Source organism: Urtica dioica, chromosome 5, assembly GCF_054948205.1.
Source record: "Urtica dioica subsp. dioica isolate 48M chromosome 5, U.dioica_male_clone48M_v1_H2, whole genome shotgun sequence".
Classification (NCBI taxonomy): Eukaryota; Viridiplantae; Streptophyta; class Magnoliopsida; order Rosales; family Urticaceae; genus Urtica; species Urtica dioica.
Genome location: NC_142760.1, coordinates 41,447,434 through 41,516,835, shown reverse-complemented (window position 1 = coordinate 41,516,835; position 69,402 = coordinate 41,447,434). Strand labels below are relative to the sequence as shown.

The 69,402-nt window shown below is 36.0% G+C and overlaps 8 protein-coding genes across 13 annotated transcripts; 2 read left to right on the top strand and 6 right to left on the bottom strand.

Moving 5' to 3' along the window:
- Window positions 1–3,819: 3,819 nt before the first annotated feature.
- Window positions 3,820–5,108, bottom strand: LOC149398604 (uncharacterized). Its single transcript, XM_089614623.1, has 4 exons — window positions 5,067–5,108; window positions 4,398–4,845; window positions 4,161–4,289; window positions 3,820–4,032 (listed from the first exon to the last, which is right to left on the bottom strand). The coding sequence occupies exons 2-4, from the start codon at window positions 4,836–4,838 to the stop codon at window positions 3,820–3,822; spliced, it is 783 nt and encodes a 260-aa protein (XP_089470749.1). The 5' UTR covers window positions 4,839–4,845; window positions 5,067–5,108.
- Window positions 5,109–13,873: 8,765 nt separating this feature from the next.
- LOC149398603 (uncharacterized) lies at window positions 13,874–16,172 on the bottom strand. Its single transcript, XM_089615875.1, has 5 exons — window positions 15,866–16,172; window positions 15,348–15,404; window positions 14,691–15,126; window positions 14,454–14,582; window positions 13,874–14,351 (listed from the first exon to the last, which is right to left on the bottom strand). Exons 1-5 carry the CDS (start codon window positions 15,916–15,918, stop codon window positions 14,139–14,141), a joined length of 888 nt encoding a protein of 295 aa, XP_089472001.1. The 5' UTR covers window positions 15,919–16,172; the 3' UTR covers window positions 13,874–14,138.
- A 7,901-nt stretch (window positions 16,173–24,073) lies between these two features.
- On the bottom strand, window positions 24,074–28,007 carry MAP65-1 (microtubule-associated proteins 65-1). 4 transcript variants are annotated; one of them, XM_089614997.1, is made up of 11 exons: window positions 27,821–28,007; window positions 27,152–27,205; window positions 26,967–27,081; window positions 26,684–26,884; window positions 26,338–26,595; window positions 26,033–26,248; window positions 25,800–25,955; window positions 25,128–25,439; window positions 24,939–25,026; window positions 24,686–24,834; window positions 24,074–24,585 (listed from the first exon to the last, which is right to left on the bottom strand). In XM_089614997.1, the coding sequence occupies exons 3-11, from the start codon at window positions 27,036–27,038 to the stop codon at window positions 24,295–24,297; spliced, it is 1,743 nt and encodes a 580-aa protein (XP_089471123.1). In that variant the 5' UTR covers window positions 27,039–27,081; window positions 27,152–27,205; window positions 27,821–28,007; the 3' UTR covers window positions 24,074–24,294. The 4 variants fall into 4 exon arrangements, with proteins under 4 accessions (XP_089471123.1, XP_089471125.1, XP_089471126.1 ...); XM_089614999.1 differs by having other exon boundaries at window positions 26,967–27,048; XM_089615000.1 differs by having other exon boundaries at window positions 26,967–27,045.
- Window positions 28,008–31,980: 3,973 nt separating this feature from the next.
- LOC149398601 (trigger factor type chaperone family protein) lies at window positions 31,981–36,289 on the bottom strand. Its single transcript, XM_089616011.1, has 13 exons — window positions 35,909–36,289; window positions 35,741–35,824; window positions 35,516–35,644; window positions 34,681–34,769; window positions 34,410–34,593; window positions 34,095–34,185; window positions 33,861–34,015; window positions 33,679–33,771; window positions 33,459–33,551; window positions 33,251–33,331; window positions 32,546–32,695; window positions 32,356–32,451; window positions 31,981–32,254 (listed from the first exon to the last, which is right to left on the bottom strand). Exons 1-13 carry the CDS (start codon window positions 36,182–36,184, stop codon window positions 32,177–32,179), a joined length of 1,599 nt encoding a protein of 532 aa, XP_089472137.1. The 5' UTR covers window positions 36,185–36,289; the 3' UTR covers window positions 31,981–32,176.
- Window positions 36,290–37,074: 785 nt separating this feature from the next.
- Window positions 37,075–38,618, top strand: LOC149398600 (uncharacterized). The gene is made up of 3 exons (XM_089615362.1): window positions 37,075–37,482; window positions 38,077–38,187; window positions 38,272–38,618. Exons 1-3 carry the CDS (start codon window positions 37,222–37,224, stop codon window positions 38,380–38,382), a joined length of 483 nt encoding a protein of 160 aa, XP_089471488.1. The 5' UTR covers window positions 37,075–37,221; the 3' UTR covers window positions 38,383–38,618.
- A 23-nt stretch (window positions 38,619–38,641) lies between these two features.
- Window positions 38,642–41,755, bottom strand: MGE1 (Co-chaperone GrpE family protein). 3 transcript variants are annotated; one of them, XM_089615361.1, is made up of 6 exons: window positions 41,489–41,755; window positions 40,868–40,988; window positions 40,512–40,708; window positions 39,702–39,869; window positions 39,388–39,516; window positions 38,650–38,963 (listed from the first exon to the last, which is right to left on the bottom strand). In XM_089615361.1, exons 1-6 carry the CDS (start codon window positions 41,627–41,629, stop codon window positions 38,877–38,879), a joined length of 843 nt encoding a protein of 280 aa, XP_089471487.1. In that variant the 5' UTR covers window positions 41,630–41,755; the 3' UTR covers window positions 38,650–38,876. The 3 variants fall into 3 exon arrangements, with proteins under 3 accessions (XP_089471485.1, XP_089471487.1, XP_089471486.1); XM_089615360.1 differs by having other exon boundaries at window positions 38,663–38,963; window positions 40,793–40,988; XM_089615359.1 differs by having other exon boundaries at window positions 38,642–38,963; window positions 40,512–40,988.
- Window positions 41,756–57,976: 16,221 nt separating this feature from the next.
- On the top strand, window positions 57,977–60,588 carry LOC149398598 (GDSL esterase/lipase At4g26790-like). The gene is made up of 3 exons (XM_089615154.1): window positions 57,977–58,412; window positions 59,470–59,962; window positions 60,288–60,588. The coding sequence occupies exons 1-3, from the start codon at window positions 58,029–58,031 to the stop codon at window positions 60,485–60,487; spliced, it is 1,077 nt and encodes a 358-aa protein (XP_089471280.1). The 5' UTR covers window positions 57,977–58,028; the 3' UTR covers window positions 60,488–60,588.
- Window positions 60,589–62,784: 2,196 nt separating this feature from the next.
- On the bottom strand, window positions 62,785–67,116 carry EHD1 (EPS15 homology domain 1). Its single transcript, XM_089615685.1, has 16 exons — window positions 66,776–67,116; window positions 66,586–66,665; window positions 65,909–65,977; window positions 65,776–65,833; window positions 65,588–65,643; window positions 65,421–65,463; window positions 65,277–65,338; window positions 65,054–65,167; window positions 64,823–64,929; window positions 64,675–64,735; window positions 64,399–64,527; window positions 64,064–64,315; window positions 63,723–63,802; window positions 63,491–63,617; window positions 63,259–63,402; window positions 62,785–63,100 (listed from the first exon to the last, which is right to left on the bottom strand). The coding sequence occupies exons 1-16, from the start codon at window positions 66,858–66,860 to the stop codon at window positions 62,915–62,917; spliced, it is 1,653 nt and encodes a 550-aa protein (XP_089471811.1). The 5' UTR covers window positions 66,861–67,116; the 3' UTR covers window positions 62,785–62,914.
- Window positions 67,117–69,402: the final 2,286 nt, after the last annotated feature.

The window sequence follows — 69,402 nt, the reverse complement described above, 5'->3', positions numbered from 1 at the left end:
TATAAAATCGGTTATCGGTTTTACAAAACCGGTTAACCGAATTTTCGGTTAACCGATTTTCGGTTTTTGACCAATTCGGTTCGGTCATTGGTCCAAAATTTTCAAAACCGAAAATTCGGTTTCGGTTTTCAAATTGGTCCAAAACCGAACCGAACCGAACCGATTTCACCCCTATATACAAGAGTTATTTGAGGTATTAACTTTCATAAGTGAAATTGGAAGTAAAAAGAAAGCCCGAGACCGAGACATTCCCCAAAGCCCGAGCCCGGCCCGGCGGCGGCGCGCGTGTGTGCGAGGGGTTAAGAGATAACCCACCCACACTCTCCTCTCTTGCACTTGCTTGACCACTAAAGAAAGAGGATAGTATATAAACACTACCACAACACACATCCCCAACCAATGTGGGACTCTTGGTATTCACTTCCACAACACAACAATAAATGTGTTTCTTTAGCCTACTTTGAGCATCAATTTCTCATTCATCCTAGGTCCGATTTTGGCAAACAAATATTCAATTTTATACCTCTCGTTACGAGGAATCCGTATCACTTGGAATTATTCAATTCCGATGAGTGGAACCCACTCAAGTTATTGCCACAAATCAGCCATTCACATGTTAATAAATAATATTTATTGACCACGTTCCAACATATATATATATAGAGAGATATATATATACATACATATAGATAGTACTATGCACCATACAAATCGGACAAAAAAGATTATTGGTTTCCCAATGTAAAAGAATATGCTACTATTGAACGAAGATGATGAATTGAATTTGTCTCTCGATTAAAAAAAAATATACATATTGCAGTTGCAGAGAGCGAGTCATTTCAATATTAGTACATATATCTACTTGGTCTGAAAAAAGAGTTGGTTGAACATAATGATATTAAAATAAAAACATGGAAGAGAAATAATCTGTGGTGTGATTTTGACAAATATGTATGCGACTTTTTATAGAACGACATTGGACTAATAGTTACTTTTTTACAAAAATAAAAATAAAAATAAAAATAGTGCACTTTTTTGTGGTGCCACTGAATTCAAAAGGAATAGTAACCACATGGCCCAATTAGAGAATGTTTAGAAAGCACCTACTATAGTCCCCCACCACTATAAGATAATAAAATAAATATAATAATTCATGTCCTCTATGTAGCGTACAATATGTAACTTCTCATTCCAATGCACAAATTTTTATTGGTAATTTTTAATTTCTTAAAGAATAAGATAACTCCATCAATTCATCTATATAAACTCATCACTTAGAGCCTCCATATCCAAACCAGCCATTGTGCAAACAACTCTCTCTCTCTCTCTCTCTCTCTCTCTCTCTCTCTCTCTCTCTCTCTCTCTCTCTCTCTCTCTCTCTCGCTATACTTTTTTAAACTCTCCCTCTTACTATCTCAATCTCTTCCCTTTGCTCTTCTTTTCTTCTTTCTTCTTCAAATTCCACAAAGAAATTCTAGGGTTTGAAGAATTGTTTAGGTTGTTATTCTTGAGGTCTCGTTGTGAATCAATGGAAAGGAAGTGGGTTTAAACTTATCTGCTCGTATTCATCTTGAGGTAACCTCAAATTTTACAGGTTTGAATTTCGTTCTAAAGTCGCGTCTATTTTGGAAACAAACACGATTTTTAGATTTATAGATGCAATCTTGTCGCGTCTAAAAATTCATTTTTTTCTTAGTGCACGATACATCATTAATTAAATTTGATTTGAAGCACAAAATACAATTAACAACTTAAAAACTTTGACATTGAGACTCCGTTTGAAACCCGAAAAATAGGAGGGAATGGAAAATGGAAATCCCTCTTATTTTCCTTAGGTTGTTTGGATTGAGGAAAATAGGGTGAAAAAAAATCAAATGAAAAATGAGAATCTCTCCAAAAAAATTTATGAGGGGATCACATTTGTGTGTCTCGTTAAGTGACCGAACCAGAAAAGCTCAATAGGGGGCTTATTTGAAAAAAAAATTAAGGGGGCTAATTAAAAAAAAAAAAATCATGGTAAAAATGAATTTTTTTTTTAAAAAAAATGGGTCGAAAGTGTACATTTTTTAGCCTAAAAAATATAAAACCTTTTAAAAATGGGTAAAAAATGTAAATAAAAAAAATTCGATGGGGGCTAATTAAAAAAAATTCATGGTAAAATGAATTTTTTTTTTTAAAAAAGTGGGTCAAAAGTGTAAATTTTTAGGGTAAAAATGTAAAAATTTTTAAAAATGAGCAAAAAATATAAATAAAAAAATTTGAGGGGGGACTGGAGTCCACCCTGGACTTGAGCTAGCTCCGTCCCTGGTCTCATCGTTGCTTTCCCTTCAGTTTTCTTTCATATTTTCCATGACTTCCAAACACATTTAGAATTTTAACTTTTCCTATTGTTTTTTTTCTTCATATTTTCATTTTCTCTATTATTTTCATTTTTTTTCTCTTATTTTTCAGTTCCAAACGAAGCCCGGAGTATTTTTACCTTTTGAAGGACTGAACCATATCCCAGATTTTGATACCTATCAAAACTATTAGCAGTAGTTTTTGTTTTTTGTTTTTTGTAAGTATGTGAGAAGATCTAGATAAAGATGCAATTGTTACTAAATTAAACTTGCGTAGAAGCTTGGGAAAATATAATATATTTTGGAACGAGGACATTTGATAAAACTCAGCCACTAGCTAGCAAAATTAGCTTGCAAAATTTAATAGACATTCTATTTTTCTCTTCAAATTACTCCATTTTCTTCCCTCTCTTTTAGTTGTTACTATTTCTCTATGTCATGTTTTTATCATTATCATATGATCGAGTTGTATGTATCTTCGTTAGGTTTTTCGTCGTCGCTAAATTAACGATCTTCGTCACGTTTGTTATCTTCGCCCCTATGTTTGGCAGCGAATCACTTAATTCTTGTTCTGGAATATAGAATAAAATCAGGGAAGAGGACGAACAAGTACCTTGAATTCTCCAATCCCAACCCCAAGATAATTTTTTTTCTTTCTATAATAGCTAAAATTCAAACGTTGATGAGCTTCCTTTTTATACGTTTTTGTTGAAAAAATTGGGCCGGGCAGGCCACTTATTGTTCAAAAGGGCCACTTATTGTTAAAAAAAAAATTTGTAGGAAAAATCACGGAAGTAGTGTATATTGAGTGTAACATTTTTAAATAGTAAATATTCTACAATTTTTTAAAAATTGTTTTTTAAATTATGAAAGTTAATTTGAGATTATTTTTAAATGGTAAATAGAAACTAAAAACTTTAAATATATATATATATATATATATATATATATATATATATATATATATATAAACATCAAGAAAGATATTTGTCCACAATATAAAAAATATTTTTGAAATAAAAGCTGATTATTTCCACAATTAATTTCAAAAATACCTTTTCACATATAGTTTCCGAAACAAGTATATACGATATATATTAATTGCAAAGATAGTACATCTAAGTTTAATTTTTTATTCGCGAAAAAATGAATTCTTCAAATTATGAACAATCGCCACCCACACTAAACAAACGCTAAAGTAATAAATGTAATGAGCGTCTTCAAACTCCCTTAAAACCTTGTGAAGGAGATTAAGAAGCTCATGATAGAATTTTAGTGGGGAAGCACCAAAGAGAAGAATAAGATTCATTGAGGGTGTTGTTGGGCAAAGCTTTAAAAGCCCAAATCTCCGTGATGTAAGGGATTTCAGCCAACCGATCCTAAACTAACAAGGCTTGAAATTCATAGAGCAAAGTTAGAGCTAATCACATGGGAGGTTTCATAGGGGTTATGAAAAAGCATCATAGTGATATGATGAGGATCAGGTGAAATTAGGGAGGCTCGGATAATACAGCGCGCGCCTGAACATCCGTATGCTTTTATAACTTATGGCTTTATCACCAACCAAATCTAATATGGTTTCGTAGAACTCGCCGTTCGTGGTCTCCAATGTCAATAGAGCTTGGTAATTGTGTTGGCCTCCGCACCTTGTCGCTCTCACAACTCTCTTCAGCTTCAAATCATTTTCCATATCCTGACACATACGATCACATATAAATCGATAGTTAATGATATAGATCACTATGCTGAAATATAGGCTATAATTCACGGAGCACCAAATGTATATGATTGTATCATGGGAAAGCAAAGTCAGAGAATTACCTCGAAGTGCTCTTCGTTGTAAACTGATAGAACAAACCCGGCGGCCATTATCCAATCCATCTCAGACATCGGCTTGAATCCGGATAAACGATTTATTGCCTTCGCAGCCCACGGACTAACACGAAACCCCTGAATAGTGATTCACAAAACAAACCATCAAATCTCTACCACCAAGGAATGCACTCTGTATATTTATAATTCAACATACATACATACATACACACAGATATGCATTACCTCAGATTCCTTAACTTGCTGATTATACATGTCCAAAGCCAACAGTCTTTCAGATTCAGAGCAGTAGACAGGTTCGTCTAGTTTCAAATCAGCCAAGGCTTCCTCAACAGGGGCTTCATCATCGACATCGACATCGACGTCGACATCATCATCATCATCATCATCATCGACATCATCGACATTGCTACAACCACCGACATGGAAATCTTCATACCTAGGATCACCTTGATCGACACCACAAAAACTATCATCATCATCATCATCATCACCATCATCGACATCGCCATCATCATCATCGCCATGATCGACATCGCCGAATGAAGAACAAAAGCATTTCTCTTGTGCATCGAGAAGCGCCACCTCGTATCTCACTGCCTCCAGCATCCCCTCGCCCCGTACGGCTCTATTGGTAGACTTTAACTTCCAAAGGTCGAATTTCATGACATCGCTTTGGTGATTCCAAAAACACGAACAACTAGTTAGCCGAATCACACACAAAAAAGATCCCAAAAACAAACCCTAACTTGGATCTACAATCGGTACATAAAAATTTTCGTATTGCAGATCAAATTCGTATCTCAGAAGACCTAAACCCTAAATACGAGCCATGATTGCATGACGAACCACAGTTCATTATTTAGCCCTAAACTTTGACATAGATTCTCATACCTTGAATCCCCAATTCTGAGAATTGTTGGTTCGTTTCTTCTCTCTTCTTCTCCCATTCTGAAACAAATTGTTAGTTCAATTTTTCCGATCATTATATACCTCAAACCCTAAAATTCGATCTTGCAGATAAATGAATTTCAGGATCGAACTGAACGATGTAATCAGGAGAATTATAACATACAAATGAAAAAAAAAAAAAAAAAAAAAAAAAAAAAAAAAAAAAAAGCAAAAAATCTCTGGAAACAAAGTTCGATTTTCGATCAATATATTCCTCAAACCCTAAAATTCAATATAAATGAAATAAGGATCGAACTGAACAAAGAAATCAGGAGTAATAACATACAAAGAAGGAAAAAAAAAAGCAAAAAAGCTCTAGAAAACAAAGTTCGATTATGAATTAATATAATAACCCTAAAATTTGGTCTTGCAGAAAAATGAATTCTAGATTAAATATATACATCGAACTAAGCTAACAAAATTACACGCAAAACAGACGATCACGAATCAACTTAAATCCCTAAATTATTTCACCTGAGCTTTGGCTGGGAATCTCTTAATTCTTGTTCCCTTGAATTCGCCATTCCAACTCGGAGAGATCTTTTGTTTCTTTATAATATTAATAAACGAAATTGATTATGATAACAGACACGTTGCTGAGCTTCCTTTTTATAGGTTTTGGTTGAAAATGGGCCGGGCTCCAAATTTTGTAAATTAGAAAATAAAGTAGAATTACCTGATCAAACTTCTTTTAAAAACTTTTTCTGACAAAATAGCACTTCTTATTCATATTGATATTATTTTTTTATTTCGAGAATATATTCCTTCTTATAGTTTTTTTTTTGTCAAGCGGCTATATAGCCAAATAGAACTTAAGCTTTTGCAAAATAGCCATAGTTTGTCAACTATAAGCAAACTAGCCAACTTAATCTAGGTTGGATTAAATTTAATCTCAACGAACTATAAAGACAGAATGCAAGGTTTATGACCGCTGGATTAAAATTAATCGAGGCAGGATTAAAAATCGTAGTACTCTCAATTGGCTATTTTTTATACCTAATGAATACAAGATTAAAATTAATGAAGGCATGATTAAATTTAATGACAATCTGGCAATCCAACAGATCCAGTCGTGCATCAGATCCGACACCGGAGACGAGGATCTGAAGCAGAACCGATTCCGATGCCTCGGCGCATCCGATTCCGATGCCTCGGCTCACCCCTTGTTCTTCAAGCCCATCCGATTCCGATGCCTCGGCTCCTCAGGCGCGTCACCGTCGATCGCCCAGAGCCTTCGAGGCAGTTCCGCCGGAAAAGCGACAGAGAATTCGTCGTCTTCTGAGCTCTGGCTCCACAACACGATGAGCAGAAAGAAGGAAGTTTTCAGGCCGAAAGTGGAAAGAAATGTGGGAATGTATGTCTGTGGAGTCACTGCTTACGATCTCAGTCACATCGGCCATGCTCGTGTCTACGTCACATCAGCCATGCTCGTGCTCATTTTTGGTGGAGAGAGTGATGGCTATTTTGCCTAACCTAATGAAACTATGGCTATTTTGCAAAAGTCATAGTTTGAATTGGCTAGTTCATGCCATTTTTTCTTTTTTTTTTTGTTTATGGTTTTGTTTGAAAAAAAATTTAACGATTTTATTTAGTTTTTTTGTAGTTGTTTGCAGTTAGTTTCATTTATAACAACAAAAATCATCTGGAAATTAAAATATATATATACTGAAATTAAAAATATATATAATGAAATTTTATTAAAATTTGAGTTATTACCTAGTCGATAATTCCACATCACCTCCAAAATGGAAGTCGTGGATTCAATCTTCACTGATAGCAAAACTACCCCTAAAAAAAATCACCATCTTAAAAATTTTCAAAGAAAACATTATTTATTATTTTTAAGAACCACTATGAACATTCAAACACGAAAAACAATAGACGTGGTCGGCATGATATTTTTAGAATAGACGCGACGTATGTTTCAAAAAGAGTTTCCCAAAAACTATTCTCGGTAATGTTTGCTCCTTTATTTTTATTTTAACTTCAAATCGCGTCTGGTTCAAATTTTGTGTCAAATATCATTTTATTATTTGCGTTCTCTCATTATCGATTTCATACAATCATTCTCTCATACACTCAATATCTCTATGCTCTATTCACTAGTAGAAAAAGTGGCTTAAACGATGAAAAATAGATGATGGAATTCAATTTTCGTCGTCGAAAAGCCCGATAACCCACTTCAAACGACAAAAAACCATCCCATCGTTTGAAGTGTGTTGTTTGGCGAGATCACACGATGACAGGAATATTCCTCCAATGTGCGAAAATCCTCTTGATGTTAGCTCTCAGGCACGAAGGTAAGTCTTTATTTTTCTTTAATTATCGAATTCCCCTCTCTCTCATTCACTCTCTCTCTCTCTCTCTCTATCTCTTCTCGTTGCGAATCAATGGAAAGGTAGTGGGTTTAAACTTATCTGCTCGTATTCATCTTGAGGTAACCTCAAAGTTTACAGGTTTGAATTTCGTTCTAAAGTCGCGTCTGTTTTGGAAACAAACACGATTTTTAGATCTCTAGATGCAATTTTGTCGTGTCTAAAAATCCATTTTGTTCTTAGTGCACGATATATCATTAATTAAATTTGATTTGAAGCACAAAATACAATTAAGAACTTAAAAACTTTGACGTGGAAGTATTTTTACCTTTTGAAGGGCTGAACCATCTCCCAGAGTTTGATACCCATCAAAACTATTAGCAGTAGTTTTTGTTTTTGTTTTTTGTAAGTATATAAGAAGATATAGATAAAGATGCAATTATTACTAAATTAAACTTGCGTAGAAGGTTGGGGAAATATAATATATTTTGGAACGAGGACATTTGATAAAACTCAGCCACTAGCTAGCAAAATTAGCTTGCAAAATTTAATAGACATTCTATTTTCCTCTTCAAATTACTCCATCTTCTTCACTCTCTTTTAGTTGTTACTATTTCTCTTTTTGTCATGTTTTTCATCATTATCATCTGATCGAGCTGTATGTATCTTCGTTAGGTTTTTCATCGTCGCTAAGTTAACGATCCTCGTCACTTTTAATTTGTCATCTTCATCCTTATGTTTGGCAGCGAATCATTTAATTATTGTTCTGGAAAATAGAATAAAATCAAGGAAGAGGACAAACAAGTACCTTGAATTCTCCACTCCCAACCCCAAGATAATTTTTTTTTCTTTCTACAATAGCTAAAATTCAAACGTTGATGAGCTTCCTTTTTATACGTTTTTGTTGAAAAAATTGGGCCGGGGCGGGCCACTTACTGTAAAAAAAATTAGTAGGAAAAATTACGGAAGTGGTGTATATTGAGTGTAACATTTTTAAATAGTAAATATTTTACAATTTTTTTATAAAGTGTTTTTTAAATCATGAAAGTTAATTTAAGAATATTTTTAAATGTTAAATAGAAACTAAAACCTTAAAAAAAAAAAATTAAATGTAAACATCAAGAAAGATATTTGTCCACAATATAAAAAGTATTTTTGAAATAAAAGCTGGTTATTTCCACAATTAATTTCAAAAATACATTTTCACATATAGTTTCCGAAACAAGTATATGCGATATTTATTAATCGCAAAGATAGTTCTTAAAGGTGTGGTGTTCCATCTAAAACCAAGCTTGATAATTAGAGGAGTAACCCACAAGCCTTATAAAGAGCTCAGGATCGTAATACCCAGTCGATGTGGGACTATCTTTGATACACCCCCTCACGCGCACAGGCACAGGCACACATTAGCACAGGCACTGGAAGCGTGAAGTATAGGCCCGATCAGGTAGCCCACAACCGAGAATGGGCCCCGCTCTGATACCATCTTAAAGTTGTGGGGTTCCATCTAAAACCAAGCTTGGTTATTACCTGTGCGCGTGACCGGCTACCTGATCGGGCCTATACTTCACGCTTCCAGTGCCTGTGCCAATGTGTGCCTGTGCCTGTGCGCGTGATCGGCTACCTGATCGGGCTTATACTTCACGCTTCCAGTGCCTGTGCCAATGTGTGCCTGTGCATGTGCGTGTGAGGGGGTGTATCAAGGATAGTCCCACATCGACTGGGTATTACGATCCTGGGCTCTTTATAAGGCTTGTGGGTTACTCCTCTAATTATCAAGCTTGGTTTTAGATGGAACCCCACACCTTTAAGATGGTATCAGAGCGGGGCCCATTCTCGGTTGTGGGCTACCTGATCGGGCCTATACTTCACGCTTCCAGTGCCTGTGCCAATGTGTGCCTGTGCCTGTGCGCGTGAGGGGGTGTATCAAGGATAGTCTCACATCGATTGGGTATTATGATCCTGGGCTCTTTATAAGGCTTGTGGGTTACTCCTCTAATTATCAAGCTTGGTTTTAGATGGAACCCCACACCTTTAAGATGGTATCAGAGCGGGGCCCATTCTCGGTTGTGGGCTACCTGATCGGGCCTATACTTCACGCTTCCAGTGTCTGTGCCAATGTGTGCCTGTGCCTGTGCGCGTGAGGGGGTGTATCAAGGACAGTCCCACATCGACTGGGTATTACGATCCTGGGCTCTTTATAAGGCTTGTGAGTTACTCCTCTAATTATCAAGCTTGGTTTTAGATGGAACCCCACACCTTTAAGATGGTATCAGAGCGGGGCTCATTCTCGGTTGTGGGCTACCTGATCGGGCCTATACTTCACGCTTCCAGTGCTTGTGTCAATGTGTGCCTGTGCCTGTGCGCGTGAGGGGGTGTATCAAGGATAGTCTCACATCGATTGGGTATTACGATCCTGGGCTCTTTATAAGGCTTGTGGGTTACTCCTCTAATTACCAAGCTTGGTTTTAGATGGAACCCCACACCTTTAAGAATAGTACATCTAAGTTTAATTTTTTATTCGCGATAAAATGAATTCGAAAATGAACAATTTTTTTAACAAAGTTTAGAGTTTTTTATTATCATTATTTTGTGCTTTATTTCTATTTATTTATTTTTATACTTCTCATTTATAAAATCCAAAAACAACTATTTATCGATTGAAAAAAAATTACTATAATCCACACTCCTTTCAAAAAATAACCCAGAGTTTCATTCTTGAGGAAGAAACTCACCCAAAACAAAATTAATTAAATTAACTGTTCAAATAATTTAATTAACTTCGACTTGGTAAATTATTACCCTAATAAATTAAAACTTGAGCTAAATTTTTAAAATGAGACAGATGATTAACTAGTTGTAAACGTGGCTTAGCGGGAGATACCGCCACTCCCGCTACCGCGTGTATCTCACTTCCGTTAATTGACTAAACGGGAGTCTCGTCCCGTTAAGTAATGGGACGGGAACGGGACTTGGCCTAACGGGATTCGGACCCCGTTAGGCATAAAAAAAAGAAAAAAAAAATTAAAAAAAAAACGTTTTAAAATAATTTAAATAATTAAATAGAATGATGTAATTGATAGGATTTTAAACTAAGTGGGTAGAAAAAAGAATAAAGAAGAATGTAAATTTAAAAATGGGCCTCCTAAAAAACCTCACCGACCCCTAAAAAGGTGCGACGGCGAGGAAAAAGAGCACTTATTTCCCCGCTAATTATTTGAAAATTTATCCCGGACAAGGGCCGAGATATCCCTTACTTATACAAGTTAGTGTAACCATTTATGTTTATATTTGCGAAATCAACTTAATATCGTCAAGAATATCGAAGCACATGAATGTTTCTTGTGCTCGATTTCTATGTTGATCAATCCAATCCTTACCACACGTCAATGCTTCGACCATCTCCGGTTTCAAGCTACATCTTCTATATCGTCGATGATGCGGCCCGCGCTACTAAAAGCCGCCTCAGATGACACGGTTGAAACAGAGATGGTGAGGATGTCTTGTGCCATAGATGACAAGACCCGGAACCTCCTAGCATTCTGTCTCCACCAAACCAATAGGTCGATGGCTTCGTCATCCGGTTTGACCCACTCATTCCGATTGTACTCTTGGATCTCCGGATGGGACTGTGCGTCGGTTGCGCTCGACCTCGTCTGACTTGTCTCAGCTTCTTGTTGTTGAGACGATGGGCTGTAAGCGGGCGCGTTGACGAAGACATTCGTGTATTGGTGTCTTCATGGATACTGCGTCTGTGATTGAGTTGCTTGTGCTTGATATTGCGGTAGGAGTTTCGCCTCGTATACCCTGAAAAGATCATAAAAAGCTTGCACGATCCTCGCGAGATCAAGTGCAACGTAATCTTGGTCCACGAAATGGTTTCTAATGTACTTAAGAAATTGTTTAAACCACCAATTTTACATCGAAAGTCTAGAATGGCTCCAAAATCGTATAATAATGGAACCTTTCCAGCCTCCCAATATTTTAAAAACTTGGCTGTCATTGCTTGAATAGAATCTTCAAAAATTGTTTCGTTTTTATATTTATCAAGATGCACATCAATTGCGGTCATAGTATAAAGACCGAGAAAAGAAGTAGGTGTGTAAACAGCAGAGAGATAACAAGCTTCTTTGTAAAAAATGTTGAGAAAAGAAACAAATGATTCAGCCATCCTAATATCATATTCGGATATAGCGTTATCGCCATGTTCGCTATTAATGGAAGAAACAATAACATCGACATAATGCTCGGATAAAAAGTTGGTCAACATGAGAAAGATAGGATTCCACCTAATTTTGTTATCTAGGTGAAAGATGCGCTCTTGGAGACCGTTAACTTCAAGGCGTCTCTTAAGCTCATCTCTAGATGTTGAACTATTTATCCAACTAATGTAATTCATAATCTTGTTGATCGAAGGGTCATAACTAGCGGCTCCGGCTTGAACTATGAGGTTTATGATATGGGTAGCACATCGTTGATGCAAAAGGGTATCGTCAACATTAAGTTTCTCCTTTAACTCTCTAATCATGGCGTTGTCACTTGTGGCATTATCTAAAGTTACAGATATAATCCTATCGGTCAAACCTCACTCAGCTATAACACTAACTATGATGTCTAAGATGTTTTCACCAGTGTGAGAACCTTCTATCCTCATAAAGGCTATAATACGTTTGTTCAAGTTCCAATCGTCGTCTATATTATGCACTACAACGCTCATGAAATCCATCTTAGATTGACCAGTCCAGATATCCGAAGTTAAGGCTACGCTATACCTACCAGATGATATTGTGCGTTTCATTTGTTCCTTTTTCTCCTAAAAACTATTTTAGGATATCGGATCTCAATGTTTTCCTAGACATTATTTGAACGTTTGGAATTATAGAACTCATGAATCTAACGAAGCCTTGAGATTCGATATGACTAAAAGATTGATCGGTGGAAACAAAATATTCTACTAAATCACATCTAAAGCTTACAGGATCGATGTGACTTACCTGGTTTGACGAGACTCCAGATTGATTCCCTTGGCAGTGCCTGTGATGACTCTACAATAGTGACGTCCCGACTCTTGTGTTGTGAGCGCTGAAGATTTTTCCACAACTGTGATATTTTCCGGTTTTTTCGCCGTTCGCCATCACCTCTTCAAAGAAAGTCCACACAACGGACCTAGCACGACGTCGTGGTGGTTGTTGTTGTTGAAGTGGTTGTTGTTGTTGTTGAGCACCTTCATGTTGTTATTGTTGTTCTTGTCGGGCTCGTCGTTGTTGTGTCTCCTCTTGTTGTTCACGTTGTCGAGGTCGTGGAACTTGACTTCGACGTTGAGGTGGTGGTGGTGGTACGTCTTCTTCTTCCTCATCCTCTTCTTCTTCATTTGGATTTTGGGTTTCATCGCCATCTTCTTCTTCATTTGGATTTTGGGATTCACGATAATGTTGCTCGAAAACTTGAAATTCTTGAAAAGCCACTTCGGATGGCGGAATTTGAGCTTGATAGGCTTGCTCGGGATTCATTTGTGGGTAGTATGGCACTTGGGTGTTTGGAATTTCGGTGAATTCCGAATGGCCAAAAGTAGGAGCAACATAATTTGGATCGAAAAGGTATTGAGTGGTTAGGTCGTCGGGGGCATTTTGAGACAAGTGCAACCAATTTTCTTCAAAACGGTGCATTCGTTCACCTCGGGAAGCTCTTCCCCTTCGACCCCCTCGGTTGTGGGATGAGGATGCCATTAAAAATTGAAAGTGGTAAAGAGTATTAGAGATTAAAATCAAGAGCGTTTTGAGAGTATTTGAGATTGAGATTGAGAGAATTTGAGAGAGTTTGAGAGAAATGTGTGAAGAAAATGAATGAATTGGGGGGTATTTATAGATTTTAGAAATGAATTGGGGGGGTATTTATAGATTTTAGAAATAAATTGGAAAAAAAAAAAGATTAAAAAAATCGGCCGAAATGGGTATAACGGCTATATTAACAGCGGTAGTATTTGCAACGGCTATTTTTTTTGGGCCGTTGGATCTTTTATCCAACGGCCGAAATTAAAAAAAAATTAATGGGACTAACAGGAGTCCTAGTCCCGTTAGTCCCATTAACGGGACTCCCGTCCCGTCCCAATAGCAGTAACAGGACTCCCGGTCCCGTTACTGTTCCTAACGGTAGCGGAGATCCCGTCTCGTCCCGCTACCGTTATGCCACGTTTAACTAGTTGTAACAAATATTTGATTTTTAAAAGATTATTATTTTGAAAATATTCCAATTGAATTCATTCACAAAACTAAATCATAATATATATTTCCATGTTATTAGTTTTTTTAACACACTATTTTGAATACATACATCATTAACTACATCAGACATAAATGACAAATTAACTTTCGTAGTAATCCTAGGAGATCACGTAGGCAAAATAAATAAATATATAAATAAAAAAAATCGCCACCCACACTATACAAACGCTAAAGTAATAAATGTAATGAGCGTCTTCAAACTCCCTTAAAACCTTGTGAAGGAGATTAAGAAGCTCATGATAGAATTTTAGTGGGGAAGCACCAAAGAGAAGAAGAAGATTCATTGAGGGTGTTGGGAAAAGCTTTAAAAGCCCAAATCTCCGTGATGTAAGGCTACCAATTCATAGAGCAAAGTTAGAGCTAATCACATGGAGGTTTCGTAGGGGTTACGAAAAGGCATGATAGTGATATGATGAGGATCAGGTGAAATTAGGGAGGCTTGGATAATACAGCGCGCGCCTGAACATCTGTATGCTTTTATGACCTATGCCTTTATCAGCAACCTCATCTAATATTGTTTCGTAGAACTCGCCGTTCGTGGTCTCCAACGTCAATAGAGCTTGGTAATTGTGTTCGCCTCCGCGCCTTGTCGCTCTCACAACTCGCTTCAGCTTCAAATCATTTTCCATATCCTGACACGTACGATCACATATAGATCAATAGTTAATGATATACATCACTATGCTGAAATATATATGATTGTATCATATGGGAAAGCAAAGTCATAGAATTACCTCTACATGAAATTCATTGTGAAGTACCAGAACAAACTTAGCGGGCTCTATCCAATCCTTTTCAGACATCGGCTTGAATCCGGATAAACGATTTATTGCCTTCGCAGCCCACGGACTAACACGAAACCCCTGAATAGTGATTCACAAAACAAACCATCAAATCTCTACCACCAAGGAATGAACTCTGTATATTTATAATTCAACATACATACATACATACACACAGATATGCATTACCTCAGATTCCTTAACTTGCTGATTATACATGTCCAAAGCCAACAGTCTTTCAGATTCAGAGCAGTGGACAGGTTCGTCTAGTTTCAAATCAGCCAAGGCTTCCCCAACAGGGGCTTCATCATCGACATCGACGTCGACATCGACATCGACATCGACATCGACATCGTCATCGTCATCGACGCTACAACCACCGACATGGAAATCATCATACCTAGGATCACCTTGATCGACACCACAAAAACTATCATCATCATCATCATCATCGCCATCGCCATAATCATCATCGAAATCGCCATCATCGACGGGTGAAGAACAGAAGCATTTCTCTTGTGCATCGATAAGCGCCAGCTCGTATCTCACTAACTCCAGCATCCCCTCGCCCCGTACGGCTCTATTGGTAGACTTTAACTTCCAAAGGTCGAATTTCATGACATCGCTTTGGTGATTCCAAAAACACGAACAACTAGTTAGCCGAATCACACACAAAAAAGCTCCCAAAAACAAACCCTAACTTGGATCTACAATCGGTACATAAAAATTTTCGTATTGCAGATCAAATTCGTATCTCAGAAGACCTAAACCCTAAATACGAGCCATGATTGCATGACGAACCACAGTTCATTATTTAGCCCTAAACTTTGACATAGATTCTCATACCTTGAATCCCCAATTCTGAGAATTGTTGGTTCGTTTCTTCTCTCTTCTTCTCCCATTCTGAAACAAATTGTTAGTTCACTTTTTCCGATCATTATATACCTCAGACCCTAAAATTCGATCTTGCAGATAAATGAATTTCAGGATCGAAGTGAACGAAGTAGTCAGGAGAATTATAACATACAAAGAAAAAAAAAAAAAAAAAAAAAGAAAGCAAAAAAGCTCTGGAAATAAAGTTCGATTTTCGATCAATATATACCTCAAACCCTAAAATTCAATATAAATGAAATTCAGGATCGAACTGAACAAAGAAATCAGGAGAATAATAACATACAAAGAAGGAAAAAACAAGCAACAAAGCTCTGGAAAACAAAGTTCGATTATGAATTAATATAATAACCCTAAAATTTGGTCTTGCAGAAAAATGAATTCTAGATTAAATATATACATCGAACTAAGCTAACAAAATTACACTCAAAACAGACGATCACGAATCAACTTAAATCCCTAAATTATTTCACCTGAGCTTTGGCTGGGAATCGCCTAATTCTTGTTCTACCTTCAAATTCGCCATTCCTACTCGGAGAGATCTTTTGTTTCTTTCTCTATAATATTAATGACCGAAATTGATTATGATTACAGACACGTCGCTGAGCTTCATTTTATAGGTTTTGGTTGAAAATGGGCCGGGCTCCAAATTTTGTAAGTTAGAAAATAAAGTGGAATTACCTGATCAAACTTCTTTTAAAAACTTTTTCCGACAACATACCACTTCTTATTCTCATTGATATTATTTTTTTATTTCGAGAATATATTCCTTCTTATAGTTTTTTTTTTTTTTTTTTGTCTATGGTTTTATTTGAAATTTTTTTTAACGATTTTATTTAGTTTTTTTATAGTTGTTTGCAGTTAGTTTCTATTATAACAACAAAAATCATCTGGAAATTTCATAAAAATTTGAGTTATTACCTAGTTGGTAATTCCACACCACCTCCATTTTGGAGGTCTTTGGTTCAATCCTCAATGGTGGTAAAGCTACCCTTCAAAAAAAAAAATCACCATCTTCAAATAAAATATTTTTAAAATTTTCAAAGAAAACATTATTTTTAATTTTTAAGAACCACTATGAACATTCAAACACGAAAAACAACAGATACGATCGACATGATATTTTTAGAATAGATGCGACGTATGTTTCGAAAAGTTTCCCAAAAACTATTCTCGGTAACATTTGCTCCTTTGTTTTTATTTTAACTTCAAATCGCGTCTGGTTCAATTTTTGTGTCAAATATCATTTTATTATTTGCGTTTTCTCATTATCGATTTCATACAATCATTCTCTCGTACACTCTCAATATCTCTATGCTCTATATTCACTAGTAGAAAAAGTGGCTTAAACGATGAAAAATAGATGATAGAATTCAATTTTCGTCGTCTAAAAACCCGATAACCCACTTCAAACGACCAAAAACCATTCCATCGTTTGAAGTGTGTTGTTTGGCGAGATCACACGATGACAGGAATATTCATCCTCTTCGCTAAAATCCTCTTGATGTTAGCTGCGCGCTCATCTCTGGCACGAAGGTAAGTCTTTATTTTTCTTTAATTATCGATGCCTCTCTCTCTCTCTCTCTCTCTCTCTCTCTCTCTCTCTCTCTCTCTCTCTCTCTCTCTCTCTCTCTCTCTCTCTCTCGCTATACTCTTTTAAGCTCTCCCTCTTACTATCTCAATCTCTTCTCTCTGCTCTTATTTTCTTCTTTCTTCTTCAAATTCCACAAAGAAATTCTAGGGTTTGAACAATTGTTTAGGTTGTTGTTCTTGAGGTCTCGTTCTGAATCAATGGAAAGGAAGTAGGTTTAAACTTATCTGCTCGTTTTCATCTTGAGGTAACCTCAAAGTTTACAGGTTTGAATTTCGTTCTAAAGTCGCGTCTGTTTTGGAAACAAAGACGATTTTTAGATCTCTAGGTGTAATTTTGTCGTGTCTAAAAACCTATTTTTTTCTTAGTGCACGATATATCGTTAATTAAATTTGATTTGAAGCACAAAATACAATTAACAACTTAAAAACTTTGACGTGGAAGTATTTTTACCTTTTGAAGGACTGAACTATCTCCCAGAGTTTGATACCCATCAAAACTATTAGCAGTAGTTTTTGTTTTTGTTTTTTGTTAGTATATAAGAAGATATAGATAAAGATGCAATTGTTACTAAATTAAACTTGCGTAGAAGGTTAGAGAAATATAATATGTATTATTGCAGATCCATTTTCACGTAAACTAGGCACTTCCAATATCTGTATTGTTTAGAGAAAAAAAAAAGAAGAAGTTGAATCATGGTGTCATGTAATGTAAATGTGGTGACTTGATCATATGCATAAAGAGATCATATACCTTTTGTACAACATCTCTAAAGCAGTGATGAACGTTTTCCTTAGTTTTAGCACTAGACTCGAGAAACAAGCACTTGTGTTCCTGGGCCAGAGCAATCCCTTCTTCTCTCGATACTGCCCTTTCCTTATCCTGAATATATATATATATATATATATATATATATATATATATATATATATATATATATATATATATACGTTTAAAAGACTTTTATTGAAACAGATAGTCATTAAAGGCTTTGATAAGGTCTTGCTTTATTGCCCAAATTAGATTTTCCCGCATTAAATTTGATTGATAAATAAAACTTAGGTAATAGAAGTCTGTTTTGAACACCAAACACTAATTCAACAAACGCTTTTAAAATGCTTAATCCAGACAACTATGCTTAAACGCTTTTGTTGTATTAAGTAGCATACAAGTGGAGGTGTTTGAAATCATCAAGAGATCCTCATCTGACGGCTAAAGCTTCATCAGCGAGCTGGGCGAGCTAAGGAGTTGAGCGAAGCTGCGAGCTGAGCTGAGCGAGCTGCGAGCTAAGTTGAGCGAGCTGGCTTGGTGCTTGTGTGACTCAAGTTTCTCGGATTCTGAAGACCGTTGGATCATCAGCGAGAGATTGCGTGAAGGACACGTCAGCGTAGCAGGGGTCTTTAAATACGGGCTTGTTGTGATCTTTGTACAAAGAACATATTCATAATCATCTAAGCACTCAAAGAAAAGAGAAAGACTGAGAGAAAAACATCGTGTGAGAGAGAACTACGTGTAAAGATCAGTCTGAGGGTTTTCAGATTGTGTTCGTGTGTATTGTTCATCATCGTTGATAGTGGAACTACCCCAAGGCTGGACGTAGGTCATTTAAGACCGAACCAGGATAAATCCGGTGTGCTCCTACTTTATCTTTTACGTTCTTGTACATTGTGTTTGTATTGATCTGTTTCTTGTATCACAAGGCACTTCAGTTTCGAAGGCTTGTGTATTGAACAGGGTCAAAAAACGCAACAATTGGTATCAGAGCCTACACAATCTCTGCAAGAACTTCAAGATAGGTCTCACGAAGGTTGAGATCGAAAGATTCGATGGCAAAGGCGACTTCAGCCTGTGGCGCATACGTATGAGGGCAATTCTCGTTCAAATGAAGATCGCAAAGGCACTGGAGGGAGAAAAGGGATTCCCAGAGACGATGTCAGCGACTGAGAAGAATGAGGCTCTCGAATTAGCGTATAGCATCCTAATTCTTCATCTCAGCGACTGAGAAGAATGAGGGAAGTCTCGAAAGAAAAAACTGCAGCTGGGATTTGGTCGAAATTGGAATCCCTCTATATGACCAAATCGCTATCCAATCGAATTCACCTCAAAGGCAAACTGTTTGGTTTCAAAATCGCAGAAGACAAACCAATCAGCGACAGTCTCGATGAATTCAATCGGATCGTCATCGATCTGGTAAACATTGATGTGAAGATCGACAACGAAGATCAGGCAGTTATGATCTTGAATGCGCTCCAAAAGAATTACTCGAATTTCGTTGAAGCAATGAAATACGCCAGGGAATCGCTAACCCTAGAAGAGGTTCAAGCTGCGCTGAAATCGAAGGAACTTGACTCAAAATCTGATAAGAAACCTGTTGGCGAAGGGCTCAACATCAGAGGCAAACCAAGGAAGAACTCAAAGTCGAATTCGAAGAATCAATCCAAGAACAAAGCATCAGAGGGAAAGGATCAGAAGAATAGCGAAGAAAAGGAATTTTCGTACAACTGTTATCATTGCCACAAAGAAGGACATATGAAGAAAGACTGTCCTGATAAAGACAAAACCTTCAGCAAGCCAAAGAAGCAAGCTAATGTCACAGTTGCTGAGAATGGCTATCATTAACGCGACGCTGAATTGTTCATCTCCTTATCGTGACATATTTGGAAGGGAAAATAACACATTTATACCATGTGTTTTAGTGAAATGTCGAGTTTAACCCTCGATTTTCAAAAATGTCGAGTTCATACCCTCTGTTTAACTAAAATGACAAAATTATACCCTCTGTTTAACTAAAATGACAAAATTATACCCTGAAATGAATAGCAGCGTCACAAATCTCCCTTTCATTGATATTAACTCTTATATAAGAAAAACCAAATCAAATCTAAATCAGTGCCCTAACTTCCAAATTCTCAATTTTGAAATAAAAATAACCTTAAATTGAAATTAAATAATAAAACTCATACCTCCTAAGAAATGACTTCATTCCGTGTTTGAATTGTAACTCGAAATCCTGGATTCTCTGTTCGAATATGCGATTTTGATGACTATCAACTATCGATGTTTACCCCTTTGCCTCTTTCTGTGTTCTTCACGATTAAGAGACTGTTGTTTATTTTTTAGTTTTTAAATAAATTACATATATGGCGCAAATGAATAAAGATAGTTGGTGTTTATATATAAATATTATAGTCAACGTCAATGAAAAGTCAATAAAAAAGAATATTCGTGACACTGTTGTCTATTTCAGGGTATAATTTCATCATTTTAGTTAAACTGATGGTATAATTTCGTCATTTTAGTTAAACAGAGGGTATGAACTCGACATTTTTGAAAACCGAGGGTTAAACTCGACATTTCACTAAAACACAGGGTATAAATGTGTTATTTTCCTTATTTGGAATTATAGAAATAGGGTACTAATGGGTAAGAGAAAGTCGTCGGCCGAAGGAATTGTTGGATCGGGTTCGAGGTTACCTTGAAGAATACCGAATTTATTGTCGACTCCGTGGCTATTATTGTCGGCGTGGCTTTAGATCAACAAGACAAGGCTTATGAAGTTGGAAGTGTGTCTCACGACTACCGCATAAATGTTTTGAGGTCTTGGATTTGGTTTGATCGGCGAGGCTTCTCGCCACAATTGGCCGAATTTCAATCCGATTGTCTTGGGAGTAAATTGATGGTCTCAACCATTGATTTTAGCATGCTCGAGGACATTCTCTCCCGTTTTGTTTATTTTGAGAATATTGAGTTTTCTTTTATCCCGCGATTTTGTAACACATTGGCACATCATTTGGCTAAAATTGTTATCGAGTCAATGTAATGAGGTTTGGTCGGAGATTGCTCCATCATATGTGCAAAGGGGCTATCTTCATAGAATTATTTCTCTGAACTGAATGGAAGATCCAGTGGTAATTTAAAAAAGAAAAATTAAAATTTTAAAAAATAACTCTAAATATTTAATTTAACATGACATGGTGGTCGATTATATCCTTTCGTCTGAGGTGTTCTTAGGGAAATGGCCGGATCTAGTAGTCATTTCAATGATTTGGACCAAAATATAGGGTAGCTTATTTTTGGACACTTTTAGTAGTGTTTTGAGGAGAGATAATAGTTTGATACCGGGTTTGCCCTTAAATTTGAAATTTTATTCATTCAAGCCCCCAAACCAAAACTTGCTCAAGAAGACTTCTCATACGGTCTTGTTTATTGTGCCATGTACAACTCTCTCTCTCTCCTCTCTTTTTTTTCTGCGTGTGAAGGACGTTTCATCTCCCTTTCATCATCCTCCATGAGCTACGTGTCTATGAAGTGAAGCTCAGCTCTCCGGCCACCTCGTCCTCGTCTAAAAGTAAGCTTCTTTCGTTCATCGTCGTCGTCGTCTTCTCTCCTCTCTTTTTGTTTCTGGGCTTTCGTTCATCCTCGTCGGGTTTTTGAGTTTATGGGTTTCGGATTCATGTTTGTTCAACGTCATCATCGTGCATCTTAAAAGAAAGCTTCTTTTTCGTCGTTCATTTTTGTTTTCGTGCGTTTGTCTGGGTTTTAGGTCTGTGTCGTTCTGGGTTTGTTGGTGTCATTACCCGCCGTCTCTGTGTTGTTTGTTGGTGTCATTACCCGCCGTCTCTGTGTTGTTTGTTGTTGGGTTTGTTTGTGTGTTGTTCTTCATTATTTTGAACGTTTGAGTTTTTCGCGTTCTTGAATTGTAGACATACATGTCTACAGTCTCTGAAATTGTAGACTGCAGACATGTTGTAATTGTAGACATATAGGTGAAGGTGTAGACCTGTATGTCTACAATTACAATAATTGTAGACAGTTGTAGACAGTATATCTACAATTACACTTCATTGGTGTAATTGTAGATATACATTTCTACAAATATTCTCATTGTAGACATTTAATTTTTTTCGTACATGATAATAACAAAATCATATATGCGTTTCTCCTGTGCAGGAATGTCAGAAATATATATATTTTTGAAACACAGTGGTACATGAGTCGAACCCACAGTATTCAGAAGATTTCATATGATTTTGGAAATATCTGAAGAGCCACGGGAAGGGCATGAGGCAGTAAGGGAGAGCCTAGTTTCTCCAGGATTTAGATCAACTCCTAACACGGTTGACTGTACGCCTTTGAATGTGTATTTAATATCTTTTTGGAACTTGGAGTGTATTTACTCTGTTTTGGAGTTTGAATGACGACTTATATGAAAGAAGTATGTCTTTTTTACGTCTTGAATGCATTACATGATAGAAGTTGTTCAAATTATAGACTTCATTGTCTACCAGCTGTGGTGATTGTAGATATTTATGTCTACAATTCAAATTGTAGATATATATGTCTACAATGACTACAACTGTAGACATCATTGTACACATCTTTAGACACGGCCATAACAAAACAAAAGCTACTAGTTGTGGTGATTGTAGACATTAATGTCTACAGTTGTTGTGATTGTATACATAAAATGTCAAATTGTAGATATATATGTCTACAATCACGACAACTGTAAACATCACTGTATACATCTTTAGTGAAAAATAGAACAAAACAAAAACATACCAAAACCATATAGCCATCACAAAAAAAAAATCATACCAAAATAGATAGCACTGTTTAGGCATTCAAGCTTCAAATTGTCATACAAAGCCATACAAAAATATAAAACATAGTTTTAAAAATAACTTCATAGTTTGAGATTGAGTTCATGTAAACATAAAAATCTAGTCCAAAGATGTCGGAAACTCGTCGTCATATCTGTAGCCGGTCGCAAGTTTCACCGCCCCATGACGGAATAAATTAATCGTGAGCTTCCGTCTAAACATGTTCATGAGGGATGCGTCTAAACCAGACATGTGTACGTAGTGGGTCAAGTACTCAACTGCATTGATCACGAACATGCCACAATCCCCGCTGCAAATATATATGTTAGTATAGTATAAAAAAAGAATATGAAATACACAAGAATTCTAGCGAAGAGCATTACAAGTTTACAATTATAGGAACTGTAAATATAAATGACTACATTCACAAAACTTTTAGACATAAAAGTCAACAATTTCAGATATTGTAGATGTCGAAATTGTATGAAATTGTAGACATAAACATCTACAATTCCAGTGACTATAGCTTTATATGTCTACAATTACATCCTTATGGCCTATGACGTCTTCCAAACACAGAAAATGTAGATCAAAGAATTCTACAATCACATATATAATCACCCAATATTGTTTACATAAATAATAACTCAAACTCACTCGGCATTCAATCAAAAAGTTACCCAAACGCTCAAAGTGAAGAAATGTACCTCATATATACTTGCTTTTCTCTTTCGGACCTTCAACTCGAATGGCGATGTCTCTTCTTCATCTGACGCCGGCGATTCAATCACTGGCTTCGTCATTTTCTGCGATTTAGGTTTTTAGGTTTCCGGAAAACCAATGGAGAAGAAAGAGGGCTTCGTAGAGATATGAAAAAATTATGGAGAATGTAGAGATATACTTGAGAGAATGTTTTGTTGTTGTTGATTTCCCGACGATTTCGGCGACGTGGGTGTGATGGTTTTAGAGAGAGAAACCGTCGGAGGAGAGAGAGCGCGAATGTAGAAGAAAGTGAAACTCAATTTTTTTTTTTTTTTTACTTGAACTAGCCAAAATTGTGGGTATTTTCAACATAAAAAATCAGACTAAAGGGCAACATTGTATTTACTCACATGAGCAACTAATAAAAGTGTCCAAAACAAGGAACTCAATATTTTGGTCCAAAATATTGAAATGACTACTAGATCCGGCCATTTCCCGTGTTCTTATAGCTACACCAAGCAGTGAGGTTTACAAGCCCAAACTAAGACTGTTCAATGCAATTTTTGGCATTAGTTATCAGTTGCAGAACATTTATCTAGTTGGACGACGAGATATTTTGCCGTTTAAGTAAGAGTAGACTATCCAGCTAAACCGCGTCTAATAATTGGTCTAGACTCTAGCATGAGATTATTTCTAGTCTTAAAATGCTCACTTTAACGCCTAAAATTGAAAAAAAAAAAAAAAAAAAAAAAAAAAAAAAAAAAAAAAAAAAAAAAACCTTGGTGTATAAAGGAAGAAAAAAAAAGCCTTAAACTGCCAATTAAACATACACAGCTAAAGATCTCTCTCTCAATTCACCAAATTTCCCTCGTCGTTTTCCAGAGGACATAAAACCCTAAACCAGTAAACTAATAACAGTAGTTATACTAATATCACAAAGGTATAATAAACCTACACTTCTCTCTCTCTCACTCTCTCTCACACATTTTCCCTTTTATTCATCGTGTCACGGAGAAGCCGGGACGGTTTCGGAGCCCGAAACGTGAGACAAAGCGTCCTCTTTCGATACAGCGGAATAGTTCACCGGAGCACTGAGACGGCTCTCCTTCTTCCCGTCTTTCGCCGCCGATCGGCCTCCATTTTGATTCAGCGAAAGCCTTCTATTTGCCGACCCGTTCGCCCCGTTGGCTCGCGGGCCCACCTTCTTCGCGCTGCTGAGCGGCCGAGCCGGGCTGGGCTTCGACCCGAAAATCGCTTCCTGTTCCGTGTGTTGAACGTCCTGGTATTTCTTGTGGTCCTGTATCAAAGTAACCCAAAAAAAAAAAAAAAAGTTTAGTCCTAAACCAGTATATATAGAAGACGAAATCTCTTTTGCTATCTTGTTGATTTTTTCACACCTTCATTCGCCGCTTCTCTTCTTCTCTCTCCTGCCTCAGCATCGCGTACTCGTCGAGCATTGCGAGGAGTGGAACTCCGTCGTATGTGAACGAAATTCCGCGATCTTCCTCCCAAACCCGAGTTTTCGCCACCAATGAGTCGACGAGAGCTATATCGTGTAATATATACGATAAGATCAGTCAACAAAATGATGCGAAAGTGTTGAAACCTTGCGTTCAATATGCGTCAAATGTGAATGATTCGAATCAATACCTGGGATTTTGTTGACCAAGATTCGGGCTTTCTCGGCACGTTTGAGGTTCAAATGAGCACCTCTACTTGAATTGTATCTGTTGTCGTCCTGTTTCAGCGGAAGGCAAAATAGGGTTATCAAAATCAAAGGGCTGATATTTAGTTCGTTAAAAAAAATGATTAAATGGTGTTAGATTAATTTATAAGTACTCTGTTGTAGTCTTCGAGCCAACTCTCTTCCTCGCAAGCCGACATCCATTTCTCGACCTTGTCCAATATGTCCCTTCTGCTGAGAGATTCCTCCTTCGCTTTCGCGATCTGATTGTCCATGTCAGCCAACAGTTCGGAGGGCTCGACATCGCCAGAATCGATCATCTCCAGTATCTTCTCTCTGGCAGCTTCCGGGTCTATTTCTATGTGGGCCCGGGCAAATATGTCTTCAAGCTCCGACTGCCTCTTGAACGCGATCTCCTTCATCCTGCTAGCCTTGAGCAGATCAAGCCTCTCCACTTCCACCTCGGCCTTGACAACAAATCAATGAGCAAAACAGCCTCGGTTATACTTAGTTTTGATATATATATATATGTGTGTGTGTGTGTGTGTGTGCTGACAAATCGGAGGGTATATATATATAAGGAACCATTGGGTAAATAGCCATATTTACAGTTTGACATTGCTAAATAGTCAACGTTTCGTAAATATTAGGTAAATAGCCACTTTCATATATTTACAAAAATAAATTTAGGTAAATAGACACTTCTATTTATCAGGCCACGTCATCTTTATGACTATTTACCCAAAATTTATGAAACATTGGCTATATAGGAATTTTAAACGTTTTGGTTGGCTATTGACCTAATTTTCTGTATATATAATTTATACCTGTTCGATCAGATCCATAGCAAGAGCCCCGGGCACGGTGACCTCCTCAACCGATGCTGAAATGTTGCAGGTAACATGATCGAAGAGACTCCTTTCATCCTCGGTGGTATCCATAAGATTCCATAGATCAATCAGTTGAGAAGCCAACTCTTGGAGCTGTGAGCGAATGTCGCAATTCAAACTTAGTTCTATTGAAACATCTGATAAAGATTCTCAAAAAATGATGGGACTACCTTCTGAAGCCTCTGTTTTTTGTCTTCTTTTAGTGCCAAGACGGTTTTGGCCAGCCTCGAGAGAGTGTCGTTGCTGATGCTCTTGGATTGCACGCCCGTCGAGTCGTTCAAGCTCGGATGAACCTCTGTAACAGTACTGAAGAAGTCCATCCCAAGAACGGCACATAGGTCGTGCACAGAGCTAACGAATTCAAGAACCCTGTTTAACCTATCGCTCTGGCAGAACAAAGAAAATCAATTAACAGGTATTTCATTAGCAACCCAGTATTGGAGTGGAAAAAAAAATCATTGTAAAATCTATCTACCTTCTCCTTCTGGAGTTCTTGAAGTTGGGCATGATATTCATCTAGCTTCTTCAGAGTCAGATCAGACTCGTCGAAAGTAACCGATCCTACAGACTCGTTGATGTTCAAGTTTCCTGCGATTTCTCCGCAAATCTTGTGGATTTGAGTCTGAACATCAGAGATTTCCTTGACTCTCTCCTCTTTCTGCGTCCACAATTGCTCAAGCGCCGGTGCGATCGCAGCAAGTTGTTCTTTGATCGTTCCCAAAGTCTTCTCCGGCTGTAAATGAAGACGGAACGATTATAGTTTACCATTTACTACTCAAATGAGAATGATAAGAAAATCAATGCAAGTAAATTTGCCTCACCGCGCCGGAACTTTTTTCTCCGAGAGCAGATTGAAGATTCGAAAGCTCGTGTTTCCCATCAGACAGTGCTTGAAGAAGCTGAGCCCTCGACTTAGCAGCTTGTTCGACCTTCCTCTTGTACACATCCAAGCACTCTTGTTCTAGCTGAAGAAGCATCTTGTCCCGCTCATCATCACTTTCTCCGACTTCATCCCAAATTTCCTGAATCACACAATCAGTTAGATATATATAAACATGTTTATGTCTAGACGAAATTATAAGCGAATTGGTGTAAAAGATTTACCTGGAGTTTATGAAGCAACGAACCACAAGTGGTTTCTCCAATAAGCGGGTCTTGAGAGTCGGTCACTGCCATTCCACTGCTTCTTGGAAAGGAATCGAAACCCGTTTAAGGAAAGCTTTATTATATAGGTTAAGAGTTAGCCTAATTCCAAACACAGGTTCAAGATTAAATCATATTTTTGTTACCTTAATGACTTGGGGAAAATCAAACTCAGCCAGTCACAAGTAAAACATAAACACCTGTCAGAGACAACAACACAAGAATCAACCAAATAGTTAGTCCAAAAATCTCAAATTAATCAGGAATAAAACTCACAAATGTCCAAATCATAAACTGGGGACTAATGTACTAAGACCACGTTAAGTCGTCAGAGAGATCGTAGAGTGTCAACTTATTTTTTTCCTTTTCAATTCAGTACTTCAACAAGTTTACAACTTCAAGTTCTAAATACAGATCATGACCAAAAAATAAAATTCTTCAAAGACCTCACTGGTCCTCCGGAGATTCCAAGAACAACAAAGTTTCTATCTTTAATTCGCTGACATTCAAACTTAAACCCTAAAAAAAGGAACTCGTCCTCAAACACCAACCACATTTCTCAGTAACAAAACAAACTACACTATGAAAAAAAAAAAAAAAAAAAAAAAAAAAAACACACTTCAGTATACTTAAACAAAGAAAATACAAGAACGAGATCTCTCAAACTCAAGAAAGCACAACCCGGCGAATATCAACTTCTCGAATCCCCAAAAAAACGAATTGTCGATCGAAATCGCGAGTCATTACACTCGCTTCCTAAGATCACACTAATCAAGAAATTGAAAGGTGAAATGAAGCGACATTGCTCGACTGACCTCAGATCGCCGCCTTAATCTTCGTCGGAGCTCGGTTCGAGGTCTGCTAGTTTCAGATCTAAAGCTTTACAAGAGAGAGAAAGAGAGAGAGCTTTGGTTATGGAAGCTATCAAAGAAATTCACAGAAAGAAAGAGAAGAGTAATAGAGAGAGAAAGAGAGCGATTGATAGAGTGATGAAATGAGTATCCAGAGATAATAGAGAAATTGTGGGTCCCAAATTTATCATAGACTTGTCTGAATAAAGTCCTACTTCCTGAAATACCCTTTGTCATAAGTCTTTATTACGTCAGTGTCACTGACTGAATAGTTCAAGTTTCTAATTACGCTTCTGTCCTTTCAAGTTTGACTAGATTGCTTTCCTTGTTTGACCGGCAATTACCGATAATCACGGAATTACTTGTAGTTATAGTTCATGCATTTATATAGATAGTTCACAATTTCACATTTTATTAAGTAATCTTAGTGATTACATTTAAAGTCGATGATTAGGTTTTTTTTTTCCTTTTATGTTTGATTAATCAATCCTAAAGTTGATGAGTGAGATTTGAATTGTGTAAGTATTTACTTGCAGTCATTTATTACTAATTTTATATTTGTAAAGTTTGAATCACCACGCTTCTGAGTTATTAGATTTAGTCAGTAAATAATGTCATCATTTTTTGCACTAGAAAATCGTACACAAATTTTAAATATCTTGGAAATAATGGATATAATTAATTAAATATCATTGGAGGGGGACAAAATTCAAATGTCTTTGAAAGTGGCAAAGGAAAAATAAAAGGATAAATAAATTCCTCTATGATTGTGAATCAAATGGGCCCTTGAGACATCTTCTTGTCGGCCAACTTTACATATATGGACCACCAGTTAGGGAATTCATGCTTTTACCCACAGATCATAGAAGTTACTCACAATTATCCTGCATGTATTTTTAGGTGCAATGAATTAAATGAAGTTGGCTAACAAGCATAAGTACTCATAAATGCACAATCATCAGTATATGCATATTAATAATAAAAATGTCACATATAAAGCTAAACTGGTAAAGTTAGTTTTTTAAAAAAAATGAATATGATAAACTCAAAATTTAAAATATAACTGAAAATAAAATTATTTTAGTTTCGCACGATTTTAAATGAAAATTTAATAGTCAATTATAGTAGTGCATACAAACTCACATTAAGAACCAAAGTTGACATGATACAACAAGAATTCTAATTATATTTTCTTGTAGTTTTCTCTCTTTTTCTCTGTTTTTTTTTATATGGTTAGGATTTGAGTCCCAAATCCAACCTAGACAATAGGACAAAAAAAAGACACAAATGTATAGTGAAGGGAAAATCTATGAGTAATAGACAGGCGTGAAATTGTCATGATATCCACGACACATAAATCTTACAATATAATTTTTTTCCACCCGGGGGGCTCTACGATCCCACAACTTTTCCAACCCTTAGATCCCTGGGGCCACGTCAACCTGAGCGCATGTCGATCCGCGAATCATCGTCGTAAAATTTTCAGTCGATGCCGATCAATTATGCTCTACACCTCAATGATTTTCTCATCCCATTAAGCCAACATCCACAACAACAACTTATGCATCAACAGAGATACAACTTGGAGATCGTCTTTGTTGAGGAAGAGTGAAGAGGACCAAAGATTGGAGGTCATAGTATACCATGGAAATCAGGCAATGAATGTCGAATAGAATTTGAGCGAGTTTTTTTCTCTATCGAGTATTAGTTTGACATGTTTTTTGAAGTTCGATCTCGAGACGGACTCATTTAGTCAACGAGGGAGTCGAAAGCATCGACGAACGGTGAGTATTTTCGAGCGGCTCCAACTACACTAGCTTGTGCATGATTTGTTTTCAACCTTGTAAACTCTATCATTCAATTTTATCTATAAGTTTGTTTTGTTCTGATATCAAGTAGGTCTTTTATATTGAGAGTTTCAAAACCACTCTGAGTAATTGTATTTTATAAGAAACATTTTAATCGATACAGAATTTAACAACGTTAAAGAATAATAGGGGGCTTTTAAAAAAAGAAAGAATAATAGGGGCTTTTTAGCAAAACACTGATATTATATTCCATATTTTGACCAGACTGTCTGTGGTTAGCTGGTTACTAGTAAAGAACATATTTGTAAAAGAGGGAGTTGGTATTAATGTAATTTTAACGAAGAAGAGATACATTTTTGTAAGCGTACCGTGAGGAATGATAAAATATGTATGTGCGTTGAAAGCAAAAAAAACATATTTGTGGAAGAAAAAAAAATGTCATATTCAAAGCTTAGGTGTTTTCACGAATCTACAAGTCCTTATCTTCAAAAGTTTATTTATTTATTTAGTTTTCCGAGCAAATATTATTAAATTTTTTCATGTTATATTATACATTAGCTCAATAGAAGAATAGCTATGGAGATATATCAAATCCTGTTCCTCTAGATCATAATACGATATTACGTAAACGATCATCATGATAAAATTATGGGCTAAACTTTTTATGTAATCATTAACATTTTTATTAATAACTTTAATTTAAATCCTAAAATTGTACGTGTCCTATCTTACACGCTATTCTCTAAATGAATGAACAATCTAAACATAAGTAGTCTTGAGTCCCACTTGAGGGATAAATTTGTTAGCGCATTAAACAAGTTATTATATGATTCTTTTTCCACACATACACACAAATGGATAAAAGTAAAATTTGAAAGTACAATTGAATTAAAATTTACAGTTTTTTTTTCCTATTCCAATTTCATATTTCTACACTTTATTTTACAATTCATTTATCCCGAGTGTCAAAATAATACTCCGCAGATGAGTAAAAGCTGACAAATATTAACTCTCTCTCGAGTATTTATTCCACTCCAAAAGACAACATTGACTATTAATGTAGCACACAAAATATGGCCAAGTATATAGCAATCATCAAATTAATAGTTCGAATTCGTGGCAAATTGTAATGCTTGAACTTTTATCACTACTAACTCAGCTAAATTTTAAAAAAAAAAAAAAAAAAAAAAAAAAAAAAAAAACTCGGCTAATTCATTTAAAAAATAATAATAATAATAATCAACAATTACAATAGGCCCTCTCCACAACACTTTTACTGCCCTTTTGGGTCTCATAGAAAGAAAAAAAAAATTCAAAACTCTTAACCTATAGTAGAAAGAATAGTGCCAAAAACTTAAGGTTGTGTTTGGTAGTTAACTCAAAAAGTTTTTTGTTTTTTGTTTTCTAATTTTTGTAGTTGTATTGAAAAACTGTTTTGTAGTTGTTTTCAAAAAGTTGTTTGGTACAGTTTTCATTTTTGTTTTTGAGAAAGTGAAAAAACTGAAAAAAGTGTTTGGTATAGTTTTCATTTTTGTTTTTGAAAGAATGAAAAGAAAAGATGAGGAGAAAGATGAGAGAAGAGGAGAAATTTTTTTTCAAAAACACATTTTATTTGTTTTCAGTTTTCTTTACTTTTTTCCAAAACAACTTCAAAATTTTTTGAAATTTTTTTCCGAAAATACTTTACCAAACATGTTTTCAATTTTTGTTTTCAATTTTTTCAACTCAAAAACTAAAAAACAGTTTTTGAGTTGCTTACCAAACATGCCCCTAAAGCTTTAGCACTTTTTTTAATCATTATTAGTAGTTCATAATATTAAAATGAGTTCTTTAGCCGCTTATATTCCACAAAACCAATTAGGATCCAAAAGTATGACTTGACTAAATATTTGACCACTAACAAATAAAAGCGACTATAGTCTATAATCTATATCCTTAAAATAGAGCTTTGTGACAAATGTGTGAAACATGAAAAGGGCACAAAAATCTATGTCAAATGAGGAGGGTCCAATTGAGAGCAGGTTTGTAGGGTTTGCTTTTGCATGTGGCCTAAAGATATGGGAATGTTATGGGTCTTGTTTTTGTGTCTATCGAACAAGCCAAACGACTATCACATGCACGTTCAACTATTCACATTTTTAACCCAAATCTGAGACTTCACTAATCTAAAACGTAGTTAAGCTTTATTTTAATATCATGTGGCTTTGATGGCCATTTTTTGTTTATTTTACTCGATTCAAACAAAAAGTTTGGTTCATGCGTAAAAAAAAAAAAAAAGACCGCTTTACAATTAAAAACGACAAGTCGTTTACGTTTTATTGGAATAATGATTGGCAACGCAGAACAACTCTTTCATGACACATCGTACATCTCCTCTATTTATCTCCTAAAGAATGTTCTTTACCGAACAAAAATGACATGGAATTTTACATAAACGTACAAAAATTTCTGAGATTAAATTGATGCCTAAATCTCTACCAATAATCATTTTACTATCATTGATCTCTCTCTCTCACCTCGTTATGTATTCGATCTCGGCTCGCTCTCTCAACCATTCAAGAACTTTAGCACCCTCGAGAATCTCTTGGACCTGAAAGAGAGAGAGACACCATTTTCGTCACTAATTTTAATTTATATGCAATCCAATGGATCTTTTTTTATCATTACTTCGTAATAAACCCGCTGACTAACCTGCTCTTTAACGCGATCCTCGTCATAGTCTTGATTTTGGCGTTTGAACTCCTCGATCGAATTCTCGACCTCTTTGACAAGATCATCAGTCGAAAACTGAAACCGGAAAACGGAATTTATAAATATTATTATAAAGGATTATTTACGGACTAGTCATGTTATCGAAAAAGCGGTAAATTTTTGTTGGTACCTGCAAATTCTCGCGTCTGAAAATGTCTCCGACCGCGAGGTTCTGGTTAATCAGCCTTGTTATGTTGCCCCTTTGGTGTTCAAGGAACTCATTCACGGCCTTTTGACTCGACATAGAAGCCAATTGTTCATCGGATAATTTCATATTTGCCTGTGAAACATAAAGACTCGATTTGTATATTAGTATTGCCTACACAAAAAAACAATTCAGCCTTCGTTTCGACGGGAATTGTTGCAAGGGTTATAAGATGGAAAATACAATTTTTATCGTTTTGGGTAGAGTAAATACATTAAGGCCCACTAACTTTTCATCGATAAAGAGAGGAGGGAAAATCTTTGCATAATAGAATTTATAATGTGATAACTTATTATCCGTATTTTAAAAAGCAAATAATTATTTAATCGCATAAAGTAGTAATTTGTACATAATTTATTTAAATTTGTTTGTGTCAATTAGATTACTAAAAATAGTGTAGTTTAAAATGCATTAAAAATAGCTTACTAACTAGTTAAAATAATGAGAATCGTATATTTGATAAAGAGCCTAATGTGATATGGTTTTCTTTCTTTCTCATCATACCAAAGAATCTAATATAAAGATAATGTATTTTCCATCATATGCTTATATATTTCCTTTAAATCTTTTCTCTCACTTTCCTTCACCCATATTACCATACATAGTGTAAAGAGTACCGAAAGTACAAACCTGTATCTCTAAAAGCTTAGATCCGTAGAGCGATCTACCTTGTTCCTCAAACATCGATGCGGGTATATCAACCTCTACCATCTGAGTATAACATAGGAAGAAAAAAAAAGCATTATGATTATTCACGGAAAAACTCAAAAAACAGTAGTCGCAGGAATGACAAGGAAAATGAATTTCTGATAAAAAAAATAAATCAATAAATGAAAACCTTGGAGAGTAGGTCCAGAATCGCATTATCTGTAGCTTGATCTTTTGCCTCTTGCTCAACTTCTATGCATCTTTGCAGCAATAATTCCTTGGCCTTGAAAAACGAAACAAAAATATCACCACACAGAAAATTTTTAGAAGAATAAAAAATAATCGATACAAGATTCGAAACATAAGATCAGGTTTTTATAATTCGAAACACATATCGAGTGTGATGTTACTTGTTCGAGAGTGGTACATCCAGGGATGAGCTTATCGGCAAGAGAGTCATCTAATTCGGGCAAGTCTCTGTAAAACAACTCTTTGCAATAGACCTGAAAAAGGGCAACCGAGGAAGAAGCTAAAAAGTCAAAGGTCATATTCGTTGCATTGCAGGAAATAAGTACACATATATTTTACGTACCGTGAATTGAGCGTGAACTCCTCGGAGATTCTCTTGTCTCCACGATTCCGGAAAAAAGAGCGGAAATGACTTGGTCTCTCCTGCTTTAATTCCAACAATCGCGTCGACGAAGCCGGGAATGACTCTATCGCTATCTTCGGTGTCGAAATTAAAGCCTGTAAAAAAAATGATGAGAAATAACTCTCCGAAAAGAGCGGGTGTTTAAGAACATTTCGGCCCATTTCACAACCAAACCTTTGCTTTCGGCGGAAGGAATGTTTTCAACGTTAGACTCGTCTTCGGAGATAGTCGTCGCCGATATGTCGAGGACCGCCACATCACCAGCCTGTATATATTTCATTTTTTTTATGTTTAAAACCAGTAACCGGACACGATTATGAAAGGAAACAGAAAGTACGAATTTGGATCCCACGTCCCCTTTTTGGGTCTCTTTCTCGTGTCATAATTACTTGAGAGATTGGGAATGAAACACAAAAGAAAAAAGCGACGGAGGATCCAAATTAAAAAAAATTTAAAAAAAAAAGTGAATTAACTTTTTTTTTTTGTTACCTGTAATCCTCTTTCAGTCACGATCCGAAGTACACCAAGGGACTTGTGTCGACGTTTCATTTCTCGTTCGGAGGTTCTCTTGGCATCGATGTCGCTGTCGATCTCGACGACTATCTTCATGTTCTTGTAGCCGTCCTCGGGAACCCATTTGACCTCGGGCGCCACGTCAACAATGATGTCATATCTGAATCGCGGGAAGAAAAAAAATAACAATAATTAGTATGTGAAAATGAACGAAGCTTTCAATGGTGTGTAATGTGTGTAAACAAACCTGATAGAATTTGAAGTGACATAAGAGCGCTCCAAGTCTGAGAACTCGGTAGCAATACGGATCGAGTCTTTCAAAGCCCTATCCGTCACCTATATAAAATATAGGTAAAAATGGTATGATAATAAGAGTTGACATTGTTAGTCTCTCAAGAAAATTTTCAAAAATTCAGTGTTCATGCTTTTATAACATTTTTTCAACTATCGAGATTATGCAGAGTTAATGGGTCTCCTCCAGAAAAAATTGGTAAGAATTTTGAAATAAAATATAACAAAAAAGTATGAAGAAATTGACTTATAGCATACACATAGATAAACAATTTCTAGTCTCAAAAATTAAGTGTTAATGTCTTGGTAACATTTTCAGCTATCGAATTGGGCAGCGTTGATCTGTTTTCCTCCAAAAGAATTTAGGATTGTTTTAAAATAAAATAAAACCAAAATGTTTAAAAGAGAAAGACTTTTAGTAACACATATGCATAACAATTCTCAAGAGAGATCTAAAAATCTAGTGTTCATGTTTGTATAGCATATTCAACTACCAAAATTCTACATAGTTGATGGGTTTAAAGATTTAGGACTTCTTTAATAAAATGTTGCAAAGAAGTATAAAGAGAGAGACTTTTAGTAACACGTATATAGGCATTGCTAGTCTCAAGAGAAATATCAAAATCCGATGATCGTCTAATGTTAACATTTTCAACTATCGAATTACGCAGCATTGATGCCTTTTCCTCGGGAAAAAAATATTAGGACTTATAAAAAAAATGGCATATACAAAATGACTGAAAAATACTTACGACCTAAAAATATCAAAAAGAAAGAATTCGAGAACTCACTGATGACATGGCATGAGGAAGTGTCCTCTTCAGAATGGACTCGACCGTTGCTTTTCGGATGTTTTCTTTTCCGACGTAATTCATGAGTACACTCTCCGGGACTCTCTTTCCGGGTCGAAATCCCGGGATCTGAATTTCACGGGATTAAAGCAAAGAACATCGATTTATTTACTTTTATCATTTCACAATCTTATACAAATTTAGTGAATTTCGAGAAGATAATACCTTTGCTAGCTTCGAAAATTCGACCAAAACCTTCTTGTAGCAATCGTCACAAACAGCTGGTGGAACATCTACGCTCAGTTTCAGCTGCAAATATATTGAAAAAAAACAAATTAAGGTTAGTCATTAAGAGAGTTCAAAATAAATAAACAAATAAATAAATAAACTCACTCTAGAATTAGGCTCTTCGGTTTCTGTAACCCCGAGGCTCGCGGGAAGTTTATCTAATTTCTTTTCCTCTTCCACCACTAGGGAAGAAGAAGCAGAAGAAGAACGAGAAGCTAAAGAGACGAAACGACAGTCGTTTCTGAGGATTTGGGGACGAGGAAATGAGAGGCCGAGAGAAGGATTTGGGAGTGATTGATTGTTCTTCGATCGGAAGAGAGGATACGAGGTGCGATTGGGAACGAAATTCACGGAGATACTCGTTCCGATACAGAGCTCCATTGTCGAAGCTGAGTTAACTCGGTCGAGTCGTTCCAGAGAAGGAAAGTAAACGGTTCTGAAGCGAAACCGCGAAAAGTGAAGAGATAACAGAAAGAGCTTTGGATAGAGAGTGAGAGAGCATATAAAAAAAAGGGTTTGTTTTATGCGTAGTCCCTAATGTTTTATAATTATGGCACTTTTAACATCTAATTTTCTTTTGGAGCGTTTTATTCCATAATTTGTTGGTTTTAAGCATTTTAGGAAGAAAAAATTGTTTTTTAAAGTATCATTAGAAAGAAAATACTCTAAATATCTGGGTTAAATTGTTTAGTGTTAATTTAGAGTTTAAGGTCAAAATATAGTCTTTAAGTTAAAAAAATTTAGTTTCTATTTCAAGTTGTTTAATTAAGGGGTGAATTCTATTTCTAAAAAAATTAAAGGAGCCAAATAACATAAAACAATATGCCACTGATCGAAATGCCCAAAAAAAAAACAATGAAATACTAAAATGCTATAACCTTAAAATAGTTAAGGATTATTGGCGCAAAAAAGTTAAAATATTTCCCACGTGTCAGCTATAGAAGAAAAGATAATTTGGTTTACAGAATGACTTTTTTAACCTTCAGACGAACTTTTTTCTTTTTAAAGTATTTCCGGAAGATGCCAACTTTCCTGAATATGCTTCTTTCTTTTTCCAGTTAATAAACGCCGACATGCCACGCGTCGAAATCCGAATGGTATCCAAGCAAAGAAAATTCCGGAATCGAAACGCACGACGAAAACCCTCCATTAATTTATGTACTGCTTGAGAAAATTTAATAAAAATCTGATGAAGGGTATTAGGGTAAACTCGTCCGAAACGACACGTCTCGTTCACCGTAACTGCCATAACGACATCGTTTTTAGTTCTTCTAACTCTCGATTTGCCACTCTCTCTCTCTCTATCTTTCTTTCTCTGTTCTTCCGATTCCACTCAAACAGCGTATTATAGAAAGCTCAGCTGAGAGAGAGAGAGAGAGATTTTGGTGATTGTCTGTGTTTTTGCGTCGGCGAGAGAAATGGAAGGAAGATTGGGCCGAGCGTCGTCGAGGTACGGCCCAACAACAACGGTCTTCAACGGCCCAGTAAGACGGTGGAAGAAGGTTTGGGTCCACGTGGCGCGATCCTCACCGTCAACTGTCAGCTACGACCACACGGCCCAATCCAACGGTCAGAACACGCTCCTACTCCGCCGCTGGACTCCGACCTCCGTCTCCGGGGACGAAGCCGCCGTAATTTCCCCTGACGAGCCACCCCGGAGGAAGTTCCGGTACACTCCGGTGAGACCATTCTTTCTTCGATCATTTCATTTTTGGGTTCGAATTTTCTCTGTTTTTTGGAAATTTGTGTTTGATTATGAACATGCATGCGAGTTTCGAAAACAAAATTTTCAGTTAAAAAAAAAAAAATCGACTGATTTTGACTTGAAACCATTGATTCAATATTTTCCGAGTTAATATTTTGTATTTTTGACTATTGAATTACACATCTTTATAATTGTATACGTGTATATGATGGGTTTTGAAGAGAATTTGGCTTGGAAAAAAAAAAGAAAAAAAAAGTCGACTGACTTTGACTTGAAACCATTGATTCAATATTTTCCGAGTTAATATTGTGTATTTTTTTATTATTGAATTCACATCTTTAAAATTGTATACGTGTATATGGTGGGTTTAGAAGAGAACTTGGCTTTAAAAAAAAAAAAAAAAAGAGAAGACAATTTGGTGTGTTAGTAATTTCTTCAATAAAAACTCTAGGTCCTTTTCTACAATTACAAAAAAATAAAAAACCTCATGGTCTTTGAATGTAGCTAATTTGGGGTTTGCACTTTGAAATCAAATTTTCAATGTTGTTCATTTTGTATGGAGTCTTAGATTGCTGTTCTAGAAGAGCAGAGAAAGGTTTCCGAAGAGAAACTGAAACCCGAAACTTCCAATCAATCTCCGGTGAGCGAGAGCCGCGACGATCCGAAAAAAGAAACCATGGTAGCCACAAACAAACACACATAACATGTCATTCAAACTACAAGATCATATGTCTCACTTCTGTATTGATTGTGTTGTATCCAGGGAATAGAGAACAACGGGTCTCCGCGGTCGAACTCGACTGATCTCGATTTGGGCTTGGACAATGACGAAAATGCCACCACTGGAGAGAACATCATCGACCACTTGTTCTAGGGTTTGTGCTAATTAATTAGGCGTTATATGTGTTTTTTTAAGTGATGTAATTAAGCTCTAGTGAAGTTAGCTCACTATTACAGACTGGTTAATAGTGTAAGTGTTATTACTTGTATGTAAATAATAGGCTCTTAAGTAAACAGTTAACAGTGATTTTCTCTGTAAATATCAGTGAGTTTGTCCTAGTTCCAAAAAGAACTAAGCTTTGCCTGAATATGATATAGTTGGTTTTTTTTTTCCTTTTTTCTTTTCTTTAAGTCCTCCAAGAACTTTTTTAAAGAGCAGAAAAGAAAACCCAAGTTATACAAAAGCAAAAGTCAAGTGTTGCCTCATCATTTTATGCTACACTTGTTTCTTCTAGGGACAAAACAATTGGAGATGACAGGTACCAGAAAATTATTGGGGAAAAGAAAAAAAAAAAGTTATATATCTCCCAAAAACATTTGCAATATTTTCCGGTCTAAATACCCGAGAAGCAAAGGCCCGTATTTTCTTCATTCTTTATCGGCTGAGTCGTCGCTGTCCACGGTGACCCCCACTTCAGCCGGCCGAATGACTCTCTCGTGAAGCATGTAACCAGGCTGAAAAAAAAAGAAAAAAAAACACACACACACACATTTTAGTTCCCGAACTATTCAACGAATACAATTTTGATCCCTAAATTAATCATCTACGCCACAGTCGTCATACTAGTTTTTAGTACTAAAAAAAAAAGTAACTAATTTTTATTTAATGAAACTCCCCTACCCAATTTCCAACTTTTAAAAATTGTTAATTTAATAAAATCAAACTAACTAAATTGTAATCTTGATCATAAAAATATTAAATGGAAGCCATATCATTTCAAATTTGCTAAGAGTAGAATTGTGATTCTTAAAAATTAAATAAAAGTGGAGTAAAATTGTGTTTTGACTTTAATGATACAAGATCAACAATTTACGGAATAGTTACCAAAAAAAATGAATATTTAGGATAGTGGTAGAGTGTGCTGAGAAATATTATTACCTTGAGGACCACGGCAACAGTCCCGGGAGGCTTGGAAGGGTCAGAAAGTTGGAACATAGCATTATGTCTGTGGGGATCGAATGGCTCGTTCAAAGATTCGTACTTTTCTACACCGTACTTCTTAAATACCTGAAAGTGAAAACCATGAATATACTTGAAAAATGAAGCTTAAAATGGTAATTTCAGGGCAAATTTTTTCATCACATCATGTTGAAATTCGACCAGCATTTCACACTAAAACAACTGAGCAGAAATATGCTTTGATGATAGATAGTAAGAGATAACTTGTGGATGAAGGAAAATAAACTTTTTACCTCTGAGAGTTGTTTCTCTGTCATTTCGACACCTTCTAGAAGCGTTTTCAGAAGCGGTGCAGCCCCGGTGGAATCCTGAGACGGGTCTATCTTCGAAAAGCTCTCTTTCACAACAGAAGAAGCTCTTCCCAAATTGTCCGCAACATCAAGTAGACTCTTTGCAAAACTCTACCCAAAAAGAAGAAGAAAAAAAAATCCGAGAAAAAAGTCAAAATAATAACACCAAAAACAAACAGGCAATTAAGGATGTTAATGGTCCGTCGAGAGGGAAACAGCCCGGATCGGACCGTACCTTTACAACCAGTCTAAAAATTTTGGCCAAACATTTTTAGACCAGCCCAATCTTGGCCAAACATTTTTAGACCAGCCCAGCCCAATTTCATCAGAGTTTAATCTGTTTGCAATATTTTGCAAATTTAACTAGATAAAATAGTTCAAAAAAATCCAAATATCACAAGTATTAAGATAAACATGCTAACAATCAACATATTCAACTTAAACTTAATCTGTACAGCTCAAACTATCAAGTTAAATTCCCTAAAATTAAACAATATAAAGATATATATGTGTACATATATATATAAATATATATATATATATAATTTTGGAACTGATTAAATTCAGTCTAAACAGCGGTTTCAAAGGACCTAACGATTTAAGGCCAATTAAAAACCGGATCGGACCAGACTGGAGAAATGCTTTTCTAAAACTGTAATGTAATTTAATCAGGTATAGGTTTTCTTTTTCACACTCCAACAAACAATGCTTTAAATTCACGATTTCACATACAACTAATAATAAATCAAATACCTGAATGGCGTATTTCTTGGAGTTCTGGGCCTCGCGGCGAGTCCTGTCCATTACGTTCTCCATCTCAGCATAGCTTCTGAGGACCTTGTCTTGCATTATCTCGATCTCCTTGTGCTTCAACTTCAAAAGCTCTTCCTTCTCTCCCACGAGCTTCACAAGCTCGTCCATCGACAGAGCTTCTTCCTCGCTCTCCGAATCTGAATCAGAAAACGCAGTTCGTTTAGTAGCGGCTCTTCGCCTCCTCTCGCCGGATTTTTCAGACTCGAGTCCCGGCTCAGAACCTGATTCTTTCGTCTGATCATTATCATCGGCGGTCTCGGTTTTGGTTTCGGTTTCGGCGGCGATTTTAGGCTCACCTTTGGCATTGGGCCCGTTTTCCTTCTCGGAAGGCTCGGGAGAAGCGGTTGAAGAAAAAAGCTCAAATCTTTGCAGTTGAGAAGAACTCAATCTGAATAGAGACGCTTGGCTTGGAACAAACTTGAAAAAGATAAATAATAATTATCAGTGACTGAATCTCAAAAAATTCTTTGAAATCCATTTTGGATCACCGAGCATCAATAACAAATAAACACGCAATACATCCAAATTAGTAGGATCAAGTTTTGTTTCTTTAAAAATATTCTATTTATCAATAAATAATTTGTTTTTTTTTTCATTTTCACTTGTAATTTTGTCAAAGATATTTATAAACAGTTTTTTTTGTTGTTTCCATAGTTATAAAATATATCCATTACTCCTCTATATATTATCTATTAATAACAGTGAAACAACATGGTTCGAGATACATTTGACTAACAAGACAATTGACGAAAAAAGTTGATTAAATTTCCAAATCGAAGGCCCTAAAACGTGAAAAGCTTAGATTTTCTCCGCAGTTTTTCATATAGCAAATCCTTTGAACACCGAAAAGACCGAAGATTTCCATGAAACCAAAAACCCTATCAAAAGTTCGGAAATTGAGCTTTTTTCTTAGTCACCTTATTGGGAGATTCATTGACAATGGAGTGAAACTGATTGGTGATGATCGAAAATCCATGGCTTTGTTGAGAAGGGAATAGGGAAGAGGTTCTGGGAGCGACGGTCTTCGAGACTCGAGCTAAAACCCTAGAAACCAACATCGCTGAACAATCTGGAAACAATTTCGAATTATAGAAGAAGAAATTGGGGGTTTTGGGGAATGGAAAGTTAGGGTTTTGGGTTCCGAAGATCCAAAGGGTTTAAGAGAGGTATAGTAGGGAGAGAGAGAGAGAGAGAGAGGCAGAAAAAAAAAATTAAGTTAGATGCGATTTTTTGACTTGACGATAAAGGCCTTACGTGGACATAGGGGATATGACGTGTCGTTTTGAGTTTTGAGAGAATCCTCCAAAGGGTATTTTGGTTAATGTGGTGTGAGCGTGAGAAATGAAAAAGCTGTTTTTTTTTTCGTGGAAGCCTCCAGAACTATTTTCTGTTCGTGGACAACACGTTTTCAAATGATGTCGTTTTTTTAATAAAATAAAACGTAAATATACGACTTTTAGTATGCACTTGAAGTTGAGTATGTACTTGGTTTGTGCGGAAAACAGAGCCCAATTGCAAAAACGACACAACAATGCAAAAAGAGAGATAACTTAATCAAACGGATCGAGAATTTGCTTGACCAAAATCGAAGAACTGTAATCATTATTGCAATCTTATTTCATGACGACCTAGCCTACGCGTCATGGCCCATACGATAGAAACGATTTTTTTAGCGCACGTGACATTTTGGATCTGCTCTTTATATCGTCACATGCGCTCTTGAATGTTGATCCAGAAAACGACATAATATTTTGGCGATAGAATGAGGATTGTCAGCGACTACGATGTTCGCGCCGACAGCTATTTTCTCTCTATGAGAAAAGCTCAATGTGTTTAATTGGATATGTGATGTACCTCATAATGATATACGTACATAATAAAAGAAAATGTAGCAAGCCTAATAGCACATACTTCCTTAAATGAGTGTCACAATTGCGATATATAATCTTTGTAATGTTTCATTTTTTTTTCTTATTCACATGAATTGAAACCTAGTTAATAAATATGAGTCTCCTGTCAATTTGTATTTGTTTTGAGAGACGAACAAAGCATTTGAAACTTAAAAATCAAATGATATATCTAAATTATCACAATCTATCTCAAATCAAGGATTGAAATATGGCCTATACATCGCGATATATCGCTAGCGAAAGTGAATCGGTAAAAAAAAAAAAGCAATCCATATCTCGTGTCGTTTTATATTATATCGTCAAAATATCTAGAAGATCAGCGAGATGAACAAACTCTCTTGATATTTTGTTAAGTAGTTTATTTAAAAAGAATCGTCCCTATCGGGCAAATATCGATAACAATGTATCAAAGAGTACCGAAGCTTTAAATGCAAATCTTATGGTGTATTGGCGATTTTGATGTTCCGACCATCTTCTCAGCTTGAAATCGACAACAATGGTGGAGATGTTATGTGTCATCGTCGGTAGTTGTTGATATCTCCGCCGGTAAGCTTAAAAATTAGGGTTTTGAATGTTTTGATTTTTTTTTCTTTTTGCAATGATTTAAGAAGGTTTGTTGAAATTTTTTATCATATGTGAGATTAGAAGATGGTTATCTTTCAAATCCCAACTTTTTCCAAAGTTTCAGTGAGGTTTTCAATTTTCCGACGACGAACTACCATTATTCATGACTGGGCTTCATTTTTATGGCGTGAATAAAATTTCCAGAATCCTTATTTTCGTGAGGTTAATTTAGAAAAATGTGTATTGTGTTGTTAATGTTAAATTTCGAATTAGAAATTTATAATTAGGTGTGTGTGCGTGCGTGCGTGCGTGCGTGCGTGCGTGCGTGTGTGCGTGTGTGTGTGTGTGTGTGTGTGTGTGTGTGTGTGTGTGTGTGTGTGTGTGAAGTTGTGATATTTTTTAAATTGTGAATTTGAATTATAAATTATCATTCTTAAGTTGTGATTTTGAAATTGTGAATGTGAATTAGAAATTGTTAAGTTATGATTTTGAAATTGTGAATTTGAATTAGAAATTGTGATTGTTATGTTGTGATTTTGAACTTGTTAATTACAGAAATGACGAATAAAGGAACAATAAAGTATTGTATGCTCAAACAAGGGAATACGAACGGGTTTACATGTCACTTTTGTTTATGGGCCATGAAAGGTGGCGGAATAACCTAAATGAAGTACCACTTGAGTGACAACAATCCTGAACAAAATGTGAAGCCATGCCCAAAAGTTCCTCTTGAGGTTCAAAGATTCCGCGTATATATATATGATATGTGAAGGACGTGATAGAAGAAATTGGAGCGCACAACGTCGTGCAAATTGTTACCGATAACGGCTTGGCGTATGTCAAAGCTGAGAGGGACTTTATGAAGAAGTATTACTAATACTGGATGTCTTGTGCCGCACATTGCATCGACCTCATGTTCGATGACATTGAAAAACGTCCTAATATCGCAAAACCGGTCTCGAAAGCTCATAACAACAATAAGTTTATAACCACTTGAACATTTAGGCATCAATGAGAGAAGTCTGCCCTACTAAGCTTATTCACTCTGGGAAGACACGATTCGCGATCAACTACTTGGCATGTAGGAGCATACGCAGCAACATAGTCGATTTGAGAAACATGTTCACATCGGAAGCGTGGGAGTCTCAAAAGCTTAAGAATTCAACCGCCGGTAAAGTTGTGAACCAAACGATGCTTGACCCATATTTTTCGACTGCACTTGACTAGTTTGCTCCATTTATGAGCCGATGTACGCAGCTCTACGCGTCGTCGATACTGAAGTTGTTCCGACTCTCAGAATGATGTCCAATGTGTTTATATCGATGGTTGCACGGTTGTCACTTCTTCAAGGAAAGCAATGAGTTGCAGACATTGTGACTGAAAAGTGGAAGAAAAAGCTACATCATCTGTTGCATGAAGCATACCATTGGCTAAATCCGAGGCTTCAATACAACCCCGATGTTGACATACGCAACAAATATAAACAAATGATGACTAGAGTTTATGATAGGCTACATCCACATAAAGAATACACCGATATTGTCAAAGAGGTAAACCATTGTTCACTTTAGATTTAAAATTGAATACATATGCATATTAAATTTTAGGTTTGGAATTGAATACGTGTATTGTTGTTGTTGTAAATGAGTTATTTCCGTGATGCAAAAGGTAGATTTAGAGAGCGAGCTACGAAAGCCGCAAGAACAAACATGCCACCAAATATGTTGTGTTTATTTATTTAAAAAGAAGTATCAATTTATTAATTACACAGTATATGACCTATTTTCATTTGCATTCAAATGGTGGAATGTCTTTATGTTGTCAATGGTGCCCACAAGAAGAGTTGTAGTCTTTATTTTGAACATTTGATGTAATAAAGTCTCATGAAGACTCTTGCTTGTAATTGCCTATTCATTCATTAATAAAGTTGAAACGTTCATTCAATCTTCCTTGTCTGAAGCTTTATGATAAAACCATAGTCTTTTAGTCCATAAACAAACTTAACAACTTACGAAGAGACAAATGTAGATTTGCATGAACAAACTCTTCGTAGTTTGCTTAAAACGATATATTCGCAATCTTAGGGTCAAAGGACTATTGACCTCAGTATGATTGTTAGAAGAATCTATGATGTCTGGTTATGAGGCATTGAGAGTTAGGAACTCTATAGTTCTTCTAGGTATCTTCCGAAGGTACTGAATTGACCAGTGCACTTCTAGAGACAAGATAAGAACAAACCATTTAACCTCTTATGTCTCGAAGTCACTATGTATGAATTGCATCATGCTTACCTTAATCCTGAAATGAGACATGCCATTTCACACCTTAGTATTCTCATTTGAGAAAGTCAAAGTTCGGACTCACTATGTGATTCCGAACAAGGCCTATTGGTGAAGTACTAAGTTGTGAGTCTGTCATGAGTAACTTTGTGAAGTTCTCATAGATATGGAATTCATGTACAAGATTGCTGAAATGCAATGTATGTCACCTCATGCTTTGTTCCTTGGAGTGTGAATAAATGAACTGGCCAGTGTCCAAATTGAGTCCTGACTCTTTTGGATGAAACAATGTGACTTGTTAGCTCCTCGTCAATACATTGTTTCTAACTTATTCACAAGCGACAAAGGAGTTGAGGAAATAACAGCTAGAAGGGTAAAATGGTAATTTAGTAAATCCCGACTAGCTGATGACATTCATGAAGGGTAAACATAGATAATATTCAGTGGATCCGCTCATCATAATTAGGTCGAATTCTTGAGTAGAAAATAAATTCATTTGAACCGAGAGATTTTCAGTGTCAGCTCTTTAGTGGAGTCAGTTGGCATTAAGCTAAACTTGGAAAAGGTTTGTGAACTTTTGAGTCCAAGTGTTTAGCTAAAGCTTTGTTCATTTGGGTCCATGAGGTCACTGTCACGAATCACATCGATAGGAATAGTTAAACTGGAAGCTAAGCCAAAACAAGAACGAAAATAGTTAAAAGGGTATTTTTGTCTTTTGAGACAAAGGATGAAATGAATGTCAATAAATTTTTTGACAAGGTCATTTTGTGACATGTTTCACTCGGCCATGACTTGATCATTGGGCCTTGTGAATTAGTTTCATTTCATAAGAATTTTATTGAAAATTCTTATTGGGCCTTTTTCATGTTGTCATGAACAAATGGAAAAGCTTCTAGAAGCCTTTTCTAGAAGGCCTTGGGCGCCCAACATACCCAACCAAGAGAGAATATTTTGTGCATAAATGTATCAAGATACTTGCCAAAAGAAAAAGAGGAAACAAATTTGCATAAGGATGCTATATGGAATTCGGCCAAGAGAGAGACAAGGCAAGCCTTGAACAAAATAGGAAACAAATCAAGGCTTCTAGAAGCCCTAGCTTGGCCGAGTATCTCAAAGGGAAAAAAGAGGAAATTGCTCATGAATATGTGATATTCTATAGAAGAGGAAACTACCTTATTGAAGGTGAGACCTCTCCTATAAATAGGAGCCTCATTTCCTCACATTTCATTCATCCAAGTTTAAGAGATTTGAGAGACTCTCTCTCTAGAACTTGGCCGAAGTCCTCTTCTCTCTCTCTCTAGTTTATTTTCGGTTTTCTCTTGTCTTGGCACCTAGGTCCTCACTCGACCTAGTCTTTAGCTCTGCGACTTCGAGACTCGTTCTCAAGTCGTAGTGTTTAAAAGTGCCCACTCACTAATTCCTTCTTTTCGAGTGATTTAGTGATAGAAACTATCGTGGTTGCTCGAGTTCCCGAGGAAAGAAAAGAGAGACGTGCTGCGAGGGGAGACGAACGTTGCCAACCTTCCAAAGGCTCATCAACGTTCAAGCATCAAAAAGGTTAGTAACTTTTATAGCTCATATTAGTTTTTATTTACATGCATATGCTCTTGTCTAGGTTAGTAAAAACTAGTTTTACTTAAAAAGAAAATTTTTAAAATTCCGCCGCTTAACGAAGCGTTAAACTTTTTCTCAAACCCTAGATCGATTCCAACAAATGGTATCAGAGCTATGGTCAAAGGAATGCATGTGCATGTTTTTTAAATTATGAGCTTGAAAATCGTTTTCGAAAGTTTACTAATTTTGTGACAAGTTAGAATTGTAATCTTAGTTTTTTTTTAATTTATTGCTCTTGCCTTTAAATTAAAAAACCATGTTGATTTTCTATGAGTTTGGGATGATGTTAAAACACATTAGAATCAGTTCTAAAAGTTTTTAATTTTTTATATTGAAAAACGTGTTTTAAAGGTTTGAGATTTTTCGAGTAAATTTTGTGACTAGTTTTGTTTTCTTGCTAGTTTCGTTTATTTACTTGAATCGTTTTATGCATGTTGTTATTTCTTTTATTTTTTATGTTATTACCCTGCTAATAAAACACAAATAAAAGCTTTAAACAACTTCATAAAACGTTCCGTTACACTCGATTCTTTTTCGCATCTAAAAGGACAAAGCTTTAATTTATTTCTTTTTCTTCGAGCTGGAATGTAAACCCGCATTAAAAGCGGCATAACTCTCTGCTCAGAAATCGAAATTTAATGATTCTTGAATCAAATTAAAGCTCTGTCTGTCCTCTGTCCAATGCCACCGGTTTCGGCTCAAAAGGACATCGGAGCCGCCAGTTATGGCGATTTTACTCCGAGGTGCGTGGCTGTCTGAAACTCCAGTTTTTTAGAAATCCGGATTTTCAAACCCCACTACCATGAGTTATAGAACTCCAATGAGAAAACTTTCTTGAGCAAAAAATGTTTTTCATATGATTATAAACATGATGTGTAAGATTAAAATGTTTTGATTTTTGAAAGTTTAATTGAAATTGAATTTTTACAAAACTAGTTTGAATTTTGAAAAACCGTTTTCACTTTCAAACTTGAAAATATTTTGTCATCCAAATCAAATAAATTTTCAAAATGTTTTCAAAACTATATCTATATCACATATGTTCAAAATCTATATGCTCTTGAAATTTTGAGTGGGAGGTCTCTTTGTAGACAAAACCGAAAAATAAAAAGATGTGTAATCTCAAACTTTCAAGTGTTCGAGTGAGTTGAAGTTCACACTTCCCTCACGCACTTTCCCGAAATAGAAAATAGGAAAAGATCGAGTATGTCCCTTGTGCCTTTATGCACTAATACTACTCTGAACATGTCGATCTAGGATTCTCTTCTAGTTGTCCGCTCTGTCGCTCTCTAACTAGGAAATTTGTTTCCGAACTTATAAGAGTCGATGAACCAACTCCAAAAACTAAGTGGGAGGGTTATATTCGTTGTTTGTAACCCGCGATCCCCAACACTAGTGAAAGATGCAATAACGTGGGACTAAGAGCCGCTCTTGCGACCCTCACTTAAATGTGAGTACTCCAAGGCGTTATTGCTTCGATCATTGCTCAATGAGCTACGTCCGAGAGTGATGCAATGATGGCAAGGCCTCCCCTTGGGGGATTGTTTTTCAAAGCTGATCTTTTGGACTAAGTGGTTGGTTGCACACTTAGGCTCAATCCCTAGTATCCTTCCTTAAGGCTCTGCGAAAGGATGTGAGTGATCAAACCAATTTACAAGGTGGCTAGTCAAAATGATGTACTGACATCTTGGCTTAGCATTAATGATGTGTCATTTACTTATAAATGGAGATTTTTTGCGGCCTTCTCTTGAGGGAGTAAATTATCGTTTGGTTTATAACACCTTTGGGTTTTACAAAAGTCTTAATGAAACTTAAATCCTAAACCAAAGACTAATCATAAACTTGTTTCAACTTCAATAGGCAATATGTCCCGCAAACATCTCTCAATCTTTCTTTCCTCGATCAAACTCGAAAACGAAAACTACGTAGATTCAAAACGTAACCTCGACATAATACCTACCGTTAACAAGCACAAATGGGTACTCACCACCCCGTGTCCTCCTCTGACGAATGATGATTCAACTCAAGAGGACAATGACGCCTTAGCGGCCTGGCTTCGATCCGATGAGATTGTGAGGTGCTATATCTTGGCATCTATGAACAATATGCTGAAAGAGCAACATCGTGACTTCGAGACTGCCGCTGACATGCTCTACAATCTCCTTGAGATGTTTGGAGGGCAAAGGCGTCAAACAAGGCTACAAGCAGTCCGACAGTTTATGAACTGTCGCATAAAGGCTAGGACTCCTGTTAGGGACCATATGATGCTGATCATTAGTTACCTAACTGAAATGGAAATCCTAGGATCTGAGATTGATGGGAAGAATATCATAGATATGATCTTAGAAACTCTCCCCGCATCTCTTGATACCTCCAAGCTGAACTACTCCATTACAAAGCTAAAGTACACTGTTACCGAGCTTATGAAGGAGCTTCACACTGCTGTAGGTCTCAATAAGAGAAAGAGGAATCAAGGAGAGGCACATGCTACTGAGCACAAAGCCTCCGCCTCTAGAACTAAGAAGAGACCTCACAAGGCCGATAAAAAGAACTGTCATGCCTATCTCAAAGCAAAGGAACATACTATTGTACTAGTTACCGAAGCATGCTTAGTAGCTGATAATGTATCAACGTGGATTCTTGACTCCGCTGCTACTAACCATATTTGTTGTTCCTTGAATGGTTTCAAGAAAACCAAAAGCTTAGAGGAAGGCGAGTTCTGTTTCAAATGGGGTGATGGGAGCCTGGTGTCTGCGAAGGCTGTGGGATCCGTGATGCTGTCTTTTGAAGACCACACTTTAAACTTGAATAATGTTTATTTTGTTCCTACCTTTGGGAAGAACTTAATATCCGTTGCTCGTCTTCTTGAGCAAGATTATTGTTTAAAGTTCATTAAGAATGGAATTCGTATTTCGTTTCCTGATAATTCTTTTGTCACTGATGCATGTATGAAGAATGCTCTTTTCTACATCTATCCCACTCAACCTTCTCTTTTAGACACCGAAATAGATAACGATCTAATTAGGGAGCCAAAGAGGATCAAACTTTCTGAATCCTCCGATCTAACAAAATCAACATACCTCTGGCACTTAAGACTTGGTCATATCAGTCTAGATAGGATTAAGAGACTTGTGAGGGATGGTCCACTCCAAGCCTCTGCAATAGGTTCACTACCTACTTGTGAATCCTGCATAGAAGGAAAAATGACTAAGCGACCTTTCTCCGATAAGGGTCGAAGAGCCACTGAGTTGCTGGAACTAATACATTCTGATGTATGTGGTCCGCTCAACCAACAGGCACGTGGAGGATACGAATACTTCGTTACCTTCACTGATGATTACTCAAGATATGGGTTTGTCTATTTGCTTAAACACAAATCCGAGACCTTTAACGTATTTAAGGTCTTTAGGGCTTTAGTGGAAGAGCAAACTGGCAAAGTGATCAAAACCCTTCGATCTGATCGAGGTGGTGAGTATATGTCTGGAGAGTTCGATGACTTTCTTAAAGAAGAAGGTATCGCTTCTCAGCTTACCGCACCTGGCACACCTCAACAAAACGGAGTGTCAGAGAGAAGAAACCGAACTCTTATGGAGATGGTTAGATCAATGATGAGTTACTCATCACTCCCGCTTTCCTTTTGGGGATATGCCCTCGAAACAGCCGCCTACATTCTGAACCAAGTTCCGTCCAAGACGGTTCCTGGTACTCCTTATGAACGATGGACTGGCCGTAAAGTGAATCTTGGCCGCATCCGAATTTGGGGTTGCCCTGCACACGTGCTGAGGCAAAAGACTAGCAAGTTGGCTAGTAGGTCAGAATTGTGCCTGTTTATAGGATATCCGAAGGAAACCAAAGGTTTTACTTTCTATAGTCCCGAGGACGATAAGACTTTTGTTAGCACGAATGCTCGTTTCCTTGAGGAGGACTTTATGAAGGATGCGAAACCTAGAAGCAAAATTGTGCTTGAAGAAAAGTTGGGTGAGGAAGCTTCTACCTCGTCTGTAAGAACTGTTCTTACCCCAACTGAAACACAACCTAACTCATCAGAATCTCGTCAAGTAGTACTTCGACGTAGTGGGAGGGCTACTCAAAAGCCTGACAGGTACATGTCTTATGGAGACTCTCTTGTAGCCGTCTCCGACATGGATGATCCTGTTTCCTATAGCCAAGCAATGGCTTGTTCTGAATCAAACCTTTGGCTTGACGCCATGAAAGTTGAGATGCACTCGATGTATGTCAACAAAGTCTGGAAACTTGTAGACCTTCCTGAAGGGATTAAACCCGTAGGGTGTAAGTGGATATACAAGAAGAAAAGGGGTCCTGATGGGAACGTTGAGACGTTCAAAGCACGACTTGTGGCGAAGGGTTATACCCAACAAGAAGGGATTGACTATGAAGAAACCTTCTCGCCAGTCGCGATGCTTAAATCCATCCGCATACTCCTATCCATAGCTGCAGCTCTCGACTATGAGATCTGGCAAATGGATGTCAAGACAGCTTTTCTGAATGGCAATCTTGACGAGCGCATTTACATGGCTCAACCAGACGGTTTCGTGGATAAAGGTCAAGAGACCAAGGTTTGTGAGTTGCTTAAATCCATTTATGGACTAAAGCAAGCATCTAGGTCATGGAATATTAGATTCGATGAAACTGTAAAGAGCTTCGGCTTTGAACAGTCAATAGATGAGCCTTGTGTTTACAAGTTAATACACGAAGGCAAAGTTGTGTTTCTGGTACTATATGTCGATGATATACTACTCATTGGTAATGACATGGGTAAATTATCTGAGGTTAAGGTCTGGCTAGCAAAGCAATTCGATATGAAGGATCTAGGAGAAGCCGCGTACATTCTGGGAATCCAAATCTTTCGAGATAGGAAAAACCGGACCCTGTCGCTCTCTCAAGCATCTTATATTGATAAGGTGATGGATCGCTTCTCGATGCAAGACTGCAAGAGGGGTCAAACACCCTTTAGGCATGGAGTTTCACTCTCTAAGGACCAGTCTCCCAAGACTGCACAAGAGATTGAAGACATGAGGAAAATTCCTTACGCCTCTGCCGTAGGAAGCCTCATGTATGCTATGCTTTGCACCCGACCTGATATATGTTTCGCCGTTGGCGTAGTTAGTCGTTTCCAATCCAACCCTGGACCCGAGCACTGGATTGCTGTTAAGCATGTTCTTAAGTATCTTCGAATAACTAGGAACTTGATGCTTACATACTCAGGTACTGACCTGACTATGACGGGATATACCGACTCCGATTTTCAAGCGGATAAGGATTCCAGGAAGTCCACTTCGGGATCTGTGTTCATCCTTAATGGTGGAGCTGTTGTGTGGAGAAGTATTAAGCAATCTTGCATTGCTGACTCCACAATGGAAGCAGAATATGTGGCTGCTTGTGAAGCATCCAAAGAGGCTGTATGGCTTAGAAAGTTCCTTAAGTATTTGGAAATTGTTCCAAACGTCGACGAGCCCATGACCCTTTATTGTGATAATAGTGGGGCTGTCGCTAACTCAAAGGAACCTAGAAGCCATAAGCGCTCTAAGCATATTGAGAGGAAATACCATTTGATTCGAGAGATCGTGCAGCGCGGAGACGTGGAAGTGAAGAAGATCTCAACGGTGGACAACCTCGCAGATCCATTCACCAAGGCCCTAGCGAACAAGGTCTTCGACCAACATCGTGAGGGATTAGGCATGAAGGACTACACACCCCTTCTTTGAGTCAAGTGGGAGTTTGTTGTCAATGGTGCCCACAAGAAGAGTTGTAGTCTTTATTTTGAACATTTGATGTAATAAAGTCTCATGAAGACTCTTGCTTGTAATTGCCTATTCATTCATTAATAAAGTTGAAACGTTCATTCAATCTTCCTTGTCTGAAGCTTTATGATAAAACCATAGTCTTTTAGTCCATAAACAAACTTAACAACTTACGAAGAGACAAATGTAGATTTGCATGAACAAACTCTTCGTAGTTTGCTTAAAACGATATATTCGCAATCTTAGGGTCAAAGGACTATTGACCTCAGTATGATTGTTAGAAGAATCTATGATGTCTGGTTATGAGGCATTGAGAGTTAGGAACTCTATAGTTCTTCTAGGTATCTTCCGAAGGTACTGAATTGACCAGTGCACTTCTAGAGACAAGATAAGAACAAACCATTTAACCTCTTATGTCTCGAAGTCACTATGTATGAATTGCATCATGCTTACCTTAATCCTGAAATGAGACATGCCATTTCACACCTTAGTATTCTCATTTGAGAAAGTCAAAGTTCGGACTCACTATGTGATTCCGAACAAGGCCTATTGGTGAAGTACTAAGTTGTGAGTCTGTCATGAGTAACTTTGTGAAGTTCTCATAGATATGGAATTCATGTACAAGATTGCTGAAATGCAATGTATGTCACCTCATGCTTTGTTCCTTGGAGTGTGAATAAATGAACTGGCCAGTGTCCAAATTGAGTCCTGACTCTTTTGGATGAAACAATGTGACTTGTTAGCTCCTCGTCAATACATTGTTTCTAACTTATTCACAAGCGACAAAGGAGTTGAGGAAATAACAGCTAGAAGGGTAAAATGGTAATTTAGTAAATCCCGACTAGCTGATGACATTCATGAAGGGTAAACATAGATAATATTCAGTGGATCCGCTCATCATAATTAGGTCGAATTCTTGAGTAGAAAATAAATTCATTTGAACCGAGAGATTTTCAGTGTCAGCTCTTTAGTGGAGTCAGTTGGCATTAAGCTAAACTTGGAAAAGGTTTGTGAACTTTTGAGTCCAAGTGTTTAGCTAAAGCTTTGTTCATTTGGGTCCATGAGGTCACTGTCACGAATCACATCGATAGGAATAGTTAAACTGGAAGCTAAGCCAAAACAAGAACGAAAATAGTTAAAAGGGTATTTTTGTCTTTTGAGACAAAGGATGAAATGAATGTCAATAAATTTTTTGACAAGGTCATTTTGTGACATGTTTCACTCGGCCATGACTTGATCATTGGGCCTTGTGAATTAGTTTCATTTCATAAGAATTTTATTGAAAATTCTTATTGGGCCTTTTTCATGTTGTCATGAACAAATGGAAAAGCTTCTAGAAGCCTTTTCTAGAAGGCCTTGGGCGCCCAACATACCCAACCAAGAGAGAATATTTTGTGCATAAATGTATCAAGATACTTGCCAAAAGAAAAAGAGGAAACAAATTTGCATAAGGATGCTATATGGAATTCGGCCAAGAGAGAGACAAGGCAAGCCTTGAACAAAATAGGAAACAAATCAAGGCTTCTAGAAGCCCTAGCTTGGCCGAGTATCTCAAAGGGAAAAAAGAGGAAATTGCTCATGAATATGTGATATTCTATAGAAGAGGAAACTACCTTATTGAAGGTGAGACCTCTCCTATAAATAGGAGCCTCATTTCCTCACATTTCATTCATCCAAGTTTAAGAGATTTGAGAGACTCTCTCTCTAGAACTTGGCCGAAGTCCTCTTCTCTCTCTCTCTAGTTTATTTTCGGTTTTCTCTTGTCTTGGCACCTAGGTCCTCACTCGACCTAGTCTTTAGCTCTGCGACTTCGAGACTCGTTCTCAAGTCGTAGTGTTTAAAAGTGCCCACTCACTAATTCCTTCTTTTCGAGTGATTTAGTGATAGAAACTATCGTGGTTGCTCGAGTTCCCGAGGAAAGAAAAGAGAGACGTGCTGCGAGGGGAGACGAACGTTGCCAACCTTCCAAAGGCTCATCAACGTTCAAGCATCAAAAAGGTTAGTAACTTTTATAGCTCATATTAGTTTTTATTTACATGCATATGCTCTTGTCTAGGTTAGTAAAAACTAGTTTTACTTAAAAAGAAAATTTTTAAAATTCCGCCGCTTAACGAAGCGTTAAACTTTTTCTCAAACCCTAGATCGATTCCAACACTTTAGGCATGAATGTCCGACGTTGCGAAAGTTGACCATGCGTACATTGTCCCAAATTGCATCATCTTCCACATGCGAGAGTAATTGAATTTGGCAGGGGTGGCTATGGTTGGAGTGGTGGTGATCCAAGGGGCCAAGGAGATGGTTGAGGATTTGGCGGCCCCGGTGATGTTAGCGGTCTTTGGACGATGTGATAGTAGTTATCCTCCGAAAGATGCTGGTACAAATGATAGGTTAGTTGAACTATCCACATTTTAGTATTTTTTTGGCGCCCCCCCGACATATGCAGCTCTTATGTATGGTTCTTTGAATATTGATATTGATCAAATTTCTTCCCAATTTGATTCAATGTCGGTCTTGACATCCAAGACTAATATGGCGGGTTTCGATGGTCGTGGAGTTAGTTACTATGCGGAGTATCCTATACTCAACGTTTTCGTTGGCATGGATCAGTACAACTACAAAATGCAGATCAAGAACTACATGAAAAATTATGCATCATTCATATCGTGGTTCGTATACGGTCAAAGTTAGCTGGTGCAACCCCATACGTTTCAATCGCTTCGACACTCAACATACAACTGATTTGGACTTTAAAAACTTGTTGTCTTCTTTAATTTGTAGTATTCGAGAATTATTTTATCTTTTGTAGTGTCAACTTTAAGTGTATTTCTTGTCATAAATATGTAGTATTTGCATTGTATTTTCATAATTTGGATTTGATGATATATATTTTGGGTCATTTAAAATTATAATTGGTTATATAATTTTTGTTGATATATCTGTCGGTAGTCGATATATCGTCGATATATGATCGGTATAATCGGTAGTCGATATTGTAAATATCATAGTATCGGTATCGATATATATCAGATGGTAGTCGATGTATCAGTAAAATCAAAAGTTCAGTATAAGTATCGGTATTTGAAATATTGTCTCAAATAAGCTTTGGGATATAAAATAATAATCCACAAACACTAGCTAAAAAGAAAACATCATAAGAAATATGAGATAAAATATCAATATAATGTGTGATAGTCAAAGTCGGAGTTGCCTTGAGACCATGTTAAAATTATATAATATTTTTATATTTACACCAATTGAATATTTACTTTTTCTCACACACCCTTTATAAAATTAGAATATTTTTTTTTAATCAAATTTGTCTTTGTCTTGCAAATTCTAGCTCCGCCACCATATATATATATATATATATATATATATATATATATATATATATATATATATATATATGTATGTCCATGATCATACATTATATATTTTAATGGTTATTGTTATGCATTATTTTGTATAAAAAAATGAAAATAAACGAAGAAGAAGAAGAAAAAAAAAATAAGAAAAATGAGAATGAGAAATATGACGATGATATTGAATCAACAATGGTCGGTCGAATCAGACCATGATAGAAGTTTGTGTTTCACGTGTAGAAGTAACGAAACGATATTATGTTGAATTAGACGTAGATTGCACATAGTTCACAATGGAGGCAAAAATTGGACTAGTTGTAACGCTCGTACATAAAGGAATCAATTTGGTCTTGTATTCAGTATTTCTTTTTGAGTCTTATCCAACTTGAGGTTTGACGACCAATAATAATGCATGATTAACATTTTCAATGGCATGTCAATCTCAAACGAAACCCTAATTGACTCAAGGTCAATATAAACTATGGTCAAACAAACATCTGTGAATTACTATGATGTTCATATTACTCTTTTACTTAACTTTTAAAAAGGATGGCTCAATCTTTTTACTACTATGTTTTTAAAAGTATGAATAGTGTTTTACATAAATGCCTCATTCAAGCTCAATCTTTTCATTACTACCCACATTTTCAAAGAAAACCCGCCCAATAAATAAAGTCATGTCATCTATGGTGTCATTGACTTTTTGGGTTCGATAATTCATTTGATAGAAATTTGTAGCATACGACATGTCGTTTCAAACGGCTATAATTAATTGGCAACTCAACCACATATCATTTTCATTAGCACGTTCTTTCAGCAAAACAATAAATATTCATCGTAATTCGTAAGCAAATAATATATTGCATTAATTCTCAACTTTATATATACATCACATGTACCTACCATTTTTTAGCACCATTGCTGTAATTGCGATATCGTCCACACCCATAAATAACATCATTTTGTAAACTGTTTAAAATTTGAAATCCACCGTCCAAACTATCATAATTTTTTTTTTCTCTCCTTCTATAGCCTTTTCGTAGCAGGAGAGATATGTGACCCCATAACCACCCTTGAAAAACTACTGTTACACGCTATACTCTCTAATAAAATACTCCGTATCCTAAATAATACTGAAGAAAATATCACTTAGTTATTTATTATTATTTTTATTTTTTTTTTACCTTTTTACTCATCTAATTATATTTTTATTCATATTTATTAAGGTTCACTTGCATTGCGTATATTAAGGTGTAAGTGGCAAGACGTCTAATAAGTACGTTCTCTAACAACGAAAATGACTTTATTTATTTATTGGGCGGGTTTTCTTTGAAAATGTGGATAGTAATGAAAAGATTGAACATGTATATGTGCAATTTGATGTATGTGCATTGTGTAATGAAGTCATTATATATGTGCATTGAACATATACGTTGTCTTTTAAATAGTACGTTCTCAATCTTTTTTTTAAGACTTACATTGTGTAAATTGCACATAAATTATGGTTAACTTGCAACATATCGATATTGCACATATATTCAAGACGTAATAAGTACGTTCTCTAACAACGAAAAAGTCAATTCCCAACTATTTTCATTTATTATCGAGCAATAATTTTAAGCCTCACTAATTAAATTAAAAGGTTATGCAGTATAACAAAATGTATTATTTTATATATATTTTTTAAAGTAAGTCACCAAATAATGCAGTTTTAGCACACCCTATAGAAGATAATATAACACATGAGCGAGTAAGTGAGCGAGGCTTGAATTATTGCCTTGTCTAAAAAAGATTAATTCCCAACCAACTTCATCAAACTCCATTTAAACCAAAGCCAGCTCATCTATAAAAAAAAAAAAAAAAAAAAAAAACTCAACTAACTAAGCCAACATTTTAATACTTAAAAACCACAATACACTCACTCTCTCACACCCTCAAACGACTCACATTTTGTTTTTTTGTTGATATGATGTCAAAAAACTTGACGATCATGATCTTGTTCCTAGTCCAACTCCAAATACTATCACTAATTGTGACACCGACGAATTCGAGTAAAGTCGAAGCCGTGATCGTGTTCGGCGACTCGTCGGTGGACTCGGGGAACAACAACCAAGTCTCGACACTTTTGAAGAGCAACTTCGAGCCGTACGGCCGAGACTTCTTCGGGGGAAACGCCACGGGACGATTCTCCAACGGAAGAATCCCGACGGACTTCATATCCGAGGCTTTTGGGCTCGGGCCCGCCGTGCCCGCGTATTTGGACCCGGGATTTCGGATCGAAGATTTCGCTGCCGGGGTTTGCTTTGCCTCTGCCGGGACTGGCTATGACAATGCCACTTCTGATGTCCTTGTTAGTCACTCATATATCTTACTATTTATTGTTTACTCATCATTTTCACCGCCCTTATATTTTTGTAATTTTACACGTGTGCATTTTTTTTTAGTTTAGCCCCTGAATGTTTCATATAGTTACATATTGGCCCTTGATTTCATTTTTCTTGCATAACTCGCCTCTTAATTTTCGAAAGTTTGAACCCATGGCCTTTTTTTTTTTTTTTGCATCAATAGAAAAATTAATTTAGAGGCGTATATTTTTAACCACCATTAAATTATGGAATGTCTCATATAGTTTACATATTGGCCCTTGGGTTTATTTTTCTTGCATAACTCGCCTCTTAATTATCAAAAGTTTGAACCCATGGACTTTTTTTTTTCATCAATAGAAAAAATAATTTAGTGGCGTATATCTCTTAGTAATATTTACTCATAATTTAACCACCCTTATATTTTTTTTTTTTGGGAATGTTTAATATAGTTTACATATTATATTGGCCCTTGATTTTATTTTTCTTCCCCGACTTGCCTCTTAATTATCAAAAGTTTGAAATTGTGGCCTTTTTTCCGTATCAATAGAAAAAATAATTTAGTGACTCATATCTCTTACTATTTACTCGTAATTCACCATTATATTTTTTTTAAACGTTTCATATAGTTTACATATTGGCTCCTGGCTTTATTTTTCTTGCACAATTCTCCTCATAATTATCAAAAGTTTAAACCAGTGGGCTCTCTTTGCATCAACAGAAAAAAAAATTTAGTGACTCATATCTCTTACTGTTATTTACTCATAATTTAACCACCCTTATACATATAGACATTTTTTTAGTTCAGCCCCTCAATGTTTCACATAGTTTCATATTGACCCTCTTTTTTAACTTATTTTTTGTGCAAAAATAACCTCATTATTTATCTAAAGTAGAATTCATGAATTTTTGTCTGGACCGCAGCATAATTTTTTTCTCTCGGAAAATAAATTTCGCTCATGCTCAATACCAAGTTTTAATAATTATTACTCACTGATGCAAAAAAATTTATTTGTTTTTTTTTTTATATTTTTTTTTTAATAGGGTGTGATACCATTTTGGAAGGAAGTTGAGTACTACAAGCAATACCAAGAGGAGTTGAGAAACCATCTTGGGACAGAAAAGGGCAATGAGGTAATTAGAGAAGCTCTTTACTTGGTGAGCATTGGAACCAATGACTTCCTAGAGAATTACTACCTAATCCCATTTGGGAGATCCTCTCAATTCTCAGTAGAGCAGTTCCAAGACTTCCTAGTGGGAATCGCAAGGGACTTCGTTGCAAAGATTTACGATCTTGGGGCGAGAAAGATATCTCTCGGCGGTCTCCCTCCGATGGGGTGTTTGCCCTTGGAGAGAGCCACAAATTTCTTCTCTTGGGGCGAGTGTAACGAGGAATACAACGGCGTTGCAAAGCAATTCAATCTCAAATTGCAAGCCATGATTCAAGATCTCAACAAAAACCTTTTTGGGATACGTTTGGTCTATTCGGATCCTTATGAAATTCTGTATCAAATTATTTTAAATCCGTCATCTTTTGGTAAGTTTTTCATTTCCTTATCCAACACAAAAAAAAAAAAAAAAATTCATTCATTAATTAAAAAAGAAATCCAAATATTTCATTTACAATAAAATATTCATATGTAAGTCATTTTTATGTAATCTTTGAAAAAAAATTCATTAATAATGACATTTTGAAAATTGGCTTTTAATATGTAGGATCGTTTCTTCAATTAAATGCCATGAAAAATTATAGAATAATTTTTAGTTCTTCTAATTGAATGTGCACATCAGATATATATTATATGTTTTTAATAAGTATTAACATTTTTCAATTTTTTTTTTGTAATAATACTTTTTTGCAGGATTTGAGGATGCATCAATAGCATGTTGTGGGACGGGAATGTTTGAGATGGGATATTTGTGTGACAAATTAAACCCATTTACATGTTCTGATTCAGATAAATATGTATTTTGGGATTCCTTCCATCCCACGGAAAGGACCAATCGGATTATAGCTGAACATGCTGTTAATACCTCTCTAGCCCAATTTTATCAATATTAAGTATATTTATAAATATTTCCATATTATATATACAGTCGGTATATCTATTTCCATTGTACTTGTACTTTAATTTTCCCTTTCTCATAATGTATTTATTTCGTTCTGGCATCAAAGATATATACATTTCGATTTTCAACTATGTAAAACGATTTTTCAACGAGCACAGAAAGTGCATTTTCTAACTAAGTTTCAAAGTTTTACAGTTTTAGCAAACAATTTTAAAATTAAATACATTATTCCTCGACACCAAAGATTTAAATGCGTTTTTTTTTTTGCAGATTTTATATATGCCCATGTTTTTTTAATTTGGAGACAAATCGTTTAAAATTCATAAGACTTTAAGTTCATAAAAGCTGACACATTTGTTTGTTCTTTCCCGTGGGAAAATCCGTATACCTTTGGTGGCGAAAATATTAAATGCTCATTAAATCAGACAATGTTTCAGTATATCCAAGGAAAACAAATAGTTTTCTTTGTTTGAGTCATCTGATCAATAAATATATGAACATTTAGTGTGATAAATAAGTTTGTGATATCCTTGGTAGGATTGAATATTCAATTAATGGCGTTCATTAGCTTTTTATGATTTATTATTTTGTATAATAGCTTTTTTATTTTTATTTTTATTTTTTATAATGAGATGTATGAATGGATACGCTATTGAAATACTATTATTAACACTTGTTATAGTTATTTCCTCCAAGGATAATAAATCATAAAAAGCTAATGAACGTCATTAATTGAATATTCAATCCTACCAAGGATATCACAAACTTGTTTATCACACTAAATGTTCATATATTTATTGATCAGATCCAACACGCCAAGGAAAGATTAAAAAAAATATCATCATCCCTTGGAAATTAAACGAACCAACAACATATGTAATTATAGATAAAATAACATATTTATATAACTTCAACGAGTTTATTTAATCATGTCAAAGTACTCTTCAATTGATCTCTGTCTTTCAACTCTCAATCTCTCGTAGAACTTATCTATGAACTCTTGTGCCCTAACATCAATAACGTGGTCTTCAATAGAGCTAGAGGAGTAATAATAAGATGCGAAATTACCGAAATCTCCTTCATCACCTTTTGATGATCCTCTGAAATCGACTCGCTCTCCTCCAAGGGCATTTTGGTCAGAATGGACTAGGCCGGCATTTTCGGCCTTGTCGAAGCCGTCAAGCTCAAGGCAGTGGCAACGTTTAGCAGTCACGTTGTTATTATCGTCATTTTTGGGGGCAGTTTTGAGATGTTTAATACGACGTAGTATTGACAAGTGTACACGTACAGAAATGAAGCAATTCCAAATCCTCGGTTTTGGAAGCTCGTGTTTGGTCTTGGAGACGGAGAGACTCATAGAAAATGTTATATGTGGACTTTTTTTTTTTTTTTTTTTTTTTTTTTTCGGGGTGAGAAATGGTACGTTGATATTAGTGATGGTTTTTCTAATGGTTTATATAAAGTTTTTTTTTTTTTTCTTGCACGTTATTAGGGAACGAAACATCTGTCAAAAAATAAAATTATTATAGAAAATTTCTTTAATCTCTCTATCAGCTTTGATATCCTTCCTTGGTTGGGAATTTGACCAGAATTTTGTTATATAAAAATAGATAAAAACTAAAAAAAAAAAAAGTAGTTTGATTGGAAATTAAAACCTTATCGCTTTTCATGGGGTTCTTTATTTTTGGAATGATTATTAACTTTTTTCTGGTGATCACGTCTTGTGCATATACAGAATAAAACTGCGATTATAATATCCATGTAGAATAACATATTCTAAGATAGTAAATATTCTATCTATATTTAAATTAATAACAGGTTACATTTCCCTTATCAATGCCATGGATTGTAATATCCACTCAAATCAAGCAAAAATAAGTTTGGATTTACGATTTATCTTGGACAAGAACTTATCGCACAATCAGTTTTGGATGAAGAGTAATGAAGCATATCGCAGATAACCTTTTATATATGTACATATTTGCACTATCAAGAAGTAGGAAAAAAAACCCCATAATTATGAATTATTATGCAAAAATTCATAAGTATGAATTGTAGTAAATATATTCATTTTAACTCAATAACAGGTCACGTTCTTTTCAATACCATGTATTGTGATCTCCACTTAAATCAAACCAAAATTAGCGCCAAATTACTCGAAAGAATATTATGATTTATTTTGACAAAAGCATAAGTATTGGATGAAGAGTGATAAGCATATCGCCACATAACCTTTTATATATGTACATACTTTTGCACTATAAAGAAAGAAGGAAAAAGAAAAGAAAAAAAAAAAAAAAGATAACCCTCATGCAGATTGAAATTCATAATTATTTATCATTATGCAAAACAAAACTCCTTTGACCTGCTTTAACAATTAATTTAACGATAATGTCCCGCACAAAAAGCTGTCGTATGATTAATCGTATGGGTTTCTGAAATTCTTCAAGAGATCGGGGATGTCGTAACCCAACATGTCATCGACGGCTTGAACCATTTTCGGCTTAAGCTTCTCAAACTTGTCGATATTGTAACCCTTCAGTGTCTCCCTGAACTGGTCAACGTTTGGGAAATCGCCCGGAGGCAAGTGAAACTCTCTTTGGACCTGGGAGTAATTGAAGAATATAGGATTTATAGTACAGTTTTATACTTTTATTATGTTTATCCTATTTTCTATTAATGAAAGTTGGTGAGGATCTTGACACGAGGTCTCGCGATTCGGCAAGTTATTCATGGAGTAATTAATAATATATAAATATTTACCTTAGCGAATTCGTCCTCTAAATTGTCGATAAGCTTTTGCTGAGTTTTGGCTTTTCCCATCATCGCAGGCATTTCTTTCTTCAGATGCCCGATAATGTGGGCGTGAATCTTCGCAGCTCGGGCTCGCTTCACAAACTCGTTGATCTGTGGAAAGAAAGAGAGCAATGAAAATTGGACAGAGAGAAATCAATGTCTAATATATATGTATATAGATAGGGTTTTTGAAACTTACTCGGCGGTCACAAGCCTTCTTTGGAATATCTTTTAGATCAGCAAGAAGATCCTCTTGTTCTTTAATAAACAGCTCTTTACCGATCGGACCCGTCGCAGCTTCATTCACCGGTTTTTCGTTGAAGGAGCTGAATGTTTTTTTTTTTTTTTTTTTTTCAAACAATCATGGTTAACGCATAAGAAATAAAGGCTAAATTTTGGAATTTGAATAAATCATGTTAAAAAAAGCCTACCCAATATAAACGCGCATGACTTCGGGAGTGTTTATAACCTTCCCAAGCGACCACATCAGTGCTCCATAAACCCTCATTAGCTGTGCAATATAGTCCAGTAAAAAAAATTCTTAGATTTCCGTTAAACCCAGAAGGCTAAATTAGTATTTTACTGATTTAACATAATTAAGTCATTGGAGTGTTGATAAGAGCTATTCAGTTAGTTATTTTATTTAGTCTTCTAATAGTAAACCGAATATAATCAACAAAGTTAGTGATTTGTGTTCTTAATTATTATCCTGGGTTGTATCAATCTCACTTAATTATACATGGATGAGCAAAGTTAGAAAAGAGGTTCTTACTTGTTGGGTATCAATCTGGTCAGCCTTGTTCAGAACCACACGGATCTTATCATCGTGGCCGCGCAGAGACGAAATCACACGCTTGAATTCGTCGCTGACGTCGAGCTTATGAGGATCGAACAGAAGAAGTATCAGATCGCACTTTGAAGCGAACCACGAAGTTACTCCGGTGAAATCGTAAGCTCGCTGAGTCCGTTGCTTCTCTCCCGATAGAACTCCGGGGGTGTCCACGAACGTGATGTGCTCAAGGAGCTTTGGACATAAAAATGATGAAAAGTGACTTTGGAGAATTGAAAAAAAAATGAAAGGAAAAAAAGAAACAGTATAAAACTCACAGGATGTGGCATTTGGGAACATTCGAACTTGGACAAAAATGAAGTTCCGAACGTTGTAAGCCCACTAAAAGGCATGTCGGCTTGCACGGCCACGGTGTTTCCGGGGATACTTCTCTCATCGCTGCCAGACTGGCCATAAAAAAAAAAAAAATAAAAAAAAAATAAAAAAATAAAAAAAAAATAAAAAAAAAATTATTGAAACATCAATGTCGCATCGAAATAAATTAAAACAAGAGAGATCAGTTTCGGTAGAGAATAAAAGGAGATGGATTTTACCATAACAACAACAAATCTATCAGTCGTGGGCTCAGGTCCAATGTGAGCTCCTAAATTGTAAAATGAAATCAGGATTTCAGATGTAAGAAGACAGACAATAAAAATAAATAAATAAATAAAATTAGTGTTGATAACTGTGAGGAATAACTTGCCTGGATAACTTGTTTTTAGCAGATGTTTGATGAATGTTGTTTTCCCAGTAGAGTATTGACCCAAAAGCATAACCATGGGTTTAGCATCAAAATCACTATTAGTCTACAAAACACAGTGAGTCAAAGATCAATCATATAGACTATAAGCATACAATAAACAGTGGAATATAAAGCATAAAACAAAAAGGCCCAATATAGGTATAAAAAATCTAAGTAAAAATACTGACCAATGCCGGGGATTCAAAATCATGAAACTGATAAGTGGCCTCCAATGGCTTCAGCTTCTTAATATATAGCCGCTTCAAGCCATCGATGATCGATGTTACAGAGTTAAGAGACAACTGAAATTGCATCATTAGAGAGTGGTTGCACATTAGTGTAGGCACAATATTAATTAGATGTCTTTAGACAGAAAATGAATGAAAGCATTGGTTTGAAACGTAGACATACCTTCTTCGACGATTTTGAAGAAAACCACGACGCTGAAGGGGATTGTTCAATGATTGAACTACCTGGTCATATATCGATCCGTAAATCTACATTCCTTAAGAGAAAGAAGCAATGACAACCATGCATTTAAAGTGAAATTCTAACCATTTGAGCCGTTCTCACTCGTCTTTTGTGATTGCTTTTTCTTCTGAAAAAAGACTGAGTACGTTAAAGGCAAAAGTATTCGAGCAAAAGCATGTATAGCTCTACCCAAAGAAAATAAATCATCAAAAACCCTACAATTAAAAAAAAAAGTAGAAGACATTACTCACCGCCAACAAAGCACTTATATCAGCCATAACGGGAGGGTTCAAATTATCGAAGTCAACTGCAATACACAAAATTCAACCGTCAATATTAACCATTGAAGACATTTGATATGAAAATAAATAAGTACGCATATTTGCTATTAAAAACTAAAATACATGAAAAAGTACAGAGCTGAGCTTGGAGAGTTTACCGTTGCTGTTCAATATATCATGTGTTATCTCATTCCCAGCTTGTGCCAAAGAAACTAACTGCTCATAAACATGAGGTAACATTTTAATATTTTTTTCCTTAATTTTCTTTTTAAAAAATTCAAATATAATTACCCGCATAGCAGCAACAAACTCTCCAAAACCAAGGTATCCCTGTCTCTTTGAATCTGCAACTGCCCAAATCTTTCGGCGGAGAAGAGAATTAACAAAGAAAATCATTTCGTCAAAACAGCATAATATAGCACAAGGCCAAGAGAAATGAAAAAGAGATTTGGGGAAATCATATGCAGCTACTAGCTACCAAAGCCACCAATGAAGTTTCTGTTAATCTCAGAAATAAATAATCAATCGTTCTAAAGAACACAAAAGCATTGTTTAGCCATCAATGACAGAGAGAATTTAAAGTAAATTAATTTTCCAATCCAACATCATATTATCAAAGAGAGGGAAAAAAAACTGCAAGAACCATGTTGCAAAGGAGTTTGATCAGCGTAGACTTAGTGACTAATACTGAACTATAACTAAGCTTGATTAATAATAGCGACCAAAAAAAAAAAACCTTTGAATCAATTTAATCACTTCGAATAAATACTGTTATTCACTTTCTATATAAAGTAACGAACTTCTTGAAATGTGTTTGGCGGTAGACTAAGCTTCAGCCAGAATTCAAAGCATTGACTGACTAAACTAGCAATAACCCGATCATTAATTTTGGATAATCAAACCGTTGCAATATACACATATATACGCACCAATATATTGGAGTTCAGAAGATTGAGAAAGAGACAAACCTGCTTCAGTTCTTGCCGAGGCAAATTCGACAAAGCGAAGAACTTTATCGCATCGCCACCGGAAATGCGACCATCGGCGTCTGAACCAGAGCAGTAAAAATCACGTTGGAGAAAAGAAAAAAAAAAAAAAAAAAAGCTTTTTCTTCTCGAGGAAACAAACAAACAAATAGGAATGAAGTTAGGAATGTACCTGAATCGGCGTAACCAAACCAATCCTGGTAGATCTTCTGGTGCTCTTTTGAACACGAAGAAATCGGAGACGAAGAAATCTCCATGGAAAGAAGGGAAAAAAAGTGAGAGAAACTATGCTATATTTTATTTTATTTTATTTTATCTTATAGTTGAGGAGAAAATTCGATTGTTCCGTATAGAATTGTTTCCGAAAGAGACGGAATTTGGGGGGAAAAAAACAAAGGAAACGAGATTTCCGTTTTGGCGGAAGAAGAAGGTAAAGGAAATTCCTTTGCTTTCTACGTACGGAGGGGGAAAAAAAACGGTGAAACGCCGTCGTTTTAAAAGTTTGGGAGTATGAACTGAGACAGTTAGACGGTGACTTTTATCGTTTATGCGAAATATTTTGCAAGGACGTCCTTCTCTTTACAGAAGTAAAAATGACTTTAACATCCTCGGAAATGGAAAATTAGCTTGATTAATGATTTTTTTTTTTAATGTAAACTATAGGCACTTTCACAAAAATCATGATATTATGGGAGTCATTGCTTTTCGTTTTCACCATAGTCATATCGCATCACACGTGTTTCTTGAGAATCAATCTATGTCTCTATGATAATGATAGATTTGAATATAATGAATTTATGAACAAAATACATACAAAGAAGACAAGACATCAAACCCTCTTAGGTTCGTGTTAGCGTGTTTCTTTTAAATCTAATCACATATAAACCATGTTTTATAACTTGTGACTCATCCTGCGCATTCGGACGGCACAAACCCGGAAGGACGGGCTTCCGAGACTGCTAGAGGACCTGACGGAAATCCGAGTTCCGTGTGGCACGGAAGAGGCGACTTTATTTCCGTGGATCGACGGAAGCGAAGTTGGGAATCCACGGCAGACGACAGAACGCTGGATTCCTGAAGAGGTTTGTTTTTTTTTTAATATGGATCGTTGGATGTAAAATCCAACGACCAATATCTCATCTGTCATTAACAACTGGTTCAGATGACGGAAGCTTTTATTTTCGTTAAGCTCTAATTCGGACAACGGAAATCCGAGTTCCAATAGCACGGAATGCCGTCCCAGTAGCCTCGGAAATTTTCCTTCCATCTTCAGTCGGAATTCTACGGCGTCGGATACGGTTGTGCCGATACCGTCCGATGCGCAGGTTGACTTGTGACCATATTAAAACCAAATGACATCAAGAGCTATACATATACATAACACCGTAAAAAAATGTGAAGTTCATGCACCACTCAAAAATTTGACCATCAACGACAATAAAAGGTTAATTAAGTTAGCAACATTAAGACTCTAAATGTCGTCGAAAGTCCACGAATTTCTTAAAAAAAAAAACTCATTTTTAGTTGAGTACCGATCGAAAACAATATTTTTCATTTCGTCGTCATTTTTTCACTATTTTTTATTAAAAGTTTGTCCCGTCCCAATCAACACTTTTTCGTGTTTTATCTTACTATTTTACTAACTATTTCAGGGGATCAATCTAAATATATATTTTTGAACCTTGTTCATTCTAAGTTAGTATATCTTCGTTCAATGATTATTGATTGAAGGATTAAATTAATTGTAGTTGAATTGAAATTTGAAACACTAATTGATTATTGTATTGCATTGAATCAAGATTCTTGGCTTTTCGTCAAAAAAATATGTTATTCAAATTTTTCAATTCGATTTTTCATCATCATGTCGGTTTTTCATAATTTAGGAATGTCAAAACAGTACAAAACATTTCATTTAAAAATATATATTAGTAGTGAAATTATGTCATATGCGCGTTTGTCATAAAAAGTGTGTCAGACGGTTTATGTAACAATCAACAAATTTTGAGACTATTATGAACGTAACGAATGCGAAATAATAAATGCACACACAGATTGGTGATCCAGTTCAACTAGTAATGCCTACGTATTGCTTGTGGAATTGATTTTGAGCGGTAGAGTTGACCTCCATTGTTTGAGTTTTGATATTGTTTGTGGAATTAATTGCTTAAGAGAATCAGCAAGCGTTTGTTGAAGACGAACACAAGGATTTGTGTGTGTGTATGTGCGTGAGAGAGAGAGAGAGAGGCAGCTGCATAGTCGGTCAAGGGATCGTCTCCGCCATGAACGGCAGCGGAGTAAACATCAAGAAAAAGATGCGTGTTGGATGGAGAACAACAAAGACATATATGCTAAATACATTTACATATTTGAGAAGAAAAAAAAAACATATTTTTTTTATTATAACAATAGAAAACCATGAAAATTCAAATAAATAAATAAAAAGATGGTATCATAGTAAATTTGTGACTAAATACATTTATATGACGACAACTTTAAACAGAAGGACTAATTGTGAAAAAGATTAAGTAAGATAAAGGTTTGAGACTAATGACAATTGAAGAGTATTTTGTTAAAAGTTCAAGGAGAAATTATGTAATTAATCCTAATCAATATAAACATATATAAAAAAAAATATATTAATCACTGTTAGACCACCAATCCATTGACAATAAAAAAAACCAATACATGTGAATTGTTTCCGAAGCAATACCTCCATATCACCGTTGGCCATCAAACACAAATAAATAATAAAACAAACAAACAAAATTGTACATAATCGTGTGACACAAAAGTGAGAGA

Coding starts and splice junctions, on each gene's coding strand:
- LOC149398604 (XM_089614623.1), bottom strand. CDS start 4,838: ATGAAATTCGACCTTTGGAAGTTAAAGTCTACCAATAGAGCCGTACGG. Junction 4,290..4,397: donor AGCAAGTTAAGGAATCTGAG/GTAATGCATATC, acceptor ATCACTATTCAG/GGGTTTCGTGTTAGTCCGTG. Junction 4,033..4,160: donor ACAACGAAGAGCACTTCGAG/GTAATTCTCTGA, acceptor CGTATGTGTCAG/GATATGGAAAATGATTTGAA.
- LOC149398603 (XM_089615875.1), bottom strand. CDS start 15,918: ATGGCGAATTTGAAGGTAGAACAAGAATTAGGCGATTCCCAGCCAAAG. Junction 15,405..15,865: donor GATTCCCAGCCAAAGCTCAG/GTGAAATAATTT, acceptor AATTTGTTTCAG/AATGGGAGAAGAAGAGAGAA. Junction 14,352..14,453: donor ACAATGAATTTCATGTAGAG/GTAATTCTATGA, acceptor CGTACGTGTCAG/GATATGGAAAATGATTTGAA.
- MAP65-1 (XM_089614997.1), bottom strand. CDS start 27,038: ATGGCAGTGACCGACTCTCAAGACCCGCTTATTGGAGAAACCACTTGT. Junction 26,885..26,966: donor CGTTGCTTCATAAACTCCAG/GTAAATCTTTTA, acceptor TGTGTGATTCAG/GAAATTTGGGATGAAGTCGG. Junction 25,956..26,032: donor AAAAACAGAGGCTTCAGAAG/GTAGTCCCATCA, acceptor ATTCGCTCACAG/CTCCAAGAGTTGGCTTCTCA.
- LOC149398601 (XM_089616011.1), bottom strand. CDS start 36,184: ATGGAGCTCTGTATCGGAACGAGTATCTCCGTGAATTTCGTTCCCAAT. Junction 34,594..34,680: donor GTCACTTCAAATTCTATCAG/GTTTGTTTACAC, acceptor CCCGCGATTCAG/ATATGACATCATTGTTGACG. Junction 32,255..32,355: donor AGGATCGCGTTAAAGAGCAG/GTTAGTCAGCGG, acceptor TCTCTCTTTCAG/GTCCAAGAGATTCTCGAGGG.
- LOC149398600 (XM_089615362.1), top strand. CDS start 37,222: ATGGAAGGAAGATTGGGCCGAGCGTCGTCGAGGTACGGCCCAACAACA. Junction 37,483..38,076: donor GGAAGTTCCGGTACACTCCG/GTGAGACCATTC, acceptor ATGGAGTCTTAG/ATTGCTGTTCTAGAAGAGCA. Junction 38,188..38,271: donor ATCCGAAAAAAGAAACCATG/GTAGCCACAAAC, acceptor TGTTGTATCCAG/GGAATAGAGAACAACGGGTC.
- MGE1 (XM_089615359.1), bottom strand. CDS start 41,629: ATGTTGGTTTCTAGGGTTTTAGCTCGAGTCTCGAAGACCGTCGCTCCC. Junction 39,517..39,701: donor CAGAGAAACAACTCTCAGAG/GTAAAAAGTTTA, acceptor TTTCACTTTCAG/GTATTTAAGAAGTACGGTGT. Junction 38,964..39,387: donor CTGTTGCCGTGGTCCTCAAG/GTAATAATATTT, acceptor TTTTTTTTTCAG/CCTGGTTACATGCTTCACGA.
- LOC149398598 (XM_089615154.1), top strand. CDS start 58,029: ATGATGTCAAAAAACTTGACGATCATGATCTTGTTCCTAGTCCAACTC. Junction 58,413..59,469: donor ATGCCACTTCTGATGTCCTT/GTTAGTCACTCA, acceptor TTTTTTTAATAG/GGTGTGATACCATTTTGGAA. Junction 59,963..60,287: donor TTTAAATCCGTCATCTTTTG/GTAAGTTTTTCA, acceptor ACTTTTTTGCAG/GATTTGAGGATGCATCAATA.
- EHD1 (XM_089615685.1), bottom strand. CDS start 66,860: ATGGAGATTTCTTCGTCTCCGATTTCTTCGTGTTCAAAAGAGCACCAG. Junction 65,464..65,587: donor ATATAAGTGCTTTGTTGGCG/GTGAGTAATGTC, acceptor GTCTTTTTTCAG/AAGAAAAAGCAATCACAAAA. Junction 65,168..65,276: donor CTTCAAAATCGTCGAAGAAG/GTATGTCTACGT, acceptor ATGCAATTTCAG/TTGTCTCTTAACTCTGTAAC.